The sequence below is a fragment of the Triturus cristatus genome, chromosome 12 (assembly GCF_964204655.1).
Source record: "Triturus cristatus chromosome 12, aTriCri1.1, whole genome shotgun sequence".
NCBI classification, from domain to species: Eukaryota; Metazoa; Chordata; class Amphibia; order Caudata; family Salamandridae; genus Triturus; species Triturus cristatus.
This window is the reverse complement of record NC_140595.1, coordinates 776,633,375-776,705,463: the sequence shown is the minus strand read 5'-3', so window position 1 is coordinate 776,705,463 and position 72,089 is coordinate 776,633,375.

Genomic DNA, 72,089 nt, shown 5'->3' with positions numbered 1-72,089 from the left:
AGACACAGGCAGCCGTCCAGACGGAGGGAGCGACGCTTGCGCCGTGTGGACACTGCCTACGCGGGATGGGGTAGTGAGGCGCTGAACACCACTTTGTCACCGCTGCGGTTGTGGGCGTGCGGCTGCCGCTCCGTCACCCTCCACCTGCGGAAACGTGCGGACCCCCGGAGGCAAGGTGAGGGGTAGCTGCGCTCCGTTAACAGGATTGTTGCTGGTGGGGGGCATCACCCATTTGCCCCAGCCGAAAGACGAGCACGACCCGGCTACTGACTGGCCTGGCAGCTTTGATCCTGCTCTTGCGGCTGACTGGGGGTGCCGGGCCTGCACTGCCTGATAGCCGCAAGCTCCATCGGGCACTTGCCTGCGTTCGGCTGCCTGTATCTGCCGATTCCCTAAAGGAGATGCCGCATCCAGCGGGCGGAGCAGTGACTGAGACGCGGCCACTGCGGGCGCCTACATGCAGAGGACTGCACCTGCTGTAAGGCCGCTCTATAAAGTCATTCATGCAGCTGTACGGGACCAGCCAAGCAGAAACACCCGGTCGTCTATGACCTTGAGGAGGTGTACGCTGCCCTGCATTCATCGTGGAGAATCGGGGTGAGGCACATGCTGCTGATCTATTGAGAGAACTCACTGTCTGAAAACCCTCATCTGCCAGAGAGCTCATCAGACCGAGACCTGGGCTGGAGGCCTTGTGATGGAAACTCCTTGTCTGAGGGCTCTGTTCCGGTTGGGGACCCGGGGGGGGGGGTCGTGCGCTGGACCCGAGTGCCCCCTGTCAGGCCTGGTGGAGCTGCTGAGGCTGCCTGACCTGGCTGTGACTGAGGCGTCCTACCTGGCCCAGTGAGTGCCTGCGTGGGGGTTTGCGGACGGGTGGCTGACGCCCCAGGTGCCCTACGGGGGCTGGTCCACCAGCGGCGGCATGCGTCCAATTGCTTGGGGACTCACAACGTGATCTTACCTGGCGCAACAGATAAGCTTGACTGGGACCGTGGGCTTCATCGCTGTGGGCGTACACCCATGACTTTACGACTTGCATATACTTCTTCCCAAGACTCCGACATTGAGGTACTATTGCTAACCATGCGCCACAGCCTCACGTCCATTGAAACCAAAATGGACGCTATGAACTTGCAAATGGATTTCATCACACAAAAGCTGGACAAACATGATGACCGCCTCGTGGAGGCAATTGAAGACTACTCCACAGCTAGCAACGAAAAAATCATTGGTATGGAGAAATTGTTTAAGATCATAGACGCCAAAAATGAAGACCTAGAAGCACGTTCGCACAGGAATAATTTACGAATAGTGGAGGTTCCGGACTCCACTTCCACAGAGAGCATGGAGGACTACGTCGAGAAACTGCTGCTTGACCTCTTCGGCGCCGATGCCTTCTCCAGGGTCCTGATAGGCGAAAGAGCCCACCGCTCTTTAGCTTCGAGACAGCCACCGGGGACTCCCCCCGCCCTATCTTGGCGTAACTGCTAAATTACTAAGATCGTGATACAGCGCTGCGTCTAGCTAGGGAAAAATCAGACCTGTGTTTTGATGGAAACAGAATTTCGATATTTACCGACTTCACCCTTATGGTGCAGAAGGCACAGAAAAAGTTCCTCCATCAAGAAGAAGTTGCAACAGGCCATTATACAGTATTCCATGTTATATCTTGCCAGGCTGCGTGTTCTCCACTGAGGCAAAGCTCATGTATTCACCAGACCGCAGCAGGCCCAAGACTTCTTGAAAAACGCCCTGCAACACTCCCCCACACTTTCTGACGATGGTCGTGGCTCAGGTCGATCATCCCCAGATCCTGCCGAGGAATGATGGTAAACAGTCCTCACGAACTAACTGTTCCAGAAGCTGGTAAGGCAGCATGTACTGCGGCAATACACAATGGTGTGCATTGATGATGGACTCATATGGCCCATTGTAAATCTATATTACTATTCCATACACAGTTATAATTTTGCATGACAAGACTGCAATCTAATACTGATCTCCCAGGCTCCCTCGCTACTGCGAGGTGCACTGACATCCCCTCTGGCGTACATTCCCAGTGAGAATGTCCCCAAGGTTTAATGTTGTTCCTTGACCTACTGTCACTTCTCATGATAGTTTGTTTCACGTTAGGAGCCTACTCCAGGCTGTTTTGTTTGGGGAAAGGGGGGGTGTTTATTCACCTGTGGGGCCAAGATGCAGGTGTGGGAGGAGGGTGGAATAAGTCTGTTGTTCAGGGGAAGGGTACTGCACTGCATAATTCTGAATGTATATTGTTGCAAATGCGCAATTTCTGTGTCTAGATACAATACGCTATGGTCATTAGGTACACACTCATTCCATGTGTAGCTCTCGTACGATGATGGGCAATAGCGATCTAGCTAAGACTCCCACAATTCACTGCCTGACATGGAATGTGCGAGGCCTTGGTGATCCACGCAAGCGTAGACTAGTACTAGGATACCTGGATCGTCACCAGGTCCAACTGGCCATGATACAGGAAACACATCTCAACCCGCAAGCGCCCATCACCTTTGGTAGACGATGGGTGGAGGACAGTTGCTTCTCTTCTTTCTCCACATACGCTCGGGGTACGGGCATACTTATAAAATCAGGAGTAGATTACTGTCCAATAGGGCAACTGCAGGACACGGATCACTGACGAAATATCGAGAAGGAGAATATCGACTTGCCAAAATATCGAGAAAAAAATATAGAATGCCAAAATATCGAATCCCTATCTACAAACAGGTATGTACAAAAATATAGAATCCAAAATATCATTGTAAAAAATTTAGTTGGTCAAAATATCGATTTTTTTTAAATGTCTTAAAAGTAATGTAAAATTAATTAAAAAAAATACATATAATTCACTGAAACATACTTAAATAACTTTAAAATTAATAAATAATTAATGTAAGTAAAAAAATAATAATTAATACATATATTAACGTAATATTAATTAAAAATATTCAATATTTTTTGCGTAGGATAGCGGGCGGGTAAAATTTACTATTACCACTCCAGTAAGTGCAAAAGTAGGGAAAGCGTTGGATAGCGGGAGGGTAAAAATTACTATTCCCACTCCAGAGAGTGCAATAATAGGGAAAGCATTGGATAGCGTAGGGGTAAAAATTACTATTCCCACTCCAGAGAGTGCAACAGTAGGGAAAGCGTTGGATAGCGGGAGGGTAAAATTTACTATTGCCACTCCAGTGAGTGCAACAGTAGGGAAAGCGTTGGATAGCGTAGGGGTAAAAATTACTATTCCCACTCCAGAGAGTGCAACAGTAGGGAAAGCGTTGGATAGCGTAGGGGTAAAAATTACTATTCCCAATCCAGAGAATGCAACAGTAGGGAAAGCGTTGGATAGCGGGAAGGCAACATTTATTATTCCCACTCCAGTGAGTGCAACAGTAGGGAAAACGTCAGATGGCATAGGGGTAATAATTACTATTCCCACTCCAAAGAGTGCAACAGTAGGGAAAGCGTTGGATAGCGGGAGGGTAAAATTTACTATTCCCACTCCAGTGAGTGCAACAGTAGGGAAAGCGTTGGATAGCATAGGGGTAAAAATTACTATTCCCACTCCAAAGAGTGCAACAGTAGGGAAAGCTTTGGATAGCGTAGGGGTAAAAATTATTATTCCCACTCCAGTGAGAGCAATAGTAGGGAAAGCGTTGGATAGCGTAGGGGTAAACATTACTATTCCCACTCCAGTGAGTGCAATAGTAGGGAAAATAATAATTTAATATTTTATTAAAAATAAATGAATTATTAATACCAAAAAAGTAATAACATTAATTACCAATCACACAATATTTAATAATTAATTAGTGATAAATACCAAACAAAATTACAAAAATTAATTCCCTATTAATAATTAATTAACAACCAATTAAATTTCAATACCAACAATTAATAAATACAAATAATACCTATTAATAATTAATTAATAATAAATTAATTATCAATATACAAAAATTATTTCAATAATTAATTATTTACAATTAAATTACTTCCCACCATATTACCCTATAAACCCACAACCCGCTACAAATAATAAATTAATACAATTAACATCATTATCAATTAAACAATTAATACAAATTAATTACCAATTAATTCAAATTAATTACCAATTAATAATTAATCAACAACCAATTAATTTTCAATACCAATCAATAATTACTTAATAACAATTAAATTACTTCCCACCCTATTCCCCTATAAACCCACAACCCGCTACAGAAGTAAAACGCAAAATTAAAAATAATTAATAATTCCTAAAAATTATTATTTAATGTACTATAATTAAATTACTGCCCACCCTAATCCCCTATAAACCCACAACCCGCTACGGAATTAAATTACACAAAAATTAAACATAAAATTCATTACTTTAAAAATATTCAAACATACATTCCAAAATTAATACATACTTTTAACACATATACTAACACTTAAAACACTATAAAAAAATCGATATTTTTAACAACTATATTATGACTGTCGATATTACTTACTTCTATATTATGTAAATCGATATTTCTTACCTGATTTTCGATTTTCTTCACCACTATATTTTGGCCATTCGATATTCTGTCCATTCTATATTTAAAACTCGATATTCTGTCCAGTCGATATTTTTTATTCGATATTATGACTGTTTACCCAGGACACTCAAGGCAGATATAGTATCATGTGGGGTAGACTCGCTGGGCATACGGTTACATTGGTATGCTGTTATGCACCTAATGTTGAAGATTCGGGGTTCTTCACCAATCTTTGGGGCCGCATTTTAAAATAGGGTCCAGGTTCGCAATCTGAGGTGGAGACTTTAACCTGACACTTGACCCCAAGTTGGATCGACACCCCATACATACTCACTCACATCCCCAGGTGTCTAAGCATCTTTCAGATATAATGGTAGACCATCAACTGTTCGATGCATGGAGATTTCTTCATCCAATGAGCAAGGAGGGTATCTTTGTCTCCAGTGTACATTCTAGCTGGTCAAGACTTGATTTCTGGCTGCTCCCATCCGGGCTCAACACGTGGCTCAGAGAGCTGCCACACTTGGCTCGGACCTTATCTGACCATTCCCCTGTGCTAATGAAACTCACCCCACCGGGCAACACCTCCCCATACCGATCGTGGAGAATATTGCCCTCGGCTCTAGTAGACACAGCTTTTTGTGAAGAAATACGACAGGAGATCGTTGAGTTCTTTCCACGCAACATAGACAGTGTGGCAGAGATGGCAATTGTGTGGGAAAGCTTTAAAGTTACGATGAGGTGGCTGTGCATGGCCAAGAGCGGGGGGATTCTCAAGTCCATCAGAGGCACGCTACATACGTTAGAGACAGATATTAAAGGGACGGAAGCGGCAACTGCATCCTCTCCTGATCGGCATCTCACTTCGAGACTTAAAGAGCTCCTCATAGATTACACCGAAGAAGCAGAACGTGAATCCAAATTTTACTCGAAATACCATGTGGCTCGAGCGTATGGGGAAGGTGAGCATCCAGGCAGGGCACTTGTTGAGGTTACCAGGGTCCCTAGGTTTGCCAACCAAGTACTGGACATAAAAAATAAAGAAATACATAAAAATCTAGAAGTTAAGGTACTGGCAAAAATATTGACATCCAGGCGTCGAAGGGTCCTATCGTCACTCATAAACCAAGATCAATCGGATTTCATGCCCCATAGAAGCACTTGCTTGAATTTAAGCCGTGTATTCAGTGTGAGCAAAAGACACACAATTGATGGACGGAATGCAGAACAAATCAAAACATTCACCCCCAGTCAAGAGATCTGGGTCAAATCAATCATTCTTTTGCTCACCATGCCAGCCCAGTTTAGACCTGGCCATATGCAAATTAGTCTTGACCCTGTGCCTCATGGGTACAGTCCAGCCCGAACTGCCAAGCCAGGTCCGACCTGGCCCGGAAACAAGCATCCTAGGACTGGTTTCGGGGTTTCACCCCTCTTCAGCCAGGATAGCTTGATTTCAGTGGCACAGTGAGCCCAGGACCCACTGTGCTGGGCGTCTGGGCATACCTGGTGCACTTAGGGCGAGAAAGCAAAAGACACACAATTGATGGACGGAATGCAGAACAAATCAAAACATTCACCCCCAGTCAAGAGATCTGGGTTAAATCAATCATTCTTTTGCTCACCATGCCACCCCAGTGGGGTGGCGGAGTGAGCTAAAGAATGATGATGGATTAAACCCAGATCAGTTGACTGGGGGTGAGTACTTGCAATGTTCAACACTCTGTCCATCATCCCCTTTGGTTTTGCTTTGTTCGCCCTAAGTTGGCAGGGTATGCCCAGACGTGGGTCCCATGCTCACTTTGCCACTGGATTCAAGCTAGCCTGGCTGATGACGGCTGATTAGCCAGAAACCGGTCCCAGGATGCTTGTTTCCGGTCCAGGGAAGACATGGCTTGGCAGTTCGGGCTGCACTGTTCCCATGAGGCGCAGGGTCAGACTGATTGGCATATGGCCATGTCTGAACTGGGGTGGCGGAGTGAGCTAAAGAATGATGATGGATTAAACCCAGATCAGTTGATTGGGGGTGAGTGCTTGCAATGTTTAACACTCCGTCCATCATCCCCTTTGGTTTTGCTGTGTATTCAGTGTGATGCATGTCACTGGACTCCCGGGCACGCCCCCGGCCGTAGGTATGTCCTTAGACGCTATAATGGCGTTTGATAGCTTTGAATGCAATTATTTGTTTGCCACACTGATGAGATTTGGCTTTGGACCAAAGTTCTGTGGCTGGGTGAGGCTCCTCTAACAACAACCATTAGCGAGAGTGTGAGTCAATGGGGCGACTTCTCGAGTATTTACATTGCAAAGGGGTACATGGCAGGGTTGTCCCCTTTCCCCCATGATATTCGCTCTAGCCCTCAAGCCGCTTGCCACCTGGATTCAGCAGGACCTGCGACTGCAGGGAGTGAGGTGTGATGGGGACTGGAGGAGCGCATATCATTATATGCGGATGACATAATATTATATCTGTCCAACCCGACTGTAGGAAAGTAGGATCTGCTTTCATGGTTACCCCCACTTTTTCTTGGTGTCAGTATGTTTTTGGCCTACTCTGACTGGGATCCTGCTAATCAGTACACCAGTCACTGCTTTCTCCCTAAAATTGACCATGGTAAGTACTTTTGTACATCCACAATTGGCTACTGGTGTACCCTTGTAAGTCCCTAGTATATGGTACTAAGGTACCCAGGGCATAGGTACACAAGGGGTCTCCCATGGGCTGCAGCATGTATTGTGCCACCCATGGGAGTCCACTTAAACTGTGACTACAGGCCTGCCATTGCAGCCTGTGTGAGTTGGTGCTTGCACCTCTCACAACAGATATACGTTTCCTTATATCTGGGGTCACTACACTTAAAATCTATAAGTTACCCCTATGGCAGGCTCTTCAGTCCTGAGGCCAGGGTGCTTGGTCACGAGTGTGAGGGTGCCCTTGCATGAGGAGGACATCCCTATAAACCCCAGAGTCAATTCTCCAGGCTTTGTAAGTGCGTTCAGCCATTTTAATTCATATAGTGGACATCAGTCATTACGAGATGTCTAACTATTTATAGTGGCTGCACCGAACCTGGTCATGTTTGGTATCAAACTTGTTGAAATCATACCCCAACACTGATTCCAGTGTTGAAAGTATGATGCCATGTACTGGGGGGCTCCCTTGTGGTACCACCCTGTACTACTGGTAATAGTCCTTCAGGGTCTGACAGCAAGCTAGTGCTACTGCCGACCAGAGACATGATTATGCCCGCCTGCTGCTGATCCAAGCTCGAGCAGGGGAAGGTAGAACAATAGGTTTCCTGTCACAGGGAGGTGTGACCACCTCCCAGAAAGAACTTAGTGTATTGGGCTGGGGCGGGGGCACTTGCCAGCACCACCAGACTGCTTTGAAGGGTACATTTGATGCCCTCCTTGCATACTTCAGTTTGAGCAAGTTCAGGCAGCCCTTGGCTCCCACTCTGGTGTGAAAGTGGAAAAAAGACATTGGATTATTCTCCCCTCTGGAAGGAACCACGGAGTCATTCCAACCCTTTCCCTCGGGTACTTAAGGGCTTACCTGTGGGTGGTTCCTTAGATTCGTTGTGGGACAAGACTCAAGCCTGAAACCACATCACTCTTCGACCGTCTGGACACATGGACTTCACCTGGAACCAAGACTGCACCAAGGAAGACTCCTGCTGCTCCTGGTCTAGCTGTTCTGCAAGTCTTCTTCATTGTCTGTGCTTCTTTCAGGATCTTCACCAGACCTGTTGGCATCAAAGACACCCAAAGGAATCTCCCTTGGAGTAAAGAAGTCAGTCCCCTGCATCTGCAGGCACCACAACGAAAGCTGACTGGTCTGCTACTCCTCAGGTCCCACAGACTTCCTGAGGTTCAGCAACACAGGTGGTGGTTCTGTGACTCCCTTGAGGCCTAACCTGTCGTCTCTGCAATTTTGAGACCAGTATCCCTCGTCAGAACCGCTAGGGTTGAAACCCTGTGCACCACGTCGACTTGCTGTTGCCGAGGCTTGTTGGCTCTGCTCTCCAGAGATCTTCGGACTACAAGAAGTTCCAGCCTACAGCATCTCTTCCTGCCAAGTACAGAGTCCTCACGCATCCTCTGCACCGTGGGCTTTCCTTTTAGGTGAGCTGCTCGAGGTCCTGTTGCGACTCCTGTGCCTTTGGCCTGTGGGTCCTCCTGAGGGTCTTTTCCTGTTTGATTGGGCTCCTCTGCTTGCTCAGGGCCTGCTCTGACTCTCGTGCTGTTGGTGAGTCCCTTGGACCTTGCTGGTCCCAACATTGCTCCTTCTTCATTCTCCACACCAGTTACAGGTATCAAGGTTTGTTGGTGCTCCAGCCAGATACAGACCCCATGGACACCAACTTCCGACGTAGGACAGCTCTTGCACAGCTCCTAGTCTTCCTCAGCGTCGCCTAGTCCTCACAGCTGCAGCGAGAAGGTCACCGCAAACTCGTGTAAACTGGCCAACATCGGTGGACACTGCTTTTCCGTGCCTCCTGGTCACTCCTGAGTGGCATAGATTCTTTCCCCTCTGCTTGCAGGTTCTTTACTTCCAGAATCCACCCTCCTTCACCTTCTTCTCCAGAGGCACTTTTCTCCAAGTCTTCCATTGTCGTCTACAGAGGTTTCTGACGTCTCTTCACCTCTTACACCTTGCTTACCTGGTGTAGATAACCTGGTCTCCAGGGCATCAACGGATTAGATAGCTCTGCAACCCTCTGTCCTCCAAGGGAATTCTTCTGGGTCCTCTGTGAAGGGTCCTTCTGCAAAACTACAACCACAACTTCTCCATTGACTTCCATTGGGCACGCAGCTGCGTTCCCACTCTGCACACATCCTCTGTTGAGTTTCTGGGTACTTTTTGCATTTGTCACCCCGAGTGGGATGGGTATGCTCAGACGTGGGGCCTGTGCTCTCCATGCCAATGGAGTCAAGCCATCCTGGCTGATAATAATAATAAACAAGTTTATAAAGCGCCTGGTTACACTAGGCTAGTGTGTCCCCGCACTACGGTACACGCCTAGCAGCACTCTGACAGAGATTACATAATTTACAGACCCCTGAGAGGAAGAAGACAACAGTGGTGTAATCTACAGGAAAAAGATATGTTTTCAGCTCCTTGCGGAAAACCTCCTCCGAAGCCTCCAGCCGGAGCCCCCACGGGAGTTTGTTCCACTGCTGTGCCGGCAAGAAGCGAAAAGAGCGACCACCCATCCTTGCTCTCCTGATGATAGGTATACTAACCTGCCCCATCCCGCTAGATCTTAATTGACGGGTGGGGGTATACGGAGTTAGAAGGTTGTGTAAGTAGGTGGCCCCTTCCCCTGTAAGATCCGATGGCTAACACAGAGGGCCTTGAACAGGATTCGTTCCTTGATCGGAAGCCAATGCAAGGTGGCCAGAGCCCTCTTGGAGAGGGCTCTCTTAGGCAGCATCAAAACCAAGTGAGCTGCCGCGTTCTGGATATCTTGCAGCCTCTGAATGCATTTGACATTAGCTCCCAGGTAAAGGACATTCCCATAGTCCAGCCTTGATGTCACCAAGGCGTGGACCATGGTTTTCCTGGCTGTGGTAGGTAGCAAGTCCAAGGTCTTCCTGAGTCCCCGCAGGACTCCAAAACATGTGCCCGCCACTCGTCTTGTGTGGTGCTCAAACGAGAGCTTGGTATCAAGCCACACCCTTAAATTCCTAACCTGTTCGCTAGGCGTGGGTGTAGGCCCCAGCATCTGTGGCCACCAAGCCGATGTCCATACTGATGGTGCCTTCCCTATAATCATCACCTCTGTTTTGTTTCCATTCAATTTAAGACAGTTACTGGCCATCCAGGACACCAATTCTTGCAGACATGTTGTAAAATTACTGGCTGCCTTCTCATCTGGTTGTGTAAGAGACACAACCAGTTGAGTGTTGTCAGCATAGAACACATCCTTGACCCCAAATATTTCCGTGACCTCAGCCACCGGCGTGACGTGGAGATTAAATAGGGTCGGACTGAGAGTGGACCCCTGTGGCACCCCCTGTTTCAACTTGATGTTTTTTGACCGATGGGGTCCCTGCGCTACCTGAAAACTGAGGTCTTGCAGAAAGGATTCCATCCATTCCCAGGCCTTACCAACCACCCCTCCCTTTCTGAGACACAGTAGCAACGAGTGATGGGCTACAGTATCAAATGCGGCACTTAAATCTAGTAGAATTAAGGCCACCGTCTGTCCCTCATCCACATATTTCCGGATGTGACAGGAGCAGAGCCGATTCAGTCGAATAAGATGCTCGAAAGCCTGATTGGGTAGAGTGGAGAAGACTATGTTTACTAACATGTGCCGTCAGTTGGTTGTTAACTACCTTCTCTGTGATCTTCGCAAAGTAAGGTAGAAGCGAGATAGGACGCAGATTGTCCAATTGATCCATGCTGACATTGGGTTTGTTTTCAAAGGGAGAACAACAGCCTCCTTCCATTTTTTAGGAACAATGCCTGTGCTAAAAGAAAGCTCTAAAAGATGTCTGATGTAGGGCTCAAGGGTCTCAATACTCCCTCTCAGCACCTTGGGCGATGCCGGGTCTTTGGGAGCGCCAGACTTAATGTTAGCAGCTATCTTGTTTAGTGTATCATAAGATGGAACAGTGAATGTATCAAGACATTCTGTCCTCATTATGTTACTCGGTACGTCATTGTCCATGCACCCCTCCCGAGCCGCGAATGGGAAAGTGGAGTAAATCTTCTCTACCTTCTCTGCGAAGAAGTCTGCCACCCGATTGCAGGACTCCACTGAGCCTACCAAGGGTGCTTCAATATTAGACAAGGAGGATATTTCCTTAAAGACAGTGAACAACTCCTTGACCGAGTTCTCCGCTATCTCTATTCTCTCCTTGTAATAGGAAGCCCGTGTCTTTCTAATTAGGGCATGATAGCCCTTGAGACTGGCTTTGTATTCACCCCTGCCAAGACCCGAAAAGCCTCTTCTCCAACATCTTTTGAGGCGCTTACATGCGGCCTTTGCCATTCTAAGTTCATCCCCAAACCATGTCGCAGATTTTCTTTGTCTCCCCGACACCTTTACCGACCAGGGTGCATTACTATCGAGTGCCTCCATGATGCGACTGTCTAAAGCATCACAGACAGACTCAATTTCCAAGCCACCCGGAGGCCCACCCTGTACCAGGGCCTTGTTGAAGTTCTCTGACAAAAAGCCCGCCCACCTCCTGCGTTTTTCCTTAATTCCCACCTTCTCCTGTGCTTTTGCTACAGGCAGTGACGGCCCGTGTAGGGCGTTTTACCGGGGCGGTAACGTGGCGCAGAGGAGGAGCAGGGTGGGGGGTTGCAAAATGCGGCAAATGTCCGTTTTCAGGTAAGTTCCGAAAAAAATTAATAAAACGAATTTCGTTGAGCGCGCTGCATCGCATTTGGCGATGCAGCGCGCGCAACGAAATTCGTTTTATTAATTTTTTTCATAACTTACCTGAAATCGGCCGTTTGCCGCATTTTGCAACCCCCCACCCTGCCCCTCCTCTGCGCCACGTCACCGCCCCGATAAAACGCCCTACACGGGCCGTCACTGGCTACAGGCATCCTAACCTTAAAAGAAATCATAAAATGGTCTGACCATATGACTGGGACCGGGGGGGGGGGGGTTTCTATTTCTAAGGCCCCCCAATTAGCAAAAATCGGGTCAAGCAAGTGGCCCAAATAATGCGTGGGGAGCTCAGATTTAAATGTCATCTGTAATGCTGCCAATTCCTGGCAGATCTCTTGAGCCCCGGCATTAGAGGCATCATCAAAGTGGAGATTTATGTCCCCCAGTAGAAGTAATTTCTCATACCTGAGTGCTGGTTGGATTAAACACTCAATCAAGCTAGGGGCGAAACTAGTGGATGTTCCTGGGGTCTATAAACCAAAAGCCCCTTTATGATGTAGTTGTTGAATACCGCAATAGAAAAAAAAACAGATTCGCTGTCCGCGATATCCACAGGCTCGAGGGTACACTGTATGGAATGTTTACAGATTATTGCAATCCCCCCTCCCCTCCCGGGGGGTCTATCCACCCTGGAAATACCATAGCCGTTGGGGAGGGACTTGAGGATTTCCGGGGCAGAGTCCTCATTTAACCACGTTTCTGTGAGGAAAAGCACGTCCACCTGACCATCTAGCAGGTGGTCGTGAATATCTACTCTGGGCTTCCTCAGAGATCTGCAATTAATCAGCGAAAGGCTCAATGTCTGGCCAGAGTCCCTGGGCTTCAACTGAGGGCTAACTGTAAAAGAACAGTGACTACACGTCCCGCTAATGCTTCCAACCTTAATACTGTGCTTACAGTTTTCTCCCATCGTCGGGCAAAGAGCATATAGCTGTTGAAAGCTATACTGCTTTCCTGGATAAAAACTGGCAGGGGTTCTAGCCCCTAGCCCCGGTCGGCCGCAGACGAGCTTGCCTTTGGCGCGCGCCGCTGGCGCGCCCACTGCGCGAGGCCGCTGCGCGGCTGAGCACCCATATTGTTTAAATAGTGTCCCGGTGGCGAAATTGAAGGGGGGGGGAGGGTGGAGCCACGTCCCACTATTGAGAGCGGCAAGATGCAGAAATGGAGCGAGCAGAGCAGCAGCAAAGAGGGAAATGAGTGCAGGTAAGCCTCGTTTTAAAGCATCACATACAAAGTGCAGAGGATATGAACAAACATTAGTTAAAAACAAGCTAGGTTAAAACAGCAAAAAACGATGACAAGCAGTCAGGTCAGCGCGCTATCATCAACCGCCAGGGCTGAAAGTCTGAAACCGGTCCTAGGATGCTTGTTTCTAGTCTAGGGAGGACCTGGCCTGGCTGTTCGGGCTGGACTGTTCCTATTGGGCGCAGGGTCAAGACTGATTTGCATATGCCTGGGCCCAAACTGGAATGGCATGGTGAGCAAAAAAACTATGGATTTAGGCCCAGATCTCTGTACTAGGGTGAATGTATGACATTGTTCTGTATTCTGTCCCTCAATTGTTCTTTTTGAGTTCCTGGGTACTTACCTTGGGGGTTCATTGTGTCCCCAGCTCCTATGGGTCTTCCGGTCCAAGTCCCGTCCTCTTCTGCAGTTCGCATTCCACTTTCTTAATATATGGGTTGGTCTCCCCCTGGCACTACTAAGAGTAGTGCTACTTACGTTATTGCAAGTCTTGTTGTGTATTTGTGTTGTTATCCCCAGGTAGGAGATACACCAATGTGTTAGTGAGTGTTGCGTAATAAATAGAAGTATTTTTATATAAACACAGCATGGTTCTTTTTCATTTAACCTACACTGCATGATTAAACTGGTAAAACAATCTGCTTAACACTCCTTCAAGATAAGCCTAAAAGCTGCTCTCCACAGCTACCACTTAGAGAGCTTTCTAGGTTTGTCTAAGACCACTAAAATTACCATAAGGGTTGCCTGGATTAGTGCAAGGTACATCACTTAAATAAGTGTGCACTATATACTAAGTCAGCTTCCTACACCGAAACTCTCAATACACAGGGTGTAACATATTTTTCAAACTTTTTGGCAGTTACTCGGGATACCACATCAATTGGTCAACATCACTGATCTTTCCGGAGAGGGAGATAATGTGAAGATTCCCTCATTCTGTAGGTGCCTCTTGGAACAGGGAGCTTCAAATATCTCAGTATCCCTGAAACCAGAGATCCTGCAGAGTTCTTGACTGAAAACCTCATACAACAGTTGGAGAGGTTGAGAGGAGATGTAAAACTTTGGAGCACCCTGCCACTTTCCTTTATGGGAAGGGCAGCACCATACAAAGTGCTCTAAAATACACAGGAGAAAGTTCCACAGGATTTGCTTCAAACAATTGATTGTGAAGTCCATACATTGCTGTGGCAAGGAGAAGCACCGCCAATTGCGCTCTCTAAACCTCAGAGAGGGTCTATGAACGTGGACTGGAGATCCCGCACATTATTAAATATTACTGGGCGATCCAATTGCAGATAATCAATGATTGGGTCTTCGCAGACCGCCGGGAACGGGTGTACTGAGTAGATAGGCAAGTGATGGGATGTGGAAGTCATGAAGGGCTCCTCTATTGGAAGAGAAGAAAGGTTTACCACATCACACCCAGACAGTAGTGAGAATATGGCGGGAGCCCACGAGATTCTTCGGCTAACAAGGAAGACTTTCTACTATGACATCAGTATGGCACAGTGACCTGCTAAATGAAGTGGGTGGATTGGGGGGCTTCAAAAATTTGCAACTGTTCTGACGAACCTTTGTTTTGCTGCCAATTTTGCTGTGACTCTGTGATACTATGCCATGTTGTCGAATCAGTTTCAATAAAAAGATTTACAAAAAAATAAAAAAATAAAAAAATTGCAACTGAAAGGCATAGAACATGAGGGTGGTATCTGGCGTGATCAGGTCTACATAAAGTTTGTAGTCCTCAGGCAAGAAGTTGAGTTGAATGAAACAGAAAGCTACAGATATTTACAAGTGGGACATGCCCTGAAGAGCCACATTCGTAAGGAGGAGCAATTGTCAGACACTTTCCTGCTGAAGGATCGTCTTCTTACAGACCCCATTCTAGACAAGGCACTCTCCATCATATACCGGAAACTGGTCAATAATTCCCCAGATCCGCTAGGGACGCTGCACGAGGCCTGGGAAGGAGATCTTGGTAATTTAGAAGATGATGATTGGCAGGATGTCAGCCAGAGCCCGCACGAAATTGTAATACAAACTAGATTTCACCTGGTCCAACTTTGAATTTTACATCGCTCCTACTACTCAAGGACTAGACTAACAAAAATTTGGAAAACATCCTCATCAATGTGTATCTGAGGATGTGGCGGAGAATGTACGTTTTTCCATATAGTTTGGGAATGCCCGGAGATACAGGAATACCGGAGGGGCGTTATTAGAGTTATGTCCCAGGTGATAGAGTTAGAGGTCCGCATGGATGCCAATTGGCTTCTGTTAATGATATTGGGGGAAGAAAATTGGTCCAAATATCAGAAGATCTGGCAGCAGGGTTAGCCAAGCGGAACATAGCAAGAGCCTGGGGCAATGCGGATCCACCCAGATTGGTACATTGGGAAGCCAACATGGATTGGTGCCAGAGGGTGGAAAAAGTGAGTGGTCCCCGTCCTGGGAAGTGGGAGAGGGTGTGGGATACCTGGCTAGCTTGTAAGGGGTAGTGATAGGGGAGGTTCAAGAGCTAGAGGGATCATGATCCTGAATGAAAGAAATGTGTGGGTGGTTGATTTATTTCATGTGAAGGGCCATAAATGCACCCCTACAGTTTTGATTGTCCTGCTTGTAATATTTATATTTTCCATGTATGTTCGTCATGTCCTGATGTAAACTATTCTGTGATGAGCATGAATACAATAAAAAGATTTTTTTTTTAAAGATATGTATACAATGCACATTCATTGATACAAACAAGGAGAGAGATTACGTAATGTGAACATAAGACATTATTTTAGCATCTGATAGCGAGACGTAGCAGCCATGTAGGCTTCTAGTTAACTTGTCCTTTGCACATCCAGCCCTGGGAAAAGTCATCTATGGCAGTGTTTAATTTCTAAAAACAAATTGTCCCAGTGTATTTCACAGGAGTCCACTGCAACTGGCACTACTCAAATTTCCTACCACTGCTGCTGAATGCCAGTGCCCGCATTACCTACAAATAATTACACACAATCAAGTGGGACACTTTGGATTATTCGAGGTCATCCCAAACTATAAGGCGGGCCTAGAAGTGCTAGTTTTATCACGTTTTAAACAAGTATATAAGATATTAAAAAGCTCCACAGATATGCTTTGCTAAAAACAGACACAGCGAAACCATGTAGTGGTGTCTCATACATATGTTGCGAAAAATGTGCAGTTACTTTGCACCTGCACACACAGAAACACATTAAGCACTGATGCTGTCTCTTTAAGAAACCTTTTTGCTGAACAGAGTTGAAAAATAACAAACCCTAGTACTTCTGAATAATGTTCCTCAGAACTCTACTCTGATTAGAACATTTAGTCAGAGACTAGATTTTATTGGTTCTATTTCCACCCATCTAACCTTAAGCAGTTCATTAGGTTCCCATGCTTCAGTTTTTTAACCATTCACAGATTTTCTGGTTTTGAATCCAGTTCCCATTTTTATTAGCCCAAAGAAACTCGCGATAGGCTATCCCTCCTAGGTGTTTTTCGGATGGCAGCTGTGGGCAAACGAGAATAACATGAAAGAGGCCTCTCTTCTAAATAATGGTGTACTGATAGTATAGTCAAAACTTTTAGTATTGAATCCAAAAATTCAATGTTTTCCCTCGTGATTCGGTAATAAAAACAAAGACCTCAAGTATTTATTTAGGCTAATAAAATGCATATACTTTAATAATTCCAGAGGATGAACAGATCATATATAAATTGTTTCAAAACTAACTTCCATTTACTTGTTATAATCTTCAAGGTCTAGCTCCCAGGTATATGTCTCCTCTAGGTGGGCCCTGCATTCCCTCTGGCACACACATGCATCCTTTCCTCCCCTAGGCAGACTCTCTTATGGCGCGCACTCAATAATGCTCCAATATCACTTCCGCCACTAAGCCTATTCGCCATCTTATCATTCGAAAGGATGAACAGCACTTGCAGAGGTGTGGACCGTGTGAGAGGATGTCTAACAGATACGTTTCCCTCTTTCATAGCCTTGTCCAGAGAGGAGCAGCAAACCACTGGCTCCTTTTTTAGGTGTGGGTGTGCGGGGTCTTTGCCCGCAAGGGTCTTCTTTCTTTCTTGGGTGAGATGGGCGATCAGTAGGGGATGCCTGCAGGGTGGCTCCTCCTCAAGGGTGGAGGAGCGTCGCCCCACCTGCTGTGAACGCAGCAGGCACACACAAATAAGTAAAATGGCACGTCAATGCTATTTTACGTATAAGTGCAGTGTGAGTACAGGTGGTGGGGCTCAATCCTGCAATTGCAGAATTACAACTGACCCTGCAGTGTGCATGTCAGGTCGGCTGGCTGGTTTGCTACGGCCAGCCCGACATGTGCAGTGCGCACCCAGCAATCTCATGGCTGTGAAACACCGGGGGATAGCTGGCACAGGCCCCTAGCCTCAAAATGAGCACTGGTTTAGCCTGCTCCCACCAATCCTGGAGCTGCGCATGTTGAGAGCATCTCCAGGATTGGCGGTGGGCGTTCCACTGTGCAGGAAGGAAGTCCTTCCTTTTTCCTTCTCGAGGACGCTAATACCGGGAGAACAATAAATATGGTGAGTTTGGCGACGTTACACCCCACCATATTTTTATAGTTGTAGCCACCACTGGATGCCTGGTTCGTGTTTGCCAGGAGAGGGGACCAGCAGTGGTGCCCGGGCTGCGTCAGAAGGGCATTGGAGCAGCAGGGACTGCCTGGGTTCAGAGCAGTAAGTACTTTAGCACAGGCCTGCTTCAGCACAACATTGGGTGGTAAGGGGTGGCAGTATGGGCTGCGAGGGGTTGAAGCAGACAACTTTATATCATGCCACCTGCTCTAAGGTTGCAGTCCATGGGGGTATTGTAGAGGCTGCCAAGGGCCGGAGCCGGCAGCTGTTGAGCAAACCACCTACTCCGGCATGGCATGGGGCAGGAGGTGGCACAGTGAAAGCTGCCTAGGTACAGAACAAGCAGCTCTTCAGCATGCAAGAGTACATATTTAGCATAATGATTAGTATAACATTTTTGTAAGTACAATTAAATTAGTTATACTTAGTTGTATACATCACTTTAAATAATTACAGCATATTAAACATGTTTTTTCTTTATGGGGAATATATTATTATTTTAAACTTCAGGAAAATAATTTGTATCTAATACATGTAAATTTATCAAGTTACAATAAACATAATTGTGCTGTAGCAGGTTTCCCTATTTTCTACATTTAAAATAAATATATAACATTAATTACATTAATATATAGCATAAAAATATTTTAACAATTTATTTCGAGTTGAATATACTTTTTTTATTCTCCCCCTTTACGTTACCATATTGAGATCTACGCCTCATCTGCAAGCTGTAGTCAAAGAAAATAAAGAGACTAATGTTAACAAAATCCACACTTTTCAAAATGTATCCAAGGAAGAGAAAGTAGCAACTGAGGAACTAAATAGGGATAAAGATCATATAATAAAACCTGCTGACAAGGGTGGTGCCACTGTCCTACTTAACAAGCAAGATTACATTACCAAACGTTACCTGACACTACCAACTATCTGAGACTAACCAATGACCCTTCTAAGTCAGTTTCTAGGGAAACTGAACACACAGTTGAGGAAGCAGAAGTCTGCTCTCAATAATGAGCCAGGAAGCAGATTTACTGACGACAACCTAATCCAGGATTCCCTAATTCAATATTCTTAGGAGTTGGCCTAATGGCTAGGGTGGTCAACCTCGGATCTGGGGAACCAGGTTCAAGTCTCGGCAATGATGCTGAACATCCTGTGATTCCAGGCAAATCACTTAATCTCCCCGTGCCTAACAAAAATTAATGTGTACTCATGTAACGCAACTGGTGTTCATGTAAAGCGCTCTGATACCCGATACCTTCAGGTCAAGTTCGCACTATATAAAACTCTATTAAAAAAATATATTGTGTACAAGAATAGACATTCACTCCCTCCAAACCCCACAGCCACCCTTTAGTGTCAGGGATAGGTTCACTTTTTGAACCACTATCAGTCCTTTTTGATTGCTTCCTTCAGCCTATTGTTACAAAAAATCCTACTTACCTCAAGTACACAACAGATTGCTTGAACAAACGTAATCTTCTGATGAGTATGGGCATAGAAGCTCTGTACAGGAACATCTCACAAGAGGAGACTTTAAAGGTTCTGAAAGATATCTTTTTCAGACAAAACTATGAAGATATGACATCTTGACACTTTGTTTTGGAATGGACATGGTTAGCACTCCCAAAATGTTTTTTGAATTTGAAGGTACCTTGGGGCATATTAGCAAGCAAATGCAATAATTATCGCAAAATGCCCTTAGCGCTTTTTTTTTAATCGCCTTCTATTGCTGGAGTACATCGCCCCGCTAGCGGCGTATTATTGACATGTTGCTAACAGGCGATGTAAAAACCAGCGATAGGGGTGATAGCGGGAGAAATCCTGCGGAAAAAGAAATAGCGATAAGAAAAAGCTTGCTAATATGCAAGTGTGTTCTTATCCCAACAATCCACCTCCCATTGAAAGTATGCCTAAGTAAACTTTTTTCCAAGCATAAAGTAATTGCGATAAGCACGGTTATCGCTCGTTTTTTTATCACTTTTCTGGTCCTGGGCCGCATTGCTAATAGGGCGATGTTGTGTTAGCGACCGTTTTCATTACGTTTAGGTGAGGAACGCCTACCTTGCATGTCATTAGCGATATCTATCGCTGACATGCAAGGCGTAATGGAAAACGCCCGCTAACGCTAGGAAGCAAGCGCTAAAGCAGTTTAGCGCTTGCTTGATGATAGTGCGATACAATTATCACTGCTTTTCGTCCGAAAACGGACACTAAAGCGGCGATAAATTTATCGCGGGGGCCTTGATGATATGCCCCCTTATGTTTTCAACTGCATGATACTTCGATGGAGAATACTTTTGCCCCAAGCGTAGCTGAACTACTTGTCCACAATTATAAACTGAAACTCATTTTTTGTGTGGACAATCCCTTAGGATACGATAGGATAGGATATCAGTTTATAGAGCGCTCGAATGCCGAGGCGTCTTGGCGCTAAGAGTGAGAAAGAGATCTAAGAGTATTAAAACTAATCCGATTAAAAACCCGGAAATAGCCATGTTTTTATTTGATTCCTGAAAACTGTCATACTTGGTTGAAGTCTGAGTCTGAGCATAATGGGCAATTGGTTCCACAACCGAGCTGCACAATGTGACAGGCTTCTACCCCCCCCCCCCCCCCCCTCTAGCTCTACGGACTTTGGTAGTGCAAATAAGGCCGGCGTTTGCCGATCTGAGACTTTTGTTAGGGATATACCACTGAAAGATTTTTCGCAGATCGGAATCAACTCCGCCGTATAACGTCTTATGCACTAGGCATAAGGCCTTCAGCTCTAAAGTTCAAATTTGGAAAAGGTACACGGATTACATTTTCATCATCTGGCATGGCACTTTAACAGAAGCTAAAGATTTCATCACCTGTATCAACATTTGGAACCCACATTTAAAGTTTACACACACAATCCGTAACCAGGAATTGGCATTTCTAGATGTGAAGGTTTTCCATAACAGAGGGTATTTGGCCAACGACACCTATCACAAATGCATGGATAGGAACAATTTGTTGAGATTAAATAGATTTCATCCTGACTATGTCCTGTGCCACCCACGTTTTCACTAGTATTAAACTCTGCCTGCATTGTTTATCCATTTTAAGGCCTCTTTACGTATATAGGGTGTGCCTTTCACAGTTTGTGTGCTGTCGCGCACGCCTTCCATTTGGTTCTCGATATCTGCTATTGAATCACACAATATATCCAATGGTGAGCTGGCCCCTACAAGCGTCTTCAGCTTTCTCGGTTCCATAATCAATAATGGGGCCAAGAGTGGTAGATGTTTTGCCATGTGCTGAAACTATTGATTTGGCATTTCCATATCTCCACCCTGTTCATCAGCTTAGGGGCAGATTTAATAATGTTTGACGCAACGCAGGGCAGCAATGCAACTTGCTGCACTAAGTTGCGTGAAAGGGAGACACCAGATATGTGCCATATTTATGAAGATATGGTACATCTCTTCTGCTGTCTTGCGCTGGCGCATTATGTGCTGCTTAGCACCAACGCAGGGCATTGCATCATTGTGCAAAGGTGCCCGCCTTCCGAGTAGGATTTTTGTGTGCAGGAAGAGACACCTTCCAGCACAAAAACAATCCTTAAAGGCATGCAGAATGCATCACACATAGGGAAAGGAAGTAACAAGAAGACAAAGATATTCATCCTCGTTACGCCTGGGTCTGGGAGGCGTACCATTTTGACGCATTCCCAGGTTTCCAACACTTTGTAACATCGAGAATGCACCAAAATCCATGGGTGGATGCGTGGGAACGCCCACACTCCACCCATGGAACGCCTCTCTGCCACAAGGTAACACAAGGCAGCGAAATGCGCTGCCTTTCGTCACCTTGGATTCACTAAACCACACAGAGCCATGCAAGGTGGCTTTGCGTAGCTTAGTAAATCCCAATTAATGGCTTGCGTTGCCCTGTGTCCGCTTGTGTGATGTAAGGGCAAAGCAAGCCCTTAGTAAATCTTGCCAATATAGTTTGGCCATTTTGGGGATAAGTTCTCATATCCTCCCATATGAATCTTTGAATGGTCTCCATCAGCATTTTAAGGGTGCTAGTCAAAGTCCAAATAGATTGCATTCCGAAGAGGTGATTTAACTATTGTGCTACTACCATCTTAATAAAGATCCCTTCATTTTTAAAGATCTTCCTGACCTCAAATTTTTTTCCGACCCCTTAATTTGTAACTGGTATCTCAGATCCCATTTTATTTTGGCTCTTTCTGATTCCTTCAGTTTAATTGCCAGCACTGATGCTATGAGTTTTAATGCTTTTCTCCATTATGACTTAATTGCTAACTGAAAATAAAAACATGCATGGCCCCAGCCAGCACATCAATCATGTAATTGGTTAGTAAATAGAGTTTTCAATATATGACTTCCCTAAAAAATGATTACGGCCCTTCCAGTTCTGGTGAAAAACGTCCTGTTTCAAGGCATGGTGCTGGGGAGCAGACCAGGTGACTGCTAAGTGAAGAGACCTCGCCTGGTTTTGTTTCCATGTCCTCTTGAATCCTTTGCCTTCTCTGTTCTCTCTGAAAGTTCATCCAGAGAATCATCAGCCACAGCTGTGAGTCACAACCTGTGCAAGGGGGGAGCTGCAGCTTCCGCAGAAGAGGTCAGGTGTTACCACCGCGGTGACGTCACCACCATGACTCCCAGCCACAAGGGATCCCATTTGTATTTTGCAGTTTGGGTAGCTGTGCTCCTATCATTATGTATAACCATGCAAATGTAGGGTCATATTTATCTAACTTTCACGCAGCACAGAGGGGCAAGCCACCTTGCTGCGCTGCATAAAATATATGGCGCATTCCTGCCCTTTCCCAGCACTGGCAAACTTTTGTCTGCCTAGCACCAACGCAGGCACCCTTGCGTCATAGTGCAGGGGTGCCTGCGTTGTAAGCAGGATTGTTTTTGTGCAAGAAGGGACACCTTACTGCACAAAAACAATCCAGAGAAGGACTTCCCTCTTTGTATGAGTGCTGCAGAATGTAGTACACGTATTAAGAGAAAAAACGACCTGGGAGACGTAGCATTTTGACACATTCCCAGGTCTACCACTAATAGTAAATTTAGGAATGTGGCAGAATGCATGGGTGGATGCATGGGAACAGCCACGCTCTACCCATGGAACGCCCTCCTGGGCAGAGTTTGTGCTGTCTTGCGATACTCTAGATTTATCAAGCCATGCAAGACCACGCAAGGCGGCCTTACATGGATTAATAAGTCTAACTTAGGTTTTGCATCTCTCTTGTGCCCCCTTTTGCTTGGCGGTGTAAGGGCGATGCAAAATCTTGATAAATCTGGTCCCAAGTCTAAAAAGGCATTGCTCTAAAGAGACAGACCTAAACAAGCAGCATGCATTGGTCATTACAGGAATCAATATCACCCACAGAGTTGTGTGAAACTCAACTAAATGCTATAAAGGCCACACAGAATGCAGGTGGCATAAATCCCTGTTCTGTGGCTAGGTGCCCACTAAAGCAAGACCCTACACACATTCAAAACCCACTGACTCATTGGTGTTCACTCACCCACTACCAGGGCCGGACTGGCCATAGCTGGCACCGGGCGTTTCCCCGGTAGGCCGCTAGGGTGGGGGCCGGTTTTGGGCCCCTGGGGGTCCGTTTGTGTTACCGGGGGTCGGCAATATCGCCCCCGGTAACAAAATCGGCCGAAACCGTCCCTCTCAAACTGCTCGGCTGCACTCCTCCCAGGGGGGGGTCGGCTGAGCAGTTTGCCAGGGCCGGTTTCTGTTCCCAGTCTGGCCCTGCCCACTACAGGTCACAACCCACTCATGTGGCCAAACCCATAATTGCAGGCAGAATCTGCATCTGCCACAAAGCCCTTGGACCCTCATGCCCAGAGGCCCAGAAAATGGGCTGGCCTTTCTCCACCCCTGGAATACATACACCAGTGGTACAAGCAACTCCGGGAGTGGGGAATATCAGACCTGTTATGAGTTGGATCCTGAGGGCAGCGGCGTAGCATGGGTTGCCATTACCCGGGGCAAGGCAAGAATTGCGCTCCCTAACCTGTGTATTGTTTGCACTTTCTGGTGCTAAATGTAAAAGGCAAAAAATTAGTAGTACAATTTTTTTTTTTCTTTTAAAATTTTGCGCCCCCTAAGAATTTTGCCCCCCGGGCAACTGCCCCTGTGGCTCCTGCCCACGCTACGCCACTGCCTGAGGTCCACTAACAGGCCAGAAATTACCAGAAGAATCAGTTATTCGGGATCTGTTTTTCACCAGAGTAATTCTCCTTCCACCTCAGACATTCATGTGCATATTACAGCTGTCTTCAGCAGCTGGAACCTCTGTGGGAAAGTGAAAAGTGTTGTGGAGTTCCTGCAGATCTCATAACTGAAGCGTTGTGGAGTTCCTGCAGATCGCATAACAGCTGTGAAGGGTTGTGGAGTTCCTGCAGATCTCATAACCGCTGTGAAGTGTTGTGGAGTTCCTGCAGATCTCATAACCGCTGTGAAGTGTTGTGGAGTTCCTGTAGATCTCCTAACCGCTGTGAAGTGTTGTGGAGTTCCTGCCGATCTCCTAACCGCTGTGAAGGGTTGTGGACTTCCTGCAGATCTCATAACCGCTGTGAAGTGTTGTGGAGTTCCTGCAGATATCCTAACCGCTGTGAAGGGTTGTGGAGTTCCTGCAGATCTCATAACAGCTGTGAAGTGTTGTGGAGTTCCTGCAGATCTCATTACAGCTGTGGAGTGTTGTGGAGTTCTTGCAGATCTCATAACAGCTGTGGAGTGTTGTGGAGTTCCGGCAGATCTCCTAACCGCTGTGAAGTGTTGTGGAGTTCCTGCAGATCTCATAACCGCTGTGAAGTGTTGTGGAGTTCCTGCAGATCTCATAACCGCTGTGAAGTGTTGTGGAGTTCCTGCAGATCTCATACCCGCTGTGGAGTGTTGTGGAGTTCCTGCAGGTCTCATAACTGCTGTGAAGTGTTGTGGAGTTCCTGCAGATCTCATAACCACTGTGGAGTGTTGTGGAGTTCCTGCAGATCTCATAACCGCTGTGAAGTGTTGTGGAGTTCCTGCAGATCTCATAACCGCTGTGGAGGGTTGTAGAGTTCCTGCAGATCTCATAACTGCTGTGGAGTGTTGTGGAGTTCCTACAGATCTCATAACCGCTGTGGAGTGTTGTAGAGATCCTGCAGATTCCTTGCCTCATCAGAGATTATAATCGACACGCAATTAGGGCCTTGGAGGCCAACGGAGTGGTGAACGTGCACTGCATGAAAACTGCATAATAGGGCACGTGTATCCTGCTGAAAACCCAGAGCATTGTGTACAGCAGCTCCAAAGAAAGCATGCTTACATGACCAATCAGAAGTGGATAAAGAAAAAGAGATGAAGAGGTCTGTAAAGCAAACCCTCGTTGCCCGAAGCACCGGACTGCACCGCAGCACAAGCACACACTGACACACCGGAAACAACCTTTGGAATTGAAGGAGCATCCTGAAAGACCAGTTCTCCTGAAATGGCACTTCCTTGTAGGGTAACACTAGAGTCCTGTCACACATTTTAAGCAGTCACTGTGACTAAACAAACATCTGCTCAGAAGACGGTCCCTAATCCGCCAGCAGGGAGGTAGAGTGAAGCAATGCTGACCTGAGGGGTACTCTGGCTGCAGGTGGATTGTGGTCTCTGCCGCTCTGCCATCCTAGGTCAAATGTCTAATACAACACTGTGACCCCTTTCTGCCTGTTGGTTCTTTCTGTGGCAGCTGCTGGAGGGCGGTGGGTGACTGGCTCGATTTAAGTGCCTGCCTGCCCTGCCTGTTATGTGTGTCTTGCCATTTTGCATATACATATATGTTCCTGCAGAAGAGCTCCAGGAATGTTGATCTCTGAGCATGAATGTACTCTCCTCTGTGGGTGACCAAAGATACCCCTTTGCTTATTTATTTGTCCAGAATGTTTGGTAAAGCACCACATCACATCATCTGGCCACCTCAGACCGTGTGAATACTCCTAATATGCTAAATATGCCGCCCATGGAATAATGAGTATAAATAACAGAAATTCTATCCAAGCAATAAAGATTACTCTGGCTTGGGAAAATAGCCCTCAGCCACTATTTCTGGCATGCTTCATCATAGGGCTTTTTCCCACACTCAAAACATCAAATGATGTTTGAGTGGGCTCTACCATCCCGTAGGAGAGTGGGATATCATAATTAGTGATCCGAACAGGTTAAAACTCTCAAGGGTTATAACCCAGTCCTTTATTTTATTTGGGGTTCCCTTGACAGGATTACAAAACTTGTAAAGTGCCATGGTCCAGGAGTGTTATCACCCTAACATTCTCTGTTAGTTTCGTCCACATGTTTTGGCCGATTCTATGTGCCCAGAAAGAGTGAATGGTCTTTGGCAAGACACAGAGATCTCTAAATCAATGTTTTTTTTATTCTTGCCATCAGTTAATCAGGAAAGAAGACAATCAAGTCAACACACATATATAAATAAAATACATTTTTGGTATCCACTTGTTATTAAGCCTCAGGAATTTTCTGTAGGAGAGATCACAAGATAATTTACATACATAATGATAATCAAAGTGCCTTAGTGTTAGAAGGGAGCATTGGTTAAAAGAATGAGTAGGGTCAGGGCTGTGGTCAGACATCACAAAGTTCAGTCATTCCATAGAGCTACGGGAAGCCCACCTAAAAACCATGATGGACTGGTACCTGTACCCTGCTAACCTCAAAAAAATATTCCCAAACTCATCAGATATGTGTTGGAGGGGCTGTGGACTGTTGGGTGACTTTCAACATATTTTGTGGGACTGCCCTGTGATACGACCCTTCTGGGAGGAAATTCTCGCACAAATTAAAGATATGTTGGGGTACCCTATTCCGACCACTATGGCAGAGATTCTCCTGGGCCTTCGTGACCCCTCACTCAAACATCAAACTAAGGCAGATAAGGCCATTATGTGGACATGCATTGGGACGGCGAAGGTAGCGATAGCGGCCACATGGAAGAAGAAGGAGGCCCCCGCTATCTCATTATGGCACTCCAGGCTTTGGAAATTACTATGTCTTGAAAGGATGGCCGATATATTCTGAGATGATTATAAAAACTTTGAATATAGATGGGGCCCATTGGTTGCCTGCCTTACAGGGGGATTACCGTTAGCAGTCTGCCCTGCATCAGTCAGAGATATGCATCTTTTTCAATTTGATCCTACTTGGGTATAACATGACTTGAAAACACGTTGTAGTTGGGTAGCCGCCACCAGTACTGGGTTGGGTGGGTTGGTTTCTTTTTTCTTTCCTCCTACCCTCTTTCCTCCTACCCTGGGAGTTCTACTTCAGGGGATAACTCCCTCTGAAGAACACCTTCCCTGTTGGAAGGCTTTGGGTTAACGCCGTCACAAAAGAAAGACGGATGAGTGGTATATTTTGCTTCAGTATAAGCTTACTCCCTGCCCTTACATTTAAAGAAGCTGTACTTATTCTTATAGGTCTCTTTGGGAAACAAGCTGGGACATGTGGCTAGTAGCGAGCATAATTTTTGGTCTTCTTAAAATGGCACGCCTTCTAAACTTATCTTGATGTACCATTTGTCAGTTTGTATTGCAATATGTGACAAAATGCTAATAAACATATATTTGACAAAAAGAAAGAGTAGATGGAGCCCAGCAAACAATGAGTCACTGCACACACTTGTGAAATAAGGTGCCAAAAAGGAGTCTGACAGTATCCTGCCAGCCTTACCAGGGCCCATGGGGTTTTGTCTATACCCAGGGATTGAATGGCAATGTCTTCCTGTTGTCACATCCTGTTGGGAGGAAATACAGTCTTAAAACAAAGGATATTTATTATAAGTCCGAATGGTTTTTCAAATCAATATGGCACATTATTAACCCAAATCATGCTAGTGCTGCTGATAGTTCTTAAAACTATAGGTAACATACAGGGCAGCAGTCATTATCAAATGGCTTTATTAGCCCCATAGTTATAACCAGTACATATTCATTATTCAGGATCTTAATCATTACATAGAAAGTACTCGGAGTATTCTGAGAACGGGTATAATGTGGCCTTTGTTTTTATACCATGTATGCTATTCTTCAGGCTGTATGTCAATGTACTGTATAAAGCAATATTGGCTGACATGAATATTGTGCCCTAAATATCGTTCACAAAAATATTGTCCCATTCGGTGTAGATTTAACTCCAGTGGGCTGTTGTTTCAGTAAATGATATTCGGGATCTGTGGCCCAGAATGCCCGGTGTCGCGGACATCTATGAACATGTTGCTAGATTAGGTGTCGCCTGGCCTAGCACAGGCCTCTTGCCGCAGCGCTGTGGGGAGCTAAACTGTGTGGGTAACTAGACCCTTAGATCAGGCAGGAGCATGGAAGGTGCAAACCTGATCCGTGACTCCAACAGGCGCAAGTGGAGCGGTTACTAATATCCATGGCTGTTGTATCTGCAGGTACCTGCCAGGACCATCACAAGGAGAGGCAGTCGGGGCTCTTGTCACAGGCCTTGTGCTTGGAGGGGCTCTGCCCCCCCCCATTACAAAATGCATACCTATGGTGATTAGGCTACTGACCTTTGCTTTAACTATGCAGCCTATAGGACCATACCACTAGCTGGTGCCAAATAATATGTATTCTATCCCCAATGAACATTATGAGGTGGAATTATCAACTAGAGTGAACCCCATAAAATGTTTGCCCGGTGCCCGCTAAAGCTTATGACAAGTCTCCTAGTCCACAGGCTCTTTGAAAGGGCCAACAGGTGTAAAGCTACAACATTTCTCTTTACCAGGTCCTGCATTAATAACAATCACCAACAATAGGCATTCTAGCATGTCTGTTTGATGATGTCAGCTGGGTTTTGAGATGTATAGTGACGTCACTATCCGGATTGGCGCTTTAAGGTTTGCCTGAGACAGACACACACTCGTTGCACACACAGGAATATAGGTAAAGTATACCAAATATGAATGTTACTTTGCTCTTCGAATCTAGGCACCAGTCTGGGAAGTTCCACTTGACACATATGCACACACATGTCTATGCCGCTGAACTCGCCACACTTGTATACACTTGTCAACGTGGCACGGCTCGTCCTCCGTACACTCAGAGCCCAGTTCACAAAGCCCTTGGTGTGTTTATAAGGAGTCTCAAACTCTTCGACCGCTGTCCGATCTGGAAAAGGTCGGGCTTTAACACCTGTCTGGGTGTCAATCTTTACCCAGGGCGGGAGGGAAACATCCCTAAAATTATTGCACATGCAAGGAAAGGGATTTCTCCATAGTGAAGCATTTTCTCCATGGAGAACAAAAAAGTGGCATTTCACAGTAACGCTATTTATTAATTTATTTATTTGAAAAGTTTTATATAGCGCTGGCTAGACCCGGAGGTATCAAAGCGCTTTACATGAGGTAGGACATTGTTTCAGAACATTGTTACATAGTTCTATCAGTTGCTGGAGCGTTGCATAACATAGAAAAGGAAACAGTATAACATGAGTTACTAAAGTATAGCATAACATGGAAAAAAACGGCAAGGGGAAAGTACTTCAGGGGACACAGAAAAATCAGGATGAAAGAGTCAACCAACCGGTTGGGGAAGGAGTCATGGGATGCCAAGGTACCGTGGTCAAAATCCGTAAGGCAGGTGAGGCGAGCAACAGTGCCTGAGTCCGGAGGGTAGGTGCCGGCCGAGGGGGAGAACCACAGTCAATCTCCTCTACAGCTACATAGGTAGCTCCATCGGGCAATGGCCATGTCGCTCCACTGTCTGACGATTCCAGTGGTAAACAGCAGTAAACAAAAATGCAGGAAACAATTAACAAAAAGGGTAGTGGGGGATGGGGCATAAAGCCTGTAGTAGTAATTAAATCAAGAAATGCTGCATACCTGCGATAAAAAGAGGATTCATATCAGGGGTCCCATTAAAGACAAGAATGCAGATCCTTTATCCGGTCGGATCACAGCATCGCAGTGCCAGTGGCTGGCTACACTCACTGGGATGGAGTGGTCTGGCAGAACTCTACCGCTGAATGGCGGCCCACTGATCACGCAGTCCCCAGAAGCAACCAGGGGAGGACGCCAGACTCTGGGAGCCGGCCAACGGAGGGGCACCCACAGGGAAGAGAGGACAGACGACGGGCACCTGTCGCACTCACCCGCCAAGCCAGGGAACCACTCCAGGATTCTGAGGGCCACCAGTCTTGTACATCTCTGTTTTGCTGTGTTTCGCCGATACCCGTGGCTCCGCCCTTACGCCCTTACGCTGTCGCGACGCCGACTCCGACACTGTAGCGGTTGAAGCGAGGGAGGCTCATCTGCTGGAAGGACGCCGGAAGGAACGCCGAGATCGCCGTGTGGCCGCGGAGCCGGTCGAGAATGACTATGGTGCCCCCGTGAGAGCGGAGAATAGCGGAGGCGTCTGGGACCTGCTGGGTGAGAGCCGGCAGTGAGCCGCTTGGTAGCATGGGGAAAACCCAAAGCCAATTACCGCGAGGGGACCGCAAGGCAATTACCGTGAGAGTACCGCAAGGAAGGCGAACATAAGTACTACCCCCGCAGGAGGAAAAAACCTCTGTAGCAAGGAAAGGGCACGGGCGCGAGCACTCGGCTGAGCACAACAGAGGTAAGTGTGAGAGTTGGTGGTCTGCTTGAGTGTTCCTCAATTTTAAGGTCTGAGCCTAAACCAGGTGGACATTTATAGGGGAGGTAACTGAACCCGGATTCAAGAGGTTGCTCTCCCTGCATAAAGGCGCTAGCAATGGCCCCCAGGAAGAACAAAAATAGCCTGGAGCAAAAGCTGAAGTCAAAAGAGACTTCAGTGGTCTTGAGAACCTCTGGAGAAAGTATGGAGAGCCCAGGGATGAGACCTAAGAAAGGAATAAAGAAAAAAGGAAAAGGAAATGAGGATGCAAGCGAAAGACGGGCAGGTATTGCCTCAAATTCGTTAAAAGAATTTGTGGGGAAACATTTTAAAAAGGTATTCTCACCTGCTAAGCCCCCAGATATAGAGGAGGCAGAGGTCGACTCGCGGAATGAGAATACCTCATTACCTTTTGATGAGCATACGATGGAGTCGGTAATTTTGGGTAACCAGTCTTTTCAGTACTTATTGGGCCAAAAGGGCCTATTGTCTCCACGGCTATCCTCATCCCCACGCGGGCTATTTACTCAGCACCCCGAAAAAACAATCCAGGACTGCATGGAATCTAATAGCGAGGACTTAAGGATAGAAGGAGAGGACATACCAGGCACAGAGTCAAGGCTGAAAGGAAATGAAAGGCAAGCCCAGCTCGGTAACCAGTGATCGATGGTAAAAGAAAGCATCGAACTGAATCAAACCTCAGGGTTGAACCTAGAACTTTCTGCAACGCCAGCTTCTTCTATGCTGGATCTGATGTTAATATTACAAAGAACTCTCCAGGGGCTCCTAGAAGTCACGTTATCAAATAATGATATTTTAAAAATACAAAAAAAGCACCTATTTAAGATGGAGGGGGAGCTACAAGGGATTAATAGCCAAATGCCAGCCATGGTAAGACCAGTCCCAGACCCGCAGCCCTCAGCTACAGTCGGGGAGGAGGTAGCGACGGTCGATCCTTCTAAGGCAATTCATGAGGTTTATATCTCAAGGTGGCTAATGAGAGTAATAAGAAGGGGCGAACATTTTAGATTTGGGCTAATTAACCGTGTGAGGCGAGTAGGAAGGAAGCTACAAAAAAAGGGGACATACAAGCCAGCGGAAGGAGGTAGGGTTGCTAAAGCTAGCTCTAGAAAAGTCGAGCAAGAGCCTATGCCAATTAAACTTCTAAGAGAAATAACGATGAGCAAACGAAAAAGGTGCAACTTAATAGTACACCAACTGTGCAGGAGAAGCAAGTAAGGTATACAGCACCCACCTAGACCAAAAACTCCGGTAACTTTTCCAACCATGGAGTGAGGTCACAATCATGTATCATACAGGAGGTAGGAAATAGAAGGCATAACTGTCAGCCACATATGGTACCAACCGGGTAAGGAAGGAGGCTGCAGGGAGTAAGTGGCTATACTTTGTACCAATACAAACAGGTAAAGGTGGCAAGAAGATGAGGAAGAGAATGCCTTTAAATAGGTCACAACTCTTACAATTGTTTGCTCAGTGCCCAAATCTGAAAGGCATAGGGACAAAAGACTTGCGGCAAGTGGGATTTAAGTTAAATAATGATGGAAAGGAGGTTACCAGGGTATTTGTTTACTCGGACCTGATAAAGATCGCAATCGAGAGGGCGGAGAGTGAGATACTAAAGGAAGGGATACGGATAGTACCCGAAGAAGAAGTAGAAATAGAGGAAGAAGGTAAAGAGCCGCAAGGAAAGGACTTTCTAAGGTGCCACGCAGGCTTAGGAAAGAGACAGGGGAGGATAATAGAGAAGGAAGTAGGAGTAAGTACAGGAAATCTCAAAATAGTAGCAAACAACTCAGCTATAGAGAAATGGTGGGGGAACTGGAGTCAGGGATCATATCCCGCACGCCCCTCCAACAGATATATTCAGGAGCTCGAAGAAGAAGCATACCTAGAAGATGTTGAATAGGTAAAGGGGACGCCGCATGGCATAAGGATTGTTTCTTGGAATATAAATGGTCTGGGAGAGCAAACAAAATATGAAAATATAAAGGAGCTAGCAAAAAGTTCCGAGATTATTTGTATTCAGGAAACCTGGCTAAGCAGCAAGACCCCAATATTCGATGGCTTCCGCCAACTCCACCGCCCGGCAAAGAAACAAAGGTTTGGGGGCCCTGCGGGTGGAATCATGACACTGTTATCAACCAAAATAGTGAAGAATGTAACCCAACTCCCTGTAAAATGTAAATGGCTACTTGTATGCAGGATATCTCTATTGGTTTCCGAAAAAAAGTATGCAAATCTGATGCTTTTAAATGCGTATATGCAATGGGGAAGCCCAGAGGAATATGATGTAGAAATGGGTTATTTTAAAAATGACTTGGATTTAATCTGTGAAAAGTATGGTACGGATATAATTTTACTGATGGGGAATTTTAACCATAAATTAAACCCAAAGAAATTGGATTGTTGGTTCTCAGAAATATTGGAGGCTTATGATATAAACCGAGCAACCTTCCCAGACTGTGGCACCACAACTCGTGATATAAATTTGGGAAATTATCTGGGGACCAAAAGCTTCTTCTGCCTAAACGGAAGGTCAGCCCTAGATTGCCCAGTGAAGAAAACATTTAAACCAGGTACACAAAATTGCCCAATAGATTATGTCTTTATGTCACCTTGGAATTTTGCTTTAGTTAAGGGATTTAGGACTACCCACAGAGAAGGGAGTGACCATAACCCTTTGGAGCTAGAACTCAGAGTTCCACCTGAATACCTGTGACAAAGTTATTGAACAACAGATGGGGTACCCTAGGCGGATTACAACGAGGCTAACAAGAGAATACATAGCAATGTTGGCAAGACTGCAACAGAACCTTGATCTGGGTAATGTGAGAGGACAGTGTTTAGATTGGTATATAGAAAAATTAGAACAAGTGGTTCAAAGTCTCCGCGGAGAACTTAAAAAAGACACAAAAAATGTAATAAGGAAACAAAATGTACCGCAGAGACAAGGAAAGTGGTTCGCCGAGCATTGTCTAAAAAAAAGAAGGAGATAAGGAGAGAAGCACGTAGACTCATCGCTAAATATGAACAGGAAAGGGCCGATAAGCTTGCAAAATTAAAAAGAGAATATAATATATTAATCAGTAGTGTGAAAAGAATCTACAAAGAAAGCTGCAGGGTAAAACTGCTGGAGACAATTGAAACTAAGAACATACACCAGTTCTGGAAGCTGATACAATCAACAGCTGAACTCCCGGTCGCCTCAATGAATTGTGTGGTGGAAGAGGCGGCATGGGACGAATATCTGCTGGACTTGTACAGCCCGGGTAGGAAACCGGAAGATAGGGAAACTACAGGAGTGGAGCGGGCTAGTAGTAGAGCTCAAAGCAGACTTTTAGGTCTTAAACGTGAAAAACACGATAAAAACCCTGAATTTAACTAGGGCAGCAGGACCAGACAATCTCCCAGCCCAGATAATAAAATCACAGCTGAATTGGTGGGCAGAATTCTTCTCGCTAATGTTTCAAGTTATTTTAGAAACCGGGAAGATTCCTAATAATTGGAAGGGTGCAATAATTAGACCGGTCCACAAAAAAGGTGATATGCACACCCCAAAGAACTACAGATTAATTAATTTGTTAGATATTGGGGAAAATATCTTTGCAAAAATAATATTAGGAAAGCTAAAAGATTGGGCGGACCAGGACTCAGTAGTACCGGCAGAACAGGGGGGATTCAAAGAAGGTCACTCCACCATAGACCACTGTTTCGCCCTTTGGGCACTTGCCCGGAAGTCAATTGAGCAAAAGGGGAAATTGCATAGCTGTTTAGTCGACTTTCGGGCAGCTTTTGACTCAGTGAATCGCAAGAGTTTATGGGAATGCCTGATAAAGTATGGTATACAGGAGGGTTTATTGGCCATTCTAAAGGAATTACATAGAGGGAATTGGGCCCAGGTAATCAAGGATACGCAAGGGTCACTGACGCAGAAAATAGCCGTAGGGAACGGGCTAAGACAGGGCTGTGTTTTGGCCCCCCTGTTCTTTGCCATATTCCTGGCCGACCTACCAGCAGCACTAGAAGTGGAAAGAAGTGCAAGCCCTAGAATGAGCGGAAATAAAGTGTCATGCCTCCTATATGCAGATGACCTTGTGATACTTGATAAAACAGAGCTCGGGCTCCAAAGGAAATTAAATGCTTTTAGAGGATACTGTGAGGTAAAGTTTTTAGTTGTAAATATGGACAAAACAAAGATTTTATGCTTTGCGAAAAGAGACAAAAACTTTATTTGGTTTTTAGGACAAACGAAACTGGAGATTGTAAAAGAATATAGATATTTGGGTCTCTGGTTTGATAGTGCCCTAAAATGGTATACCCACCTAGAAGCCCAAAAAGCTAAAGCCTTTTCATCAATCTGTGGGCTGAAAAAATTCAATAAGGTATATGGAGACATCTCTCATAGACCAATGTTAAAGGCATACGAAGCAATGATCCCCCCGCAAGTATTGTATGGGGCAGAAGTTCTGTACCTAAGTGGTAAATGCGGGTGGGACCGGGAAGAAGAGAAGACCATAAAAACCTTACTGTCTCTACCTAGCTCTGCAATGATCCAGGCTATTAGAATGGATACAGGAACAATAGCATGGAGCATTCAGATCCAAATGTCTATCATAAGATTTTGGAAACGCCAGGACCCTGGGGGATTGCAGAAGGTCTCACAATGGTGCAGTGAGGAGATTCGACGCAGTAGTCTAAAGTGGGCTAAGGAAGCGCGAAACAAACTCCTGATAGTGGAGAGTTTAAAGGTGAGACTAACTCAGCAGTCATTGGATGTAGAATTTACCAAGAGTTCACTCAGGCTCCAAGGTCAGGAACAGTCAAGGAAGCACGATCTGGAATACCCGAGTACGAAAAAATCAGTACAAGGTATAAGAAACTCTTGGGTGAATGAAGAGTGGTCCCCGTACTTGGACACCCTGCCTAATTATGGGCATAGGTGTGATGGAGGGAAAAAAAAAAAAACTGAAATGATACACCCGGAAGGAATATGTAAATGTGGTCTTGGAATTAGAAATGATATTTTGCATATATTGGTTGATTGCCTCGCGGTTCTCACCTTGAGGAAATTGTTTTTACGTCCAATCTTTTTAAAATATGGAATAAGGTAACGAGCCCAAGCAAAAGCCTTAGTTACTGAAATGCCAAATCTTGATATTGCCATCACATTGGGAAATTACATGAAAGGCATAAAAAGTTTCGTAAGGGATAAACTGAAGGGGGCTAGTGTTTCTATTCCTCTTTTTAAGACTCCCTCACCCTGTTTACACAAAATATTTTATACTAACGAACACATATCGAATTGTTTTTTGTGTTAAAAAGTTGCTGCTACTGTGGAAAGGATGTGGACACCGTACTTTTTAATATGTGTATTATCGTTACTATAGCTCTAATGAATTTTATTGTTACTTATTTATTTAGATTAATGAATATAATATGAATTGCTACTATTGTGGAAAGGATGTGGACACCGTACCTTTTAACATGTGTATTATTGGTAAGGTAGTTTTAATGAATTCTTTTGTCACTTGTGTTTTTTTTCTCCTTTTGTGGGATCCCATTGTGTTTAAAGACTTTGGTCTAAATAAACAGAGTTTCACTCACTCCAGGACACACGGGAGGCCCAGCTCGGAAAGTAGATGACGGTTGCACCTCCAGCAGCTCAACCGAGCCATTCAGCCATCTCACTAGGATTCAGCTGGTGACCGTCTCTCTCGATGCAGATCGCTGCTGGAGCCGACACCATCACAGTCGGTAGTTTGGTACCACTGGAGAATCGCAGTGCCGCAGCCCACTGATCCCCGGGGATGGAGGAGTCCAGAAGGGGCTCTCTCAGGGATATTTCGCCAAAAAGGCGATCCCTAGCAAGGGCGCTCCTGGCTGGAACTCCTCACCCGTCGGCCATCTTGCTTCGAGCATCACGATGCTTGAGCCTGATTACGAGTTTGGCGGTGCAGGAGAGGGGCGGCACACCACCGCCCACACGGCCAAACTCGACCGCTGGTTGCCCACTAGATTACAAGTTTTCTCGTTGTCTGGCGGGCGGTCCTTTGGAGTTCCCACAGCGTGCCTTTGAAAAGGGCACCGAAACGGGAACGCCAAAGCATGTTCCTGCAAGGCCTGGACTGTAAAGTCCATGCCGTGCAAGAACTGAGAGTGCATGCAGACAAGGGGGCACACTATGTGCACCCCTGCATGCATCCCCATGGCCAGAGGCAACAGGGAATCATGTAATGACTCCTAAGTTTCCTCACCACCAGCAGTTTCATGGCATGAACACTGCCATGAGACCGCTGGCAGTGCGAAATCTCGTAATATGCTTGGTGGGGCCACAGCGGCCTGCCAAGCATATTGCAGCCTCACACCTCATTGCATCCTGAAATGTGACCTGCTGAACACCAATAGTAGCCATTGTGACTTTGGAAATGGCATCCTGAGCCTAAATCTTTGACTGGGTGGGTCTCCTATTCTTGTTTGGATGGTGGGATTTTTGGACTGTTTCTGCTGGAAGGTTAGTTGCAGGGGCTCAAACCCAGTGAGTTGTCCAACTATGCATTACAAGCCAGAGGCGAAAGAGCAGGAAGCAAGCAGATAATATCCAAAAACAAAAGCTGTTTCCCCCCTGTCTGCCTCCTCTGGCCCATTGATTGTATCTGTTTATAGATACTGGAGTGAAACCCTCAAAGGAGGCCCCAGACTCTCAGACACAGACTTCCACTGTGGCAATCCAGCACGGTGCTTTCTGTAGTATGACACTGGCCACAGCCCCTCTCTGCGCCTGGCTGTGTGGGATATAAGGTTGGAACTCCACCAGACTGGGCGAGACGATGCGAACAGAATGTGTGCTCTTCAAATGAGTCCAATAGGACATAACATACATTTTGGGATGCTAGCGCCTTCTGATACTTTACTTATCTGCTAATAAAGTCACGCTGTTGTTTGTAAAGGTATCACAGACTGGGCAATGATCTCATTGTGTTAGTCACTCTGCTGTGCCATGCCATGCCTGAGTTTCTAAACTGTAGCATCTGGAGCAAGTCTAAGATACTTCACTGCGCTGCCGATGAGTGGTCAAGAGGATATTTAACTGCATTATCTGTACAGTGCGTCAGCAGCAAAGGACTAGTTAGCCTAGTCAGGAAGATGCTTAGATCTTATGGACCCAGACATCTTATGCGCCCTTAGGGTGCCTCAAACCACACTCTATTGTGAGGGCATTGATTACATTAAAAGTTCACACAAGCATTTTAGGCATCCTGTTGGGCTTATTCTGACCAGCCAGTTCAGTCAAGAAATCGTTTCCAGTTATGTGCACCATGGCACTTTATGTGCCTTTCCGAGTCTCGGGGAATGGGCTAGTAGGCCCAGTGAAGGAATGAACTATGGCACTTCTCATACAGTAGGCTATTTATGTGGCTTGCGGAGTCCTGAGGAAATGACTAATAGGTTCAGTGGAGGAATGCTGCACAATGGCACTTCTCATACAGTAGGCACTTTATGTGCCTTTCACAGTCCCGGGTTAAGGGCTAGGAGACCCAGTGAAGGAATGCTGCACTATAGCACTTCTCATACGGTAGGCACTTTATGTGCCTTTTGGAGTCTTGAGGAAATGACTAGTAGGCGCAGTGGAGGAATGCCGCACAATGGCACTTCTCATACAGTAGGCACTTTATGTGCCTCTCGCAGTCGCGGGTAAAGGGCTAGGAGACCCAGTTATGGAATGCTGCACTATAGCACTTCTCATACGGTAGGCACTTTATGTGCCTTTTGGAGTCTTGAGGAAAAGACTAGTAACCCCAGTAAAGGGTGGCTGCACTATGGTACTTCTCATACGGTAGGTGTGCCTTCTGGAGTCTTAGGGAAAGGACTAGTAGGCCACTAACTATGGCACTTCTCATACAGTAAGCACTTTTGGCTCTTAATAATGCAGGCACCCCGGTGAAGGGGTTGGTTTTACATGAAACATCAGGTCTAGCTTGCGCCATTAAGTATCTATAACGGGAAGTTATGCTTCTCGGGCACATTGCACTTTAACGCTTTGAATAACTTGTGGTGGCTGGGTTTTAAATGCGCATTTCCTGTTGTAAATGAACATTGTTGGTCTAAATTTGCAGTCATTGGGATTTATTCCTAAATATGTCCATCTGGGAGCATTATGGGCGGAGCTTTGCTTATTATCGCTGATGAGTTGTATGGTTGGAAATGGTGAGGGCATAGTCTCCCGGTGCACAGGTTACCTTATGCATGTCTGACCACCCCTGAAGAGAGCTTCCAGTCCACTCTGTGGCTCTGCACCCCCCCCTTCCCCCTCCTCTCCCCCCGGTGACCTTACCCTCCAGTAACCAGCACTCCCTACCCCTGTTGTGTCGCGGATAGTGTGACCAACCGTCCGTAAATTTCACGGATCGTCCGTAATTGGACCTCACGTCCGTTGTCCTGTGAGGATCCCTTTTACGGACGTCTTCTGTCCGTAATTTTTGGGCTTTCAGGGAACAGAGCTGTTCCCCTGCGAGAGGCCTCAGCCCCCTGATGGGGCCGCCTTGTACTTTTCTGATCACAAGAGCAGCCCCCCGCCCATTGTCATTCTGTATGGGCTGATTGCCACATACAGAATGACAATGGGGCAGTCTGGGCTGGTACAGCATGTGGTGGCCTCCTCCAGCCTTGGTCTAGGGCAGGGCATTCTGTCCCATTGAAGTGCAAAAACGCCCATGCTGCTGCTACCTGAGAATCCAGTTAATTAAAGGAAGGCGGTGGAAGAAGTTCAAAGGAAAGGATTATAGTTCTTTCAGAGTGTCATCATTTTAAACTGAAGCATTTTCAATATTATATTCAAGGAAGCCAAGGTTGCTGCTTTTTACGTCGAGGGACCATCCGGTCTGCCGAAGGCAGAACCGGAAGTCCGGAGATCTTATGTTTCTGAGAGTGGCTCTTTAGCCCGCCTCTCCTTTTGGCTCTCCTCCATTGGCTGGCTTCCTAAAACGGAGGCCAGCCATTGGAGGAGAGAGCCGTCCCTCCAAATAGGCTCCGTCTTTTTCAGATTCGGGGGCGTGTTCCGTGCTCTTCTTTCCACTTTTTAGCCACGCCCTTTTTAGGCGTGTTTTTCTCTCCTCCAGCCAATGGCAAGAGGAGAGAAAAAGAAACACGCCCCCGAATCTGAAACCGCCGCTGCGTTTCTCCGAGGCATTTCTGCTTTGCCTCGGAGAAAGGCGGCGGTGTTCATGGCGTCCTCTCCCCCTGCTCTTGGCTCCCGTGTTGGCTGCTGCTCTGGTCTCGTCCCCCCTGACCGAGCCGCATAGGATCCTAAGGTGTCCGTTTTTTTATTATTTAAATTGTTGAAATAACTGAAACTAAAGAGATAGCTGAGTGTTTGTTTGTCCGGCCCTTGGAAAGTCGTGAGTTAGACCTTGACGAACACCTACGTTGTGTATTTAACGTTGCGCAAGTCGTGCTGGCAGAAAGGTGACGCCAGAGACGCAATGTCGGTTTGGACTTAGTTTCCTTCCGTTATGCTCTTTGTTTTCAAGGCTGCGTGCAAGGCCTTATTACTATGAAAATGATTGCGCGACAAGGCCTGCCCTCGTGCCAGATAAGAGCACACAGAAAAAACAAGCCTGCCGCCTCGATGGCTCCCCTGTACCACTCTGGGCCCCGGCTCTCTGCCTGCCTTCCAAAGCTGAACACGCTAAAAGCTGCTGCCAAGCATGGCAGGCCAGGCTGCTGAGTGCCCGGATGAAGACACATACAGTGTATGACAAAAGTGTGTGGGTTGTCACTTTTTCAATGTTACTCTTGCACAAACGATGAAACTCACATTGTGCACGTGCCTTCTTTAGTCAGTCCTTCTCGAAGTCCAGCTGATGAGGAAACTTAGCTGGATTGTGTGTGTGTGTTTTTTATTCATCCGTCAGAAATAGCACCGTTTGCTGGGTAGTGTACTGCTAGGGAGTGAGGGCACGTCCCCTGCTCCTTTTGCAAACTAACTGCTGTAGAAGACCAGAGAGGCGGGTCAGTCTCTGAAGAGAGGAATTCATAAGTTAGAAAACCCAAAAGACGCCTACTATAAATGAAAGATCCCCGCTCCCAAAAGATCATATTTTAGTCAGCCTCCCTCACTACAACGGTGTAATTCTGAGGCCGCCGTTTGACTCACCGCAGCCCCGTAGCTGTGAGATTTCCAACAATAGCCTTCTGCCCTGCTGGACTGTCCTTTCAAGGGCTCGCCTGAGTGATCGCTTTATTGACTCGTGACATGCTTGCTACATGTGTACTGTGTACCGTCCAATCAGCATGCGCGCTGTTCTTTCCTTTTACCAGACACAGGCTGAGGCGAGTGACAGAGGCTGAAATACGTGTCAATCTTTCCTCCACGCCCCACCCACCGCTTTTCCCCACACACATACTGAAAGTGGGCAGCCCAAACAGCCCTTCGTGCACACCACCGAAGGAGCGTAGCGCCACACACATCAGTGAAGCACACAACCACAGTATTCCACACACGACTCGCTGTAGTCATATACCACGACATCACAGACACATTAGTGTGTTGCTACTTTTCATTTATTACGACAGAGATCGATGCAGTCAATGCAATTTGTAGAGAGAAAAAATTCTGCATTCAAAATTGCACAATTTTAGAAAGAGCTCTAACACAGTAACGGTAATTCGAATTTTGAAATGAATATAAAGCATATGGTTTTATTTTACAGAAAATACCTGAAAATCTTTCAGTGTTGAACGTCATAAGTAAGATGAGAGCTAGACGTAGACCGCAAAATTATAAATGAATGCTTTGTCAGTAGGTCTCAGGGAATAATTATATGCGACGCAAATCTGGCAGGGTTGCGTATTAAATATATTTTTTTAAAAATAGTGAGAACAATAATTTCAGCTTGCATTGTAATTTACAGCTAAATCTCTTTTTCATATTTTCATCTACCAATCGTTCATGTTAGCATTTAATTGCGTAACTATTATACACTTATTTCTCTAATACAACTACAATCGAAGATGGCCGCCAAGAGAGAGAACCTGTCACTAAACTCAGCAAGGCGCCGCGTGATTGTGTCTGTATTGTTTATCAGTTCCTATTATGTCTTGACATTTGTATGACAACAATGAGGCAGCTGGGCAGCTTCTGACATTCAGCAATCTTACCTGCGGCGTAGTTGCGGCTCCTTCATGTAGGACACACTGCTTAATTTATGTTACGAATGTATTGTGTTACACAGAACGACCTTAAACCAGCGAGGTTTCAAAGAAATGTGCAGAGTAGGTTTAAGATTACAGCGTATATGCATTGACCGAAAATTAATAAAATGCAGAGTTCAGAATTAGAAGCTCACAACCTCACAACTTCACTCTCTCTCACTCACTACCTCAATCACTCTCTATCTCACTACCTCACTCTTTCTATCTCACTAACTCACTTTCACTCTCTCTTTCATTACCTCTCTCTCTATCTCACTACATCACAACATCACTCTATGCTTATATATCACTACCTCACAACATCCCTCTCCCTCACTACCTCACTCTTTCACTACCTCACTCTCTCTATCTCACTACCTCACTCTCTATCTACCTCACTCTCTATCTACCTCACTCTCTATCTCACTACCTCACTCTCTATCTTCCTCACTCTCTCTCACTACCTCACTCTCTCTCTCTCTATCTCACTACCTCACTCTCTCTCTGCTAATGCAATAGGTATCACATATGCAAAAAAAAAGCTAATGCCAATAGAAATGACAATGCCATTTATTTAGGGATACAAAAATGATAAAAAAATAATGAGCAATACCAATAGCTCTACCTATAATATTGCCGAGACCATTGCATTGTAAATATTTGTTTATTTTATGCAACTAACAACCATTTACAAAGCTAATAGTTCTGGCTTGTTGTAGGTGAAGCGTTACTTGTTCTAGGTGTAACCTTACATGTTTTATTATATATCTTGGTGCAATGACAGAAGCAAAACAAATACCAGTCGGGCGGCACATTATACTAAGCACAGATTTTTAGCTTAGGTTTTTTAAGTCACACCCTTAATTACAACAAACATCCCCTTTGGAGAGACCCCCACAGTTTTTTCATCCCTCTTAAAGCCCTGGAAACAACACCATGTCACAGTCGCCTCACATCCGGGCACTGTGCATCATGCATGACTCATGCCTTCTACTTTTTCAGATTGCCTATGTGCAGGGGCATAGTGAACCCTGCCCCACCCCACCCCGCCCCTTGCTTTAGGAACTACAGCGAGGGTGGAGTTCTTGCTGGGTCTCTTATGTCTGCAACTCTGCAGCAAAGGCTCAGCTCATAATTAATGTGAAAAGTTGAGTGCGTAAGTAAGTAAAGGGATGGGTGGATGGATGGATGAGTGAAATGATGGATGGATGGATGAGTGAAAGGGTGGATGATGGATGAGTGAAAGGGTGGATGATGGGTGAGTGAATGGGTGGATGATGGGTGAGTGAATGGGTGGGTGGATGAGTGAAATGATGGATTGATTGATGAATTGATAAGATAAAGGGTGAATGGATGGACGGATGAGTTAAAGGGTGGATGTAAGGCTGTATGAGTGAGTGAAAGGGGGGTAGATAGACAAAAGGATGGATAGATGGGTGAATGGATGAGAGAAAGGATGGATGGATGGATGAGTGAAAGGATGGATGAGTGATAAGTTCAATGGATGGATTCATGAGTGGATGAGTAGATGGATGGGTGGGTGGATGGAATGATGGATGGCCTAAGTGAAAGGGGGATGGAGAGAGAAAGGGAGGATGGGTAGATGGATGACTGAACGGGTGGAAGGATGAGTGAATGAAAGAGTAAGTGAAAGGATGGCTGATTGGGTGAAAGGGTAGATGGCTGGATGGATGAGTGCATGGATGGATGTGTGGAAGAGTGGATGGATGAGGGTATGGATGGATAAGATGAATGCAGGGATGGATGAGTGAAAGGGTGGATGGAGGAATGGATGAGTGGAATGATGGATGGATGGAAGGATAGATGATGGATAGGTAAATGGCTGGATGGATGAGTGAATGGATGGATGGGTGGAAGAGTGGATGGATGAGTGTACGGATGGCTAGGGTGAAAGGATGGATGGATGAGTAAAAGGGTGGATGGAGGGACGATGAGTGAAATGATGGATGGAAGGATACGTGATGGATAGGTTTGTAAATGGTTGAATATGGACATGGATGGGCACACAGATGGAAGGACAGAATGAATGGTGAAAGACTGAATGATGGATGAAAGTATGATTACACATTGTAAGCCCCATTATCTTAAGCAACAGTTTCTATACATTGACTTTCACATTTATATGAGTCTGTCTCTATATAATATGTGTGTGATGTAACTCACTCCAACACCCTGCCGTACATACGTCGAATGAGTAGCACTATAAAAGAAATTAAATACACAAGAGGGAGGGTCTATGTGAAGATGAGGGGCACCATTGGAGTGTGGTAGCATGGCCCGACTGGCCGGACCGGGCATTGGGCGTTTCCCTGCGAGCTGGAAAGGTGGGGTGGGGGCGGTTTTGTTTCCACAAAGAGACCTGTACATTTGCTTCAAGCTGCACACATACTGAAAAACCATGACGTTCACAATCGTCTCAGCCTAATACAAACTTATTTTCACTTGTACTTAAGTGGTTGTCTATTTACTTACTTATATACTATTGCGCAACCCCCTCAGATGTGTCTGTAAAACTTACCTTTTGTCCTGAATTTTGATCTCCTGTCCTGAATTTGTGTCCTGAATTTTGACCCTTTGTCCTGAATTTTTACACTCACTGTCCTGAATTTGCACCCATGCCTGTTGGTCACCCTAGTCGCGGATGCCCTGTACCATCTCCCCTTCTGCCACAGTGTTCTAAACCCCTATGGTGTACAGCACTCATCCCCTCGCCCCTGTAAAACTTACCTTTTGTCCTGAATTGTGATCTCCTATCCTGAATTTTTGTCCTGAATTTTGACCCTTTGTCCTGAATTTTTACACTCACTGTCCTGAATTTGCACCCATGCCTGTTGTTCACCCTAGTCGCGGATGCCCTGTACCATCTCCCCTTCTGCCACAGTATTCTAAACCCCTATGGTGTACAGCACTCATCCCCTCGCCCCTGGGCACTCTCTACTCCTATTGTGTTACTGATGCCCTGTACCATCTCCCCTTCTGCCACAGTGTTCTTCTAACCCCCTATCGTGCACAGTATTCTTTTGCTATGCATGCCTGCAGCTGGTTAATTGAAATTGGGGTACTTTCTAATTGTGCTCTGGTCTTAAACTGAAAATGTCATTAAATGACTGCTATAAACAAGTCCTTTTGCACTGCTCGGTTGAGTTGATACGGATGTATTTTTTTCAGCTGGTTGCAGGTAAAACTTCGATGCAAAATCGCCCAGCACTGGTGCAAAAAAGCAATGAGGGTGACTGTACTCCTTTTGATTAACAATTTGAAGTTTGACCCGGGTAGAATTCCCCAGTGTCTTGTGTGTCCCTTGAAAGAAGGTCTGAATTCTTGGCGTGCCCAGACCTTGTCGAGTGAGTCGAAATATGTGGCTCCGTTGGAAGGTGTCTCTTACTTATTTGCAACTTTACCTCATGTTAAAAAGTTGTGGCGATGAAATAGATCCACTAGATTTTAAGAAGCAACTGTGTACTTCTTCAGTGCCATTCATGTTTGAATGATTCTACGAGCTTCTTAATTGTGACCCCTGTTTTTCAGGATTGTTTTTTTGTGCCTGTCTGAAAAGTTTTTGTGCTAACCAACTACATGGTGAATAAGAATTCAAAAAAATATATATTTTCTGTAAAAAACTTTTAAAAAACTCCAGCGGTCATGTTAGCAGAGTATATCTGTTTAATATTCGGTATTTTGGAAATGCCTAACTGAACGTGATTTACATATTACAACTCTGAGAATATTGTTGTTTAATTATACACTTTTCCGACCCATAACTTAACGTGGATGTTTGGCTCCCTGGGTACAACCACACTCGATATATGCATGATTTAAAAAAAACTGCCCAGCAGCAGTGGAATTTCCATGATCTGGCTCTCACATGCAGGTGCACAGAAGTACCCATATGCTGTGGGCAGTCACTGTTTCAGGTACCAGGGACTGCAGTGGGCGCTTGCAGTGTTCTTGTTACTGTGTTGTTTATTCCTGTCCTGCATGCACCTCTACCTGAGACACAGACAATGAGAATCTGGCCCAAATTCCGACATCTAGTAACATCCTGGAGATTGCCAGAATAAGAACACTGGAATGTGGAGAGCTCCAGTGAAGACAGTACCGGCTGGTATAGACCTTCCGCTCCAACATTTCAATGTCTGTCTTTCTATTTCTCCTGTTTTCATTTTGAACATTCTACTTTCAGTGGGTGGAGCGTTCTAATAGCCTTATAGCCCATCTCCCTCAGGCTGCAGCGGTTGTTAAAGGCACTCTTCCTTGTTATAGACCCAAGCTGCAACTTGGGATCAGGCCTTTAGCAACCAGTAGAGCCCAGCCCTCGGTAGCAGGCTATATAGCTATTTTATAGACTCATCAGGGGTCTGTTAGTGGCTGGCACATCTGTCTAAGTCACTTGGATTCAATTAATGTGCAATAAATCATCAAGAACTGCGCACCAATCATTTATATACAGCTTAAATTAAATAATATTGTCACCATGAATGGGACTATGATTTATATCACTATGCAGGATTATTTTATTAGGTGAGCAGGGCCGGACAGGCCTTTTATTCCACCGGGCATTTCTCCGATGGGCTGGAGCCCCTGAAAAACGGCACCCTAAACTTGTACCATATTCCTCCAGAAGTCAGAAGATTTTTTAAAACTGCTCAATTCTGCATAAGTCTCCGGCCTTTAATCTGCATATTTTAATTCAATGTCCTATTAGAGTCATCCCGGTGTGCAAGGAGAACAAGAATGCATTTTCAGAAACTTACAAGCTGGGGGGGGCGTGGCTTGGCGCCCGAGCCGAATGGACGAACGCGGGTGAAGCTCCGCGGCTCGACTGGGAGACTCGGCGCTTAGCAGCGGAGTACGAGCTTGCCGAAGGCGTGTCTGTGTACATAAAGACTCAGGGCATACTTGGAGGCCCTTGGAGACTTCCCTCATGGCAGCTAATTTGTTTACTTTTCCACGGTGAGTTCTTTCGCGGCTCGCTTTCAACACGGCCGCCATCTTGAATTTATCGCGCGAACGCGCGTATCTCCACAACGATGCTGCAACGTTGCCCCTATTTTGTAATGCCACCTTTCACTTTGCAGACATGCCAGAGCTTTTCATCTGAGTGACTTTTTGATAGTTTTCATTGTGAATTTCGCGAGGTGCCTCCTGAATTAATCACTGTCTGAGCTTCTCCACAGCAACCTGCATAGCAGCCATTTTGTGCTGCTATGCACAATAATCCTTACAACATTCCTTGAACTGTGGTACTCCCTCTTTCTCAGACTGCCTTATCCTTTTGCTTTCAGCATACTCTGCATTGAGGAACTAATTTTTTGCAAACTGTAATCATACCACCCCGTGCTGCATTTCATCAACCGTTTCCTGTTCCACACTGGCAATACAAGTGCAGTACAACCATTTTTGGTTTATAGTGCCTCTCTGACTTTGTACTTTTATTTTGCCCCTACCAATGCTTTGAAAGAGGCATGACATCTGGCTAAAAATTGTTTTTTCACTTATTCACAAGGTTTTTGTATTCAATATGGACAGTGTTTACATATGTCAAGGTATTGGATTTTCTCTAACTGAACCTTCCTATTGGGGTGCGGTCTCTATCTCAACGCACTTGACCCTTATTGCGTTCGCTTTGGCAAGGAGTTTTGCCAATGTGATTTATGGGCAGAATAAAACCACCACACGCCTCACTGTCTAAACCTATGAACATTTTCGTTAAAAACTCTAAGATTTTTTCTGAGTTCTCCAGACTTGAAGACTCTTTGGCATCCTCTTCTCAGAGTTTGCCACTAACAATGGAACCCTCTCCTGCAGCTCTGGGGAAATCCAACACTAAATGTCTCAAAAAATACCCCCCATCACCACCAAAATCGACATCACCACTATCAATGGAATTATTATTGGAGGAAATTAGAGCTCTTAGACCTTTCATGGAAGAGACTAACACTAAATTGCAAGTCTTGACGGATAATTGGTCTCAACTTGAAACAAGGGTTTCGTCAGTTGATCAGAATGTTTCCTCCTTAACAGAGACTTGTGCCAGCGTCTCTCACCTCCATTCTCAAATCTCTACGCTTCAGAAACAGGTTGAGGATTTGGAGAACCGCAACAGGCGAAACAATTTACGTATTTACGACCTGGAAGAGGGCCTTGAAGGGAAGGACTCTCTTGCTTTTTTCAAATCATTTCTTCCTAAGCTACTCCACATGCCGGAGGGAACGGTACTTAACATTCAACGAGCACATCGGTTAAGCCGCGCTCCATCAATTGCTTCATCATCCCAAACAGCAAGAGGAGTTATTTTATACTTTAGAATATACAGACTTGTTGAAAGTTCTCTCAGCGGCCAAAGCTTCTCCAAGACTCACATGGTCCGGCTCCTCTCTTTTCTTCGCACAAGACTATGCTAAAGCTACTGCTAACCGACGCAAGGCTTTTCTAAATATGCGAGCTGATCTTCGCTCAATTGGCGCCAGATATGGTCTGTTTCACCCCTGCCTCTTTAAAGTCACCTATAACAATAGAACGACCACGTATGATGATCCTCTGCGTCTACAACGCTTCATCAATTCCTGCAAACCATCTGCTATGGATTCATCTCGTCCTTCTTCTTTTAATGCTTGATATTGTTGTTCATTGATTATGCTGTTTGAGTCTTGTTCACCCTATTATAATGTTAGGTAATTCAATACATGTTTTGCTTAGTTTTCGTTCTATTTACTGTTATTCTTATTAGAACTTACTTTTTGTAAATTTGTTTACTGTCACTCTTGGTTATCATTGTCTGTGCCCATTTTACAAATATTAATTTAACGTTTGTTTTGTTTCGTCCCCGCAGATCTGTTATCCTTCTTTCACGACGTCTTCCCGGTTTTCCGTTTAGCTGACCCTGGATGTGTCGTTCGTTCCATGTTGCTCCACACCCCCGCGTCTACTTGGTCTTTCTTTATGTAGGTATGTTCTCGTCCTACATCTCTGCCCTAATGTTGTTCCTTATCCCCCTCCTTCTTTCCTTTCTACACACTCTCCTTACCCTTTCTCTGAGTGTCGTTCATTTCCTTATTCTTAGTGTACTTTACTCTGCTATCTTTTTCGCTTCTTTATTATAGAGGTTGTTATTCTTCAGTTTTCAGTGTTTTTTACTTTTCTCATTTTACTATTGCTTTTTTATCGTTTCCATTTGAACTACAACTCCAGATATGTTTTTTCATGTACTCCTGCTTTTTCTTATCAATTTTGTTCTTTCCTTATACCATTCTTTGTCCATCCTTCACTTCTCATACTGGCCTTGATTACTTCGGTTATGTTATTTATCTCCTTTTATATTTTTCTTGAATTCCTTTTTGAGCCGAATTGCCATTGTTCATTATACTCGTATATCATTACTTTTCATCTGCTATGCCGCTGAAATTAGTTTCATGGAATGTTAGAGGGTTGAATTCCCCTTTAAAACGACAAAGAGTTTTAACTCATTTGGCTAAATTAAATGCGGACATAGTATTCTTACAAGAGACCCATCTCACGGAGAATGAGTCGTCCAAACTAAAAAAAGGCTGGGTAGGGTAAATATTTTACTCCAATGGTGATGGTAAGCGCAATGGAGTCATGTTGCTTTGTCGTAAATCACTCACCTTCAAATTTATATCTCAAGAATCTGATGTGGATGGTCGATGGCTTAATGCTAAGTTGATGTTGAAGGATGTTCCAGTCTCTTTTGTCACTGTTTATGCCCCTACTGGTGGTGACTCTTCTTTTTGGTACTCGATAGCCAAGCAGATTACTCTTTGCATAGAAGACAATTTTATATTAGCAGGTGATTGTAATCAGATTTTCGATCCCTTTATAGATCGAAATTCTAAAGTCTCATTTATTCCCAACAAGTCCCATAAATCTTTTTTACATACTATTACACAGCATAAACTTTTGGACGCCTGGAGGTTGTGTAATCCAGTCACCAGAGAGTACACTTTTTATTCTCTGGTGCATCACTCTCAATCGCGGATAGAATATTTTTGTTGTGTCTCATAACTTATCTCAATCACTTATGAATGCAGAAATAGGACCGATATTATTATTGGATCATGCCCCTATTTCAATCGACTTAGATATTTTACCTAAAGTCGATGCCCCCAGATGATGGAGATTCACTAATTCTCTTCTTCTGGAGCCAGCATTCTCCTCTTCATTTATTGCCTTTTTTGATGAATATTTTTCTATAAACCATACTGATTCTTTACCTTTCTCAACTATTTGGGACGCCTTTAAGGCTGAAGCGAGAGATTTTATTATAAATTATATGGCCAGGAAACGTAACATTGCTCGTAAACGTACAATATCCCTACTTCAAGACATTAAGAGACTGGAGCATTCTTTTTATACATCTAATTCCAAAGATGTTCTCAATGCCCTAATACAAGCAAAATTACAGTTTAACAAGGAATCAGCGGACAATGCCTCCCTATATCTACTGAAATCCAGTGCAACATTTTATGGGGGAAAAAATAAGGCTGGTAAACTTTTAGCTAAGTATTTGAAAACCAAACATAACAAATTGAATATTGATTCTATTTATGATGATCATTCGGTCTTGAAATTCAAGAACACGGAAATTTTGAATGAATTTGCACTGTTTTATAAATATTTGTACTCCTCGCAAACAAATCCTACAAACCATATGCTCTTTCAGTTCTTTTCTACCTTACATATGACTCGGCAGAATTTTTCTGGTTTATCATCCTTAGAAAATGAGATAACGCAACAAGAACTCTTAGATGCACTTCAACATCTTAAAAAAGATAAGGCACCTGGACCCGACGGATTCACGGTTGAATTCTATCTCCATTTCTCAAAAATTTTAATGCCTAAATTGAACTCCTTAATTGGATCCTTTTTCACATTAGGGAACTCCAAGGGATCTTTCTCAGATGCCCATATATGCCCGATACCCAAAGAGGGCAAGGATTCGAAATACTGTAAAAATTACAGGCCTATATCACTTGTCAATATAGATTACAAGATTTTCTCCAAGGCACTAGCTTTACGCTTAGATCCTATTTGACCAAATCTATTAGGTAAAGAGCAATCCGGTTTTGTGAAAGGGCGAGTAATTACCGATAACACGAGACTTTTAAAAAACATTTTATCCAAAACTCCATATTTAAAACACTCTCTTGCAGCAATAGCGCTGGACGCAGAAAAAGCATTTGATAGCGTTGAATGGCAATATCTATTCTACACTCTCAAATGGTTCAGATTTGGCCCTAAGTTTACGTCTCTAGTTTCACTTTTATATTCTAATCCGCGCGCTGCTGTCTGTGCTAATGGCCTAGGGGTGCAGAGGGGTGCCTAATATCGTCATTTTTTGATTTGGGCAGAGGGGTGCGCCAGGGTTGCCCTTTATCCCCCTTCCTTTATAATTTAGCCCTTGAACCCTTTCTTTCAAAAATTCGTCAAAATCTACAAATACATGGATTTGAAACTCCCAATACTAATGTTAAACTTGCAGCGTACGCTGATGATATTTTGCTTTTTATTTCTAAACCCAGTGAATCAATTCCTGCCTTTCTAAAGGAGGTCCATTCCTTTTCACTGATCTCAGGGTATAAACTAAATAGTGACAAGTGCGAAATTCTACCTCTGACTAAACTTACTTTTAAAGCTGATTTTGTTTCTGCAAATTTTACTTGGAAATCCTCTCATATTAAATATCTAGGTTTAAAATTCACACACACAATTAAAGGCACTGTATCTCTCTGCATGAATGATTGCATTCAAAAAATTTCGGCGCTTACTACCAAATGGCATCCCCTATACCTATCCTGGTGGGGCCGTTTGGACACTATTAAAATGATGCTCTCCCCTATAATTTTATATACCATCTCTAATATCCCAGTACCCATCTCTAATAAACTATTTAAATCTATTAATTCAATACTCTCTTCCTTTTTATGGAACAATAAAAAACCCTGTATGTCTATTTCTAAATTAATACGTCCAAAAACTGAAGGAGGAGTCAATTTCCCCAATTTTCCCGCTTATCAGAAAGCATTCTTATTACGACAGGCCTCATATTGGCTGCTTGATTCTAATGAACAATCCCCCTTATGGACTTCAATTGAGACTTCATTTTTGTTCCCTTTTTTATTTAAAGAATATCTATCCTTCTCCCGCAAAGCTCAAACATTAGCTACTCCTCTGTTGAAACTCACTTCCAAACTCCTCAGCCCTATGTATCCCTTATTACCTGACACTCTCGACTCTTTTTTAGCCTCCACCATATGGCATAATAAATCTGTATTGATACATAATAGGCCCTTTTATTGGAAAACATGGAGTCAACGTTGTTTAATATGGATTAACCAATTATTCTCCCGCAACAACTTTGTTTCTTTCTCTTTGCTCCAACAGATATATAGTTTGCCTACCTCTTTCCTTCCTAAATACCCTGTTTTACGTAATACGGTGCTTAACGTATATTCTCAACTTGCCACTAAACCTCGCACACCTCTTACTAATGATTTACATACCGATTTGTCCTCTCTTCTATGCACTAAACCTAAAGCATCAACTATATATACCTACTTTCAATCCACAAATGTGTTACCACAAAAATCTAGCATTGAAATAGCTTGGGAGAAAGACTTCGATGTAGATTGGTCCTCACCAATGTGGAAAAATATCTGGACTAAATTACGTAAAACCTCAAGAACAGCTAGTTTAACACAAACATTATTTTACATCTACAACAGGCTTTTGCTATCTCCACACACCTTGAATAAAAGATTCTCCTCTACTCCAAATACTTGCTGGTCTTGCACATCTCCTGATGCCGACTTATTTCACATGCTTTTTTCATGTCCACTTGTATATAAGTTCTGGAAACATGTATGGTCGTAAATTAATGTAATTTTTGGCACCAATATCCCATTTTGTGTAAAGGACATTTTCTTAGGAAGTCTCTCACCATCTTGGGATATTTGTGAAGTTAATTTCAAAATTATCGATTTACTAATAGCAGTTGCCTTTCAGCAAATAACCAGAAATTGGAAGGACTCCACATAGATTTCTTTTACGACTTGGTGGTATGATGTTTGCCACAATCATAGACTAGATACATTTTCCGCCTATCCTCTCCACATGGCCATGAAGAGAATTCAGTTATGGTCACCTGTTACAACCTTTTTTGACAATTGTGCAAAGCAGCATTCTTTGCATAACTTGTCTCAACAGGAAGTACTTAAACCCCCATGATCTTTTTTAGATATTCCTTTATCTTTTATGCTATATATATATTGTATTATCTCTTTTGTTTTCTTTGCTGTGTTTTTTATATTTTACTCTTACTCGTATATTTATGCTGGAGTACAAATGTGATGTATTGTTCTTGATTAATCATATGTATTGTACATTGAAGCCTCTTTACTTTCAATAAAATTACTTTCTGAACTAAAGAAACTTACAAGCTTTGGTTTGGGGACAAATCAGATTCTTTGATCGAGATGGGACAATGGGTCAGTTTTGAACATAAATTCACCCCTGTTATAAGTGATGAATAATGCTGAGTTGAGGACACTTTTTGGTGTTAGCCTGGCTTAATTTCATTAATGCCATAAGCCCCTTGTGTGCTGCTGGAGTGGTGGCTCAGATGGATGCATTTCATGATTTAGCAGTGACGCATTTTATGACCATTTCGTCTCTAGGCACATCTGCTGTCTGTAGTTCGAGGCTGTGAGACATGTGCAACTCCTGTTCAAACCTGAAACCTGGGCAGGAGCTCTGTCCTTTGGGCCTTCAAGAGCTGTTAACCCGAGGGATAGGTCTGCTGTTTCAAGCCTGAGATTCTGAGATTTTTGTAACGTTTTACTTTTGTGTTCTGATACTCTCCTTAGATTCTCATCCATTGTATATGACAAAAAGTGGAAAAGTGGCAAGACCCCATACATGCATTATTTTAACGTATTAAGAAGTCTATGACCTTTTCCCTCTTATACTTAGGGCGCACTATGCCAATCTGCGCCATGACAAACCTTTAAAAGGTGCAACTGGCACACACCAAGATAGTGTGCCCATTTGTCGTGTTTGCACTACCCCCAGGGCAGCTGGGAATTTGCACCTTCCTTGGAACAGCAGATTCAGTGAAAGACAGAGTGGCTGCTTACAAGCAGCTCTGTGTCTGTGCAGGCGGCAGCTGCCCGCACTGTAAAGAGGGGACCAAGATCCCCCTGCAGATGGGTGCAGTGAGTTACTGCACCCGGCTGAGCCTGGGGAGACCATGGGACCCCCTTTTTCCTCTTCAGAGGGCTGACCCCAAGGGACACACTGACAGCTTGCCACCTTTTTGTGGCACACTATAGATGTGCCTTTTAGGGGCTGTTTGCCTTGGCAACCACCTCCGTAATAGGAGGCAGGCACAGAGGTAAAGCGATTCCCTCATTTGTATGGGGCCACGCCATGAACACCCTTTCAAGATTTGTGTTGGCATTAAATGTGCACTAGCGCTATTAGTATTACAGGAGGGACCGCACACGCATCTGCATTTGCTTCTGTAACACCATAGTGCCCCATTGGCACACACACCCACTGCACCCCCAGGGTTCTATGTGTAATGCGGCCCCAGACCTTCAAACCTTTGCGAAGACCAGAAGGAAGCCACACTGGCTGTGGCCACACAAAAGGAGTGTACAACCAGAATAATTTCGAATCGACCTAGAAAAATATTGCCTCTCAATATCGCCTACCACTATATATATATATATATATATATGTATGTATGTATGTATGTGTATATATATATATATATATATATCCATCCGAAAATGCCACGCAAACAAACCATGACCTTAGTAGGGCGGCCAGTGCAACTGGTGCGAGGCTTCCAGAAAACATGCCATCCAATCCTCCTTTCCTTCAAAGAGGCACACCGACACTGGCTGGGTTGCAATAAATCATTTATTGATAGTACACCACGAAGGCAAGAGGCTTCCTTGTCCCATCGTTTCTGCTCGGAAGAGCCTTGATCACGGGAGGCAGTCTCTGAATTTTGAATTAACCCACGTGATACACTTTTAAACAGCGTGGGCCGTATTCTCTCACAGAGTGCGCAAAGGAAAAATATCTGGGCTTTTAAAAGAGCATCTTAATCCAATGTCTTTCAATACTTTTTCTGCTCTCAAACTTTCTAATTTTCATGCCTTTTCCAGAACGCATAAATAAAGTCAGCTTCATTGCACAGTTCATAATTTTGATATTCCACTCACTTGATTTGAAAGCAGCTGCTTTCAAATCAAGTGAGTGGAATATCAAAATTGCGTAAAGTGGGCGCGCACGCCACGAACGGCGTAAAGTAACTTAGCATTTAAAAAAACTTACAAATTCACTGAAAAAACCATAGGTTTCACACACGTTATAGTTAGGAATTAGCATTTAAAAAACCTTGCAAATTCAGTGAAAAAACCATAGGTTTCACACATGTTATAGTTAGCTGGACATTTTACTGATAAAAAACCATTGAAATTCCCCCGTTATAGTTAGTGCAGGCAACTATAACTCACGCGACCGCAATCCTCTGCTGATGACATATGTGTCTTTATGAAAAAAAAATATTTGTAATATATGTATAGCTAAAATTTAATGGAAGAAGACATGGGCAACTAAGTGTCTAAATACAGTATTAGCATCAGCAGAGGATTGCGGTCGCGTGAGTTATAGTTGCCTGCACTAACTATAACGGGGGAATTTCAATGGTTTTTTATCAGTAAAATGTCCAGCTAACTATAACATGTGTGAAACCTATGGTTTTTTCACTGAATTTGCAAGGTTTTTTAAATGCTAATTCCTAACTATAACGTGTGTGAAACCTATGGTATATACACACACACACACCCAGACACAAGAGTCTAGGAAACAAATGTTTGTTTCTTTAATAACTTTAGCACCATTCGTAGAATCTGCACTCCTTCATATTGACTCTGTCATAGAAAGTTTTGTGCTGATCTCTAAAGTAGGGGCAAATAAAAAAAACGGAGGCCCCAAACATTGATTTTCCATGTTATCTTTCATAGGGAACTTTCCACTCAGATACAGAAAAAACAGCTGAAGTGAAAAATATCAAATTTGTAGAAAGTTAGAACTTTACTCAGAAAGCGTGTATTTCATTTTTGGATGTAAATTGTTTGTTCAGTAGTTTTGAGGAAATTTGCTTTTAAAGAGGTGCTGGAAGTCATAAAGGGCCTAATCTCCTAGAAAAGGTAGTGATATCTGAACGGTTGGCTCCCACGGGTGTCCCATGGGACCAAAGTTTCAAAAATGCTCTAATTCCATTGGCTAATGGAGCCTTTTCTCCTGTCAGCCAATGGGATCCCTCAGTACCCAAGACCGTACCACAGAACCTCGCAAGGATTGGTCAGCCGCAACATCTCAGAAAAATGTTACAGCAACCATTACAGGACTTGCTGACTCGGTCCTGTGTTCTGAAAAAACAAAAACAATCGCAATATAAGGGATAGCCTAACTCCCAAGCACTGTAGGCGGGACCCCTCCACCCATCCTCACTGATTAAAATTAGTTTTTTTGGGGCTGCGGGAACCATTGTACTTTTGTGGTAGGGAGGGCAGTATCCAATGCTGCCCTCTTGTGAGGTTCTGCAATACTCTAGTGGGAGCTGCTGTACAAGCTTTTTCCCCCTGAACTGCGAAGCGATTCAAGCTTCCTTGGGGGAACCTTGCACAGTGCCACAGTACCATAAAGGGGGGGTGCTTTGTGTGGCGAGTACCGCAGGAGTAACATGGAACTGGGAAAAAAAAACATTAGAAGAGACTGCGGGGATTGGCTGCACGCCGGAGGCCAGTCCTTACAGCCAACCTCAGCTGCCCATGGCCGAAGGCCATGCATAGAGAAGAGTGGCTGTAATAGGATTTCAGCGTACAAGGAGGCTGGTTTGTGTGCAGGGCCTGACTGTAGGCTATGTGCAGATGGGTGGTCACCCATGGTGGGTTGGGAGCAAGGCCTGGACATAGGCCATCTGCAGTGGAGGTTGGCTGGATACAAAGGGTTGGCTGTTAGTTTGATTTAGAATATGATATTTTTTTAAAGAAATTCACAGAAAAAACAAAGGGTAAAGTGACGTCACAATTAAGCATTGGAATGAGGCATAAGGTAACGTTTAAAAATCCAAAAGAACACAAAAATACCCTAGTTGTAGGTTAATTAGTGGCCTAAACTAGTGCCCTCATCATGCATTGCTTATGAAGTCATATTGTATATCACTCATGACACGTTAAATGACATCACTGCTGATGGACATAATGAAGGCAGAGGTTTCAGATAGCTAACTAACTTATAATTGGTGTATTTCAGTGTTTTTTAACGTTAGCTCATGTGTTTGGAATGAGACACGAGACATGAGCTAATGTTAATGTATGTGTGAGTGTGTGTGTACTACTCAAGATATACCTTTTATTGAATGTTTTCAATGGTTTCAAAGTTCATATTTCACAGAAAAGTGGTCCTCACTGTGAATTATTTTACTGTAATTTCTAGGGCAGACTTAATTTGCAGGAAATTAATTTTGCTTAAAAAATAAAAAAGTAACATCGATGGTTAGCAAAGCATTCCTTCTTTCTTTCAGTGTTGGTGGAAAAATGATGCTTTCACAATGACATGCTGCTCTCAGAGTATTATTCAGCTCAGAAGACATGCTCAAATAGCAGGCCGATCCTTGATGCAAACGCACCAATGAAACGTCCCCAGTGTGCGAAAATAAACAGTGTAAATGCAGAACCCTGTCAGCAATAATTGTAATCCACTGACTCACACCACCTTCTTTTTTTCATTTTCAGTCATATTAAATGCCATCTATAGTGTCAATGTACTGGAAAAGAAAAGCACATTTTACAATGTGTTCATTTCCTTACAATGCAGCTTTCCATTTACCATACAAAATGGCCCCTATAATAATAAATATTGCTGCAAAAACATTTAAAATATTAGAACATTATTTATTCCCCAAAAACCTCAACCTTAAGAGATACTTTATTTCGGCCTGATAGGGCCATAAAAGCAAGGATAAACATATAAAAATACAGTGCAATCAGTACAACTCTTTCAGCATTAAAATTCAGCATACACATTAAAATATTTGATTGTTAAAAGGTTGTGAGATGTAATAAATATCATTAAAAAATACAAGTATTTCAATCATTCAGTACAGAATCATGCATAAAAAGGCGAAATAACAGGTAATAGTGCAGGGGAGAAATGGTTGGGCATGCTCTTTCTTTAAAACTGCTTGGTGTACACACCACATTGAAAACAGATAGCGGTACACTGAATATGCAATAGGCATACTACTATCATATTGTAGGATCCTGAAAGCTTGTGAACGACGGGAAGTTCCTAGATTCCTACATAGCTGATGTAACCAACGAGCTCTTACTTCCTCATATGCTGGACAAAAGAACAGTACGTGCAGGTCAGTCTCCATACAGTTATTACAAGATGGGCAATCTTTTGTGGAGCTGGCCCCCCATCTGTAGGTAACCGCACATAAGGGAAGTGCACCATACCTGAACTGCAAATATAGTTTTTTAGCTAAGGACGGCTGTATATCGTCTATGATAGGTTCCCTAAACTGTATTGCAGTTTGACTTCTAGGAAAGATGTTGTGAGTGTGCCTGTCCTAGGAACCCTCAGTAATAGATTAAGTTGATGGTTTTTGAAATTCTTGATCAAAACCTTCCTAGGTGTTGACAGACATCTAGCTTTGGCATTATCCCATGAGTCTCACTTTCCAATGGCTATCAGAGAATTCTTGATGTGAGTAAGCCAAGATATTTTGCTTGCTCCATTAAGGTTTGCCACTTCCCTCAGTTCCTCTCAGTACATAGATAGTTCGGGGGTGCTCCATAAGCGGCACCAATATAGCAGGGGTCTAAGGGCAACCTCTAGTGCAATTGGGCTAACTCCAAGATCCATTTAGAGTGGGGTGAGTGGTGTGCTTATGGGAAGTCCCATGAGTTGTCTGAGGAATGAGTTCTCGATCTTAGCAAGTTGTTCCGGTGACCGATGATCCCAAATTTCTGCCGCATATAAGGCAGCTCCTCTGGCTTGTGCCTTATATATTTCTAACACCGGCCCAAGCAACTTGTGAACACACTTCCTCTGCTGTTTCGCCAGTCCCCCGGATGTATGTTTCAAACAGACCTTCTTAATCTGAACCATTGGAGGACTCCATTTTCTCGTTTAGAGACAGTCCCAAGTATTCGCATATAGGGACTTTCTCTAAAGATTCCCCATGTAATTGGGGATTGGGTCATTTTGAGTGCCGTGTTAAAGTCCATATATTTGGTTTTCTGGGTGTTAATTTCCAGGCTCCTTTTCTTGCAAAATAAATGAAAAATGTCCAAAACCCTTTGTATGCCCATCAGTGACCTCGACAGCAGGAGGGTATCATATGCGAACATCAAGGCAGGTACCTTGCAGCCCGCTAACTTAGGAGCATATATGTCCCCTCCTGCAGTCAGGGCCCCCACTAAGCCATTGATAAAAATACAAAAGAGGGCCGGAGCCAGAACGCACCCTTGCCGCACACCTCTCTCTATGGGTATGCCATCGGTGAGCTCTCTGTGCTTCCTATCTGATTTGGGCAAAGTTGTTTTCATGCAATCTTTTCAGAATATCGCATAAGTACGGTGGTGCTCCCAAATCTAATAAAATAACCCAGAATTTCTCCCTGGAAACTAAATCGAAAGCTGATTTTAAGTCCACAAAGATCATATAGAGGCTGCCACCCTCTAGGATTACCGTTTTCCAGTGCAGTAATTACAACCTGAACACTTGATCGATTGTTGACATTTTAGCTCTAAAACCGGCCTGGTAGGGACTAAGAATGGAAAATTCCTCCATCCAGTTCTGGAAACGGTCCAGGAGCACTCGGACAAAGATTTTCTGTGCCACGTCAATAAGGCTGATGGGCCGATATTTTGCGGGATGGTAGGGTGATCCTTTTTTAAAAATTGGGATGATTTCCCCCCCTAACCATGGTGTAGGGTTCTCCATTCCCTGGAGAATGGCATTGAAAACGGTCCATAGGTATGGAGCCCAAATGGTAGGTTCGGTGCGATAGAGATCTCCAGGGATCATATCTAGGCCCAGAGCTTTTGCGGGGATTACTCGGTCGATTGCGGCCGTTATCTCTTTTAGGGAGATTTCGGGGGTATCCAGGCGAGCTCGTTGTGGCTGGGGACAATAAACTGCAAGCCCTGGACCACCCTCCAGCCTTGAATAAAAGGATTGAAAATGGACCTTCCAAACCTCAGCCCCTAGATTTGGTTTGATTGCTGGTTTGTCCTCCTTGGAGTCTGTATATATTAATTTCCAGAAGGTCCTCATGTCCCTACTATTTAGAGCATGTCTCAAACTCTCCCATCTTTCTACTTCCCAATTTATTTTAGCTAGCTTGATTGTGTTTTTATAGGTTAGCCTATTTGCCTTTATTGCCTGTTTATCATTGGATTTAATAGCTAAGACCAAGTTTTTGTTGGCCTTGCGGCAGTTGCCATTGTACCAGGGGTGCCTGGGGCACTGCCTTCCTTAAATCGTGATTCATAGGAGAAGCTATCTGCCAAGGCCACCACTAAGCCATCGTGGTTTTCTGCAATTTCACGGAGTGGGCGAGTGGAAACTGCAGTCTCACTCAGTTGATTTGCAACCTTCAGATATGGCAGGATTGTTGGATAGATCAAAGCTAGTCTGTCTTGGGATTGGCATAGGGTACCCCATCTTACTCTCCTCCTGCAATTAGTTAGGGTAGGCCATCAAATATTCGAGAGTTGGCCCTTAGGGACATCCCCAGTGTGTGGCAAGGCCAATTCTAAAATCAGGGCATTATGGTCACTGTTGTGTCTGGACACAATCTTAAAATCGAGCATCAGGTGCCATGATTTAGTGTTCACCTGAATATAGTCTATAATGGAGGAGTAGCCCGGTCTGTTGTAGGTAAAGTTAGCTGGACAATCAGATTTGGAACGCCCGTTGCATGCCCTGAGCGAATGACTCAGGGCAAGTGTGTTCATCTGTAGGACCAATGGTGTCTAAGCCCGAGTTGGCGGGGCATTGGCCCTTGGAATCGCCCAATGGAGGTACTCCTCATTTAGGTCACCTGCCCAGGTCCTTCAGTGGTTCATACTGGCAGTTAAGGTCACCAGCTACAATCACCATATCGTTATCAATGACAGTAGGGAAAAATGTCGATAATATATCAAGGGTGGTAGACTCTTGGCTATCCCCTACTGGCAGAGAGTAGACATTGATGAACACTATTTTGGTCCTAGGTGGAAAGCTCAGGATAGCACAAAGAATGTCAGTAGAGCGTGTCTCTACCAGTTTCACTGAGCAATCTAAGTGGGTTGCAATCCAGATACTGAGAACCCCAGACGGTCTGCCCTTACCCTCAGACGTGGCTGGTATATTAAAAGTTGCACAGCCAAGTCTATGTGTGTCCTCCCTGGCCCAGGTTTCCCGAACATGCAAATATCTTTATCTTGGATGAAGGCACCCCACTCCGGGTTGTCTATTTTGGAGCGGAGGCCTGCAACGTTCCAGGATAGTACTTGGAGCTTTGTGAATCATTTGGCGGCTTACTAGGGCCTTTAGGTTCCCTATCAGGATACCCTAGGCCATTCCTGACTAAGGGATGGTTGATATCTAAGGGTGTCAGTACTAGGTTCGCCACTTGGTGGTCATTGTATAATTGCGGCAGTGGCCCTACATTGCTTGGGCAAAAAAGGTGTTCCCTGAAGGTCCTTCCTTTCATCACTTCTTATTCCTCCAGCCTCTGCTAGTCCTTGATCTTGGGGAGTGGGATTACCAGCCGGGGGACAAGCCTGAGCCATAATTGAAGGGTTGGTTGTGCCTTGTCAATTAGCCGAGGGGCTATACTTAGAGTGACTCTCATGGGACGCCCTTGAGTCTGACAGAGGTTTAGTCTTTGATACTCCAGACTCTTGTTCAGCCAAGTGAATGCTAGTTATTTCCAATTCCCGGATGCCACTTGTGTCAACCCTTCTGTCAAAAACGGCAATCGGTGTCTCTAGTCAGTCGTTGTCCTCCAAGGAACCTAGGACAGCGTAGTGGTTAGTCACTGGTATATTGTATCTAGGTTGAGTCCACCCCCACCTCTGTCCATCCCTGCTGAGGCTGCATGGGGTCGGATGGCTTATAAAAATACCCCAGTGGCAGGATATGTATCCCTGTTTGCTCTATTGACCAGTTTCCCGCCCTGTCAAGTATTGTTTGGACAAGAGTGGGTGACCCAAATGATAGCACCACACAGTCACCACTAACGACTTTTTGGATCTACCTATCCAGCCAACCCGTCTGGCCATTTTAAATTCTGAAAAGAGTGGGGAAGGTAATCCAGACCTTGCATTTAGCAAAGATAGTGATTTATTTTTGAGGGATGTCCAGTGTTCCCTGGTTCCATGTGGCAACATAGGGACACTGGCCAGCACAATTGAGTAAGGGGTTGCTTCCGGTGGAAGATGCAGAGTATTTGTATCGAATTGGCCTCTCACTGACTGTGGTTCTTTACAATAGGCAGTTTTCAATGGGGCTTCCCTTCTGCTTTCGTGACTTGGTCTACTAGGTAGAGGATCATTTTGGATATTTATTAATCGTTCTTGGATGGAACTTGGGGTCTTGACTTGTTGTAGCTATTGGACATACCTGCCATATTCTGGCACATAGACAGGGGATCCAATAGTGTGGTTTGGGGAGCTAACGCTGGGGCTGGGGCAGGTCCTAAGGTTCCAGATTGCACAGACCTAGGTTTGTCGCCCCTGTTTGTTTGGATGTTCTGTATTTTACAATGGCATGAGCAGGTCAGTTGGGGCTGCATGGTCTGGGGTCCCGACAGGCTCGACTGGGGCCGCTGAGTCATGTGTGCATTACCTGTCAACAATGCTAGTTTATCAATGCTAGTTTCTATGTGAGTTAGCTTTAGCAATAGTAGTTCTATTAAAGCTGAGACCACCTCACTCATTTTTACCCAGAACTTCCCACTTTCAATACCCTGTACAGGAGTTGGAGTTGGAGGACTTGTGGAAGGCGCTTTGTTAGAAAGACTGGTTGCAGGCGAATGCCCTTCTGCCTCCTCCTCAAGCTCCTCCACCGTATTTCTGCTTTTGCATCCTCTTTTTGGAGAGTTAGCTTAATGGGGCCCTGCTTTCTTTTTCTAGACTGGGTTGGGGGACTACTCCCCAGAGTAGACATACTTTCCTGACCCCTGGTGTTTACTTTGGGTTTTGTGGGTGAGACCCTTGGCTTGGTAATGTCATTAACTTCACAAGTATGGCTGATCGCTATCCTATTTGGGGGGGAAATCTGTTGGCATTCGGTAAAATTTGGGGGATCTAGCAAATCAGGCTGCCCTTGGGGGAGTTTTGGTACTAAGGACATTCTTCGCTCTGTTAGAGTGGTTTTGAGGATGAGGGCTGACTCAGCACGTAGCAAAAAGGCATCCAATGTCCCCACCACTCCCTGTCCTTTAGTGATTTTCTTTTGTTAATTTTGTCAATACACTTAAAGGCAGCAGTCTAGGACAGTGGTCAGCGGTAGTTATTAGCTGAAATCAAAGGTGACCCTTAAGCCCTCATACGTTAGCCCCCTGTCAAAGTCAATGATCATATAGATATAAGGCACAGAATGCCGCTGCCCGCGTCCCAAGCAGTGGGACATCAGCAGGGCAGCACTCTAGTGGCCGCCCGTCGGAGCCTTCCCCCTTGCCGCCTCGCGCGCGAGGCTACGCCCACTAGGGTTATGACCCCCAATAGTGTGGAGCTGGAGGCGGGCCGTTGGGGGCGGGGTGGGCGCGGCTTGCCCCCCTCTACTTAGGAGGCCCCCTCGCCCAGTTCCTCCTCTGTTCCATGCGCGCCATGGCTAGTTAGACAGGTACATGAGTAACATACCACCCTAACCGGTTTCAGAGTAGCGCCAGGGAACCAATTTGGTACGGTGCTCATCAAATTTGGTATAACATAACAAATGTTGGATTGGTTTTCATAATCTTTTAGGAGCAGAACATAATGTGTTTGTTGCACAAACTGAGAGATTCGAAAACAGAGCTGTGTAACCGCACAGGATGTTTCACAAGGTGACAGCAAGCCGTACTGTTGGAATAAACAAATAACGAAAAAAGAATTTACATTATTTTGAAATTAATTGTATAGAAGTCAACAAGTTTAACGATATGTTGGACGGATAGTTATGGTTAAAGGTGAGAAGGTTACATCGTTTAACAAAAGCAATTCTAAATTGCAGTGCAAGTTGTAGCAGTCGATAACATCAAATAACAACATTATATAACGATCAGTACACAAACGGTAGAATTTTCAGTGCCTCTTAAAAAAAAAAAAAAAAAAAAAGTGAGACAGCCAAGTTAAGTTTCAGTGCAAGGCCACATTTGATGGGGCAATTCCAGGCGGAAAGCATTAAGCCAGACAGCCCTGGGAATTAGGCAGGCGTACGTTTAGCTAAGATTCTGTTCAAGCTGAGGGAGAGCATATCGACCACGAAATAAATGTGGAACCAGAAAAAGCTTTACAAAGCAATACTGTAGATTTCCGGTAGAATGCAGTATGGATAGGCTTCAGGGTTAAGGCCATGACCTTTCTGGAAGGGGCATTCTTCTTCGACCTGTGTCGAACTGGGAAAGGAAGTAAGGAGGGCTGGATAACTCTTTATTCTACCTGCGTTAGGGTTGTCAGTGTCGTGAACTACTAAATCTCACTGAACTGGAGGTGTGGCCGGGTTTCTACACGAGCAGAAGTTTGGGAGTGCAAGCCTCCACCTAGGGGGTGGCTGGCTGAATCTGATGAACTACTTCAAACGGTTCACAGCACTGCACGTGGGAGAGTGTCAATGACCTGTGCATACGTCAACCAGACTCCCGTGAATGGCATGCCCTCAGCTACATGGTAATGATTGAGAGAGCAGAGAGCGACCATACCTCTTGAATTTTGCACTTAAACTTTCTAGTAATGGAAAGGGCTTAACACCTTCTGAAATGAGCATGACCAGAGATGTGCTGCTCTCCACAGTCATTTGACAGGTTAATGGGCAAGGCTAGCGGAAAAGCCAGATGTATTGTCGTCATGTAAGGCGGACGTGACCCAGGTATTGGCAAGATAGAGACACTGCCAACTATGAAGATATGAACGAAATCATCACTGTGGCTCACAACTTATTATTTGATAAAACAAGACGTTTCATTTTCAAGCCACGATGTCGGTGCAATGAATTACCTATAGCACAGCAACACCGGTATAACAAGGACTGTAGGCAAACCTATTAACTCCTTTCAGCAGCAATAGAATCCAAAAGCTAGCTTCTATTCAACAAGCAAGGAATTGGTCACGCTGTCCCTGTGGAGAGTAAGAAAAGATTGGGATAACAGCGGGACTAGCATAAGACTCGATCGTCAAATTTAATGTAACTTAATTTGCAAGTAGAAAGGCTATAACGAGGAGATGTTGCTAAGATATGGGTCAGTTTGTAGTAAACAGTAGGATAATAAGATGTGAAAGGAAGAAAATTGAGATACCTGTGATGTCAGCTTGTGTTTATATACGTAGGTAAAGTGGTTAACTCACACGTTACCTTCACCCTGCTTATTGTGCTGTAGCTGTTGGGAACACAATTCCAGGCCAGGAAGGCAGCTAATTTGGCCAATTGAAAAATCTTAATAGGATTGCAGGTCCATAAGCGCCTATTTCACCAATGCCTTGTTACCCATGCCATATTTTCCTGCCTGAGAAACAGATTTAGGTGTTGCTCTTCTCGCTCAGCCTCTCCTTGGAGCCAGGGAGGTGGGAAACGTTCACAAATTTAGTCCTCGAGCTGAGAGATGTATTCTTCGGCAGCTCAGTCAGTCACATTGGCTTTATCCGGAGTCATGATAAAAGCCGTCCATTTAGCAGTTACGTTAAAATGTTTTGTCCTGCTGAGAAATCATGCACCCCTCGCAGCAGCAGCAATTCAGCAACCATGACGCTATCTATACATCACCTTTGTAGACAAGGTGGAAAGTAAAACCTTCTTCGTGCTAGGATGTGAAGGGAATCGATGGACTGACGAATCCAGCTATGGTTCAGTTCTGGCTCCTCATGTAGGTGCTAGATCTTCCCATAATTACGTTAGGAAGATCTGCAGCGGCATCGCTAAGAAAGTTAGGAACACCAGTAACGTCTAAGCTGTACGGCAGTGGGGCCCAAAGACATCCTTTGGTAGTCTGCCCTGGGCTCCGGAGTAATGTTGCAAATTAATGCCGTCACTTACTGGTTGCAGAACAGGACCCATAATTTAGCCCACTAAAAGCTGGCTCGCAGGGTGGGCACCTATAACAGCGAAGGGAGGAAGGGGGGCTCTGGCAGCGACGGTAGCCTCCCCAGAGCTGTGGCGGAGTTACAGGGCGATCTGGATGCAGACGGGTACAGTAAGGGTACCTCTGCGACAGGCGGTACAGTAAGGGTACCCCTGTCCGGCACAGTAAGGGTGCCCGAGCCAAGGTCCAGGAGCCGAAGGGGGTTCTGGGAAGACCGCGACGGCGCCCCGTTAGTCCTTCGGGCGGTTGGGGGGCCTGACCAACCGGGGGTGTGCCACAACACGCTCCGCCCCTGTCGGAAGGGGCGGGAGTAGGAGACAGATCACGTGACCCAGTGGATGATCTGTAAATAATTATGTGCCACACTGCCGGGCATCGACCCACCGTGTGTGCTGGCTCACCAGGCGGGCGGAGCAGCAAGGGGCTGCCTGCCCTGGATCGCCCGTAAGATAACCCAATTTTATTATCATACTGTGTTGTATGAAATAAACCTGCAGCAGTTCTTCACCCACAAATAATGTGTCAGTGTAATCATTGGGTGACGTCTGTGTATGCGTGTTGACTGAAGCGGATGACGGTGTGGTCACTATGTTAATAAGATGGCCCTGCCCGGCCTCTAACGGTCTCTGACGGGCATGGACGGGCCGGCCCTTGGCCTGGGCTTTGCCCGGGCACGCCTGCGCTGCGGGAGCACCTGCAGGAATTTAAAGGCGTCTCCTGGCGCAAAGCAAACGTTGCTGGCTGCGCGACGGTGCTGGGAGCCGCAGGGCTCGCTGGGGAGTGTGGTCCTACACTCACCCAGCTCCCGGTCTACTCCGTAACCCTTCCTCGATCTTTCTCGGTCTTTGGCCCCCAGCGAGGGACCGAACAGGCAGGCAGTGGCAGTAAGCAGCAACCAAGCGTCCTGCGCCGCGGGAGCCCCTGCAGGAATTTAAAGGTGCCTCCTGGCACAAAGCAAACGTTGGTGGCTGCGCGACGGCGCTGGGAGCCGCAGGGCACGCTGGGGAGTGTGGTCCTTCACTCACCCAGCTCCCGATCTACTCCACGACCCTTCCTTGATCTTCCTCGGTCTTTGGCCAACAGCGAGGGGCAGAACAGGCAGGCAGTGGCAGTAAGCAGCAACAGAGCGTCCCGCGCTGCAGGAGCCCCTGCAGGAATTTAAAGGCGCCTCCTGGCGCAAAGCAAACACTGGCGGCGGCACGACGGCGTTGGGAGCCGCAGGGCACAGGGGGGAGCGTGGTCCTACACTCACCCAGCTCCCGTTCTACTCCGCGACCCTTCCTCGATCTTCCTCGGTCTTTGGCCCCCAGCGAGGGGCAGAACAGACAGGCAGTGGCAGTAAGCAGCAACAGAGCGTCCCCAATAACAAAAAACACATATTTTTCAAAACATTGACAGGCATACCTGCAGTCTCAGGCAAACACTGCAGACTGACGTCAAATGCTCCAAATCTTTCTAAAAGTACTAAAATCAATAAATGAATCATGTAACTAGTAATATATGTAATATGGTCATATATTGTCATGTCTGGGTTCAGGTGACATTTATAAACAAGTCAACCTTCAGTCTTATGGACTATGATGTCACCAGAGCCTCTTGCTACCAGTATACAGCCATGTTCCACAGTTAAACCTTATTTATTCTCTATATATATATCTTCACAGTATGTAGACGTGGTATTGAGAACACTAAATGTACACTTGCCCATATATAGTTTCCTTGAAGATGTGGCTGATATTTCAAAGTCATATTTGACCATGGTAGTCTGACCGATGGCCCCGAAAAAGCTGTCTTTGCAAGTGACCTTGGTCTTTAGATCTGCCTTGGCAGAGCAGATGTTGCTTGACCTTATGTGACCAACCTAAAAAAGAACTTTCAGGAGTACTACAGGGAGGTATTCTACCTTTACTACGCGGTCATTACTTCGTATTACCATTACTACGCATATTTTAGTTCGCAGATGCCATTACTTAGCATGCATTTAATTAGCATGCATTTACTACGCATGTTCTATTACTTAGCATGCACTTACTACGCATAATAGAGTTACTGTGCAAATTAAGGTTTTGGGGTACAGAGGTATTTTTAGGGGTCAGGGTGGGTTAGGGTTTTGGGGTGTAGGGGCTATTTTTTGGGGTTCAGGGTGCATTTAAGGTTTTGGGGTGCTCTGGTATTTTTGGGGTTCAGGGTGCGTTTAGGTTTTGGTGTGCTGAGATATTTTTAGGGGTCAGGGTGGGATAGGGTTTTGGGGTTTAGTGGGTCATTTTAGGGTTAAGGGTGCATTTAGGTTTTGGTGCACTGGGGTATTTTTTGGGGTCAGGGCAGGTTAGGTTTTTGGGGTGCATAGGATATTTTGAGGGTTCAGGATGCGTTTAAGGTTTTGAAGTGCTGGGTTAATTTTAGGGTTCAGGGTGCGTTTAGGTTTTGTGGTACTGGGATATTTTTAGGGGTCAGGGTGAGATAGGGTTTTGGGGTGTAGGGGGTATTTTTAGGGTTCAGGGTGCATGCCAGGGGATAGGTTACTATTACGATTAATTTTTGTTTTAAAGTACCAATAACGCGTTGTAACGGTATGCGTAATAACTGCAAAGTAAAAGCATTTTTTATGTATTTGTATATATTTGCTTGCGCACTAAAATCATGCGTAGTAATGGTATTTGCTAAGTAAAAACTTTGAAGTAAATACATGCGGAGTAACGGTATGCTAAGTAACATCATATATTATTCTACTTTTACTACGCGGTCATTACTTCATATTACCATTAATACGCATATTTTAGTTTGCAGATGCCATTACTTAGCGTGCATTTAATTAGCATGCATTTACTACGCATGTTCCATTACTTAGCATGCACTTAATATGCATAATAGAGTTACTGTGCAAATTAAAGTTTTGGGGTACAGGGGTATTTTTAGGGGTCAGGGTGGGTTAGGAATTTGGGGTGTAGGGGGTATTTTTAGGGTTCAGGGTGCATTTAAGGTTTTGGGGTGCTGGGGTATTTTTGTGGTTCAGGGTGCGTTTAGGTTTTGGTGTGCTGGGTTAATTTTAGGGGTCAGGGTTTGTTAGGGTTTTGGGGTGTGGGGGGGTAATTTTAGGGTTCAGAGTGCGTTTAGGTTTTGGGGTATTTGTTGGGGGCAGGGTGGGTTAGGGTTTAGCGGTGGCTGGGGTATTTTGAGGGTTCAGGGTATGTTTAGGTTTTGGGGTACAGGGGTATTTTTAGGGGTCAGGGTTTTGGTGTGTAGGGGTTATTTTTAGGGTTCAGGCTGCATTTAGTTTTGGGGTACAAGGGTATTTTGGGGTTCAGGGTGAGTTTAGGTTTTGGGGTGCTGGGATATTTTTAGGGGTCAGGGTGGGATAGGGTTTGGGGGTTTAGTGGGTAATTTTAGGGTTAAGGGTGCATTTAGGTTTTGGGGCACTGGGGTATTTTTAGGGGTCAGGGTGGGTCAGGTTTTTGGGGTGCATGGGGTATTTTGAGGTTTCAGGGTGCATTTAAGGTTTTGGGGTGCTGGGGTAATTTTAGGTTTCAGGGTGCGTTTAGGTTTTGGGGTACTGATATATTTTTTGTTTTAAAGTACCAATAACGCGTTGTAACAGTTTGCGTAATAATTTACTGCAAAGGAAAAGCATTTTGAATGTATTTGCGAAGTAAAAGCATGCGCACTAAAATCATGCATAGTAATGGTATTTGCGTAGTAAAAACTTCGAAGTAAATACCTGCAGAGTAACGGTATGCTAAGTAACATCATATATTCCTACAGGGAGGGACTTTGGCTTTGCCCATATGTTGATGGACAGGCTTACATGTTTTGATTGGGCAGAGGTTGTGTGCTTTCACAGTAAAGTGCTTACCCTCCAAGAGCTGTAATCATTTGCTTATCAAGTTGCATGAGCCAGAGCTCTTTATCAAGCCTAGCTATTGTATTGCAACAGAGCATGATGTTTAGGTCAAATACATGCTACTGCAGTGCAATAAGACTCCTAAATAAATATGGTGTTTGTTCTTCTCTGGCAGCAGCACTGAATGGAAGAGGACAGTCAGGCGGAATGAGTATTGCAGTCCCAGCCACCCCACCTTCCCTCTCTATCTTCAACCTCAGAGATACCTTAATATAGCACTCCTTGAGAGAATGGTGTTTTTTCTAATTTCTAGTTTTAAGATTTATGAGCTAAAGAGACTTTTTAAGCTCCTTGACTCACAAAAGTTCATGTAATTGTTAATTTTATGATATTGTTTATTTTCAAAACATTACATTACTAATATTATATTGAATTTACTTAAAACGTAATATTTATATATATTACATTGAATTATTCACGTATTTAATATATTTTAATTCTAAATTACCCTTCCCTTAATCCTAAAAGCCTCTTAGTGCTTCTTAATGCTACCAATCACTGAACACTACAAACTCCTTGCTACACTATACACTAACCTATCCTGAACTCTAAAAAAACATTATTACCTCTTAACGCTACCATTTCTTGAACTCTAAAAACTCCTAAGTACCCCTTAACACTACCCATCCGTGAACCCTAAAAAAAGATAGCCAGGACAGGTACTCCGTGACCTAATGCAGTGGTCGCAGCCTTGGCTCTGGAAGAATGAGCTCACAAACATTTAGGAAGGTGCGTTTTGACCAACATATAGCAGATTTTGATTCAGTGCAGTATCCATCGTGAGATGGTCCATTTCTGCACTGCCTTTCCATTTTTGGCTCTGACGTAACCCACTAAGAGTTGGTCATCCACCAGGAACTCTTTTGTGCGGTCAAGGTAGAACGGCGCCACTCTTTTTGCATCCAGCGGATGGAGTCTCTCCTCTTCCTTAGAGGAATGAGTTGGAGTGTAAAATGTAGGCAAAGTGAGGGACTGGCTACATGAAAGGGAGTTACCACATTCGGTTGAAGGATGCTCTTGTACAAAGGGCCATTTGGTCTGGGCAGATGGTAAGGTACGGAGGCTGTGATGACAGCGCCTGTAGTTCACTGACCCTCTCAGCAGATGTTATCACCACTAGGAAGGCTGTTTTTATGATTAGGAGCCTAAGAGGGCAGTTGTGTAGAGGCTGGAATGGAGGGGAGCAGCCATCAAAAACGTGAGAACTAATTTGATGTCCCTCTGTGGCATAATGAAGGGAGCTGGTGGAAACATATGTTATGTTATGTTATGTTATGTTATGTTAATGAAGCTTTTAAAGCGCACTGTTACCCAAGGGTGTCCTGGCGCTGAGAATTGCCTAAGTGGTAACCAAGGAGAAGAGGATTATTCAGAAAACAGCCACGTTTTCAGCCCCTTCCTGAATGAAAGGAGCTCAGTGGATTTCCTGAGATGCACTGGGAGGTTGTTCCAGGCTTTTGCAGCACAAACGATGAAACTCCCGCCGCCCCATTTAGCTTTTTTCACTTGAGGGATGGTCACTTGCTTTGCTTCCGAGGAACGCAAAGTTCTTCCGGGAACATACCATTGTGAACGTTATCTCAGGTAGTCCGGGCCATTACCCTTCAAGGACTTAAAGACCGTGCAGAGCACTTTGAATAGTGCGCATTGTTTTACTGGAAGTCAGTGGAGAAGTCAGAGTCCATTCCTCACTGAGACGAACCTAGGTGTCCCCAGGACCAGCCTAGCTGCAGCATTCTGCACAAGCTAGAGTCTGTTCAGATGTTTCTTTTGAATATTCAGGTACAGACTTTTGCAATAATCCAGCGTGACAGAATGAGCACTATGACTGCAGTACTGAAGCTATCCTCTGGCAGAAAGAATTTTATTTTCCTCAGGATTCTGAGAAGAAAGAAGCTCGTGGAAACAACCCCGCTAACCGGATCACCAAAGGTGAGATTATTATCCATGACTATCCCCAGATTCTTGGCTTTCGTAGTAGGGGCTGGAGGTATTCTCATTTCTTCAGGTCACCAATCTGGCATCCAGATGTTAGGGTTATTACCAAATATGATGACCTCCGTCTTCCCTGCGTTGAGTTTTAAGCAGTTCGAAGACATCCAG